Source organism: Juglans regia, chromosome 15, assembly GCF_001411555.2.
Source record: "Juglans regia cultivar Chandler chromosome 15, Walnut 2.0, whole genome shotgun sequence".
Lineage (NCBI taxonomy): Eukaryota > Viridiplantae > Streptophyta > Magnoliopsida > Fagales > Juglandaceae > Juglans > Juglans regia.
Genome location: NC_049915.1, coordinates 7,786,897 through 7,858,985, shown reverse-complemented (window position 1 = coordinate 7,858,985; position 72,089 = coordinate 7,786,897). Strand labels below are relative to the sequence as shown.

The window sequence follows — 72,089 nt, the reverse complement described above, 5'->3', positions numbered from 1 at the left end:
AAGTATTTGAGATATTTCGGTTTGGTGCATAGTATTGCTAAAGGAAAAAAAAAAATTATCCTCTGCGAATATTGCATAATGCTAGATGCATGTTAGGAATATTGCATCTTATATGTCATGAACGGGGGTAGGTAACCTTGTGTTGCATGTCTCGACTCTTCAAATGTCCGTCCGATCCCAAGCGGAATTTGGGGGCGTCACAATAACTGTCAACCAAACTTCATAAATAAAGACCTTTGAACTTCTGAAATGTCCCTAACACCTATACCCCCCTCCTCCACAGGCATACATAATTTCCTCCAAGCCTTCCATTTCATTTTTCCTTTCCCCTCATTTACTCCCCAGAAAAAAGTGGCAAACATACTCTGTATCTTTTTTATAACCAACATAGGTGCATTTAACACTGCTAACAAATGCAATGTCATACTCGAAAGCACATGTCTCAACAACACTAAACGGCCTCCTTGAGACAAAAGTTTACTTTTCCAACCCTCAATTTTCTTACCTATTTTTTGAATCAAAGGTTCAAAATGACAACACTTCAATTTACCATCCACTATCGGCACGCCTAAGTAAGTAAAAGGAAACTTACCTTCGATACAGCCAGTCTCCGACAGCAACTCCCCCTTCCTTTGAGCCCCCAACTTCTTTGAGAAAAAAATAGCTGATTTATCCTTATTCACCCTTTGACCAGTCTAGCTTTCATACTCTCTTAGCACCTCCATTAAATTTCTAACAGATGTTTTGCAAGCATTTGCAAAAATAACGATATCGTCTGCATACAATAAATGAGAAATAATAGGAGCACCAGTCGGATGTGCAAACGGTAAAATACGCTTCTCTTGCATCTTCTTGTTAATTAATCTAGAAAGAATTTCTTCCATGATAATAAAAAGATATGGAGACAACGGATCCCCCTGCCTCAATCCCCTTTTAGACTTGAGAAAACCCCTATAAGTACCATGCATCATAACAGAAAACCAAGGAGTAGCAATGCAGTTCTGAATCAACTTACAGAAGCACTCTGGAAAGCCAAAAGTATGCAAAATCTGATCTACCACCCTCCACTCCACTCTATCATATGCTTTACTCATGTCATTTTTTAACATAATATTGCCAACCCTCACCCGTCTATGTAAAAGTTTCAACATCTCTTGAGTAAGCGTTACATTTTCAAAAATACTCCTACCTTTCACAAAAGCTCCTTGCTCAGGTGATATTAAATCATTAATCACCAAGGATAGCTTACCCACCAGTATTTTAGAGAAAATTTTGTATATGACATTGCAAAGACTTATCGGCCGAAACTAATCAAAAAATTGAGGTTCCTTTACCTTTGGAATAAGAACAATATATGAAGAACAAAAGAACTGAGGCAACAGCTCACCTTTAAAGAATTCAGGCACCGCTGCCATCACATCTTCTTTAACAATCTCCCAACAGGTAATATAGAAAGCTGACCCAAAACCATCCGGGCCCGGACTGCTGTCCACTGAAATAGAAGAAACAGCTTCATATACCTCCTCCTTAGTCGGTTCCTCCTTCAGCTTTGTTTTAGAAACCTCAAAAATCACTGGCTGAATAATACTACTCAAATTTGGCCTCTGCACCGAATTATCCTGACCTAAAAACTGTTCAAAATAATTAACAGCACTATTATGAACCATTTCCATATTTTCCAATATCGACCCATCAGGCAACGTCATGGATCTCACACATGAGTTCTGTCTTCTTTGTGCCACCACCGCATGGAAGAATTTGGAGTTTTGGTCACCATCAGATAACCATTTTATTTTAGCTTGCTGCGCTAATCTTTTCTCTTCCCTTTTATACCATAACTCCAATTCAGCCTTAGAAATAAGAAACTCCTTTTCAACTGCTTCAGAATACTCAGCTTGAAGTAAAATCTCATATCTTTCCACCCTTTCCTCCAACTCTTGGATAATACCACCAAGACGACCAAAGGTCTGTTAATTCCACACCCTAAGCCTTTGTTTCAATCGCTTCAATTTACCCACCAGAGTACACAAACCTGAATCAGCCACTATATGTTCATTCCAGGAACCACCAACCACATTCAAAAAATCGACATGTGACGTCCACATGTTCTGAAATCTAAATGGCACAGGACCATACCTCTCCATATTTGCAACCAGTTTTAGAAGAATCGGAGAATGATCTGACGTATTTCTTTTCAACAAGGATGCCTTAGCTTCACTGTATTTGTCAGCAAAAATATTGTTAATCAGCACCCTATCCAGCTTTGCCCAACATCTCGCTAAACCTTGGTGTCCATTACACCAAGAAAAATTTCCTCCTTCTAATCTCAGCTCCAACAACCTGCAGCCATCAATACATCCATTAAAATCAGCCATAGAGGAACCCAATCGAGGTCTTCCTCCCACCCTTTTAGCATCCGATCGAATTACATTAAAATCTCCCATAACTATCCACGGTACCTCAAAACTGGAAATTCCTTGATTCTGTTCCCACAACTCCCTCCTCTCAATTGGTGAACATTTAGCATAAACAAAGGTAAGAAGCAAAGAGCTTCTATGCTCTGTTAATAAGATTGTCAAGCATTGATTTGAACTCCCCACAACATCTACCTGCATCTCATCTTTCCAGAACAGCCATAACTTTCCACCGTCCACCACATTAGCACAAAAATTTGTAAATTGCAAATACCCCGTCCACCTTCTTAACCTCTCCACATCTTGAAAAGCTTATGCAACAGCCAACATAGAAACTTTATACTCTTTCACCATTTGCTTTAATCTTTTCTTTGATGTACCCAACCCTCTAACATTCCAATACATAACATTATCAATCATATTTTCAATTTTTGAGGCAGAGCCTTCGCCCTCTTAGATTTTCTCACTAGCACATCTAGCTTGTTACTTCCTTCCAATACACCCACCTGCACTATACCTGGATCTGAACAGTAATCTTTTTGATGATCCATACCCACCTCCACATCTCCCTCAGATAACACCTCATCATTAATTTTTTCCACCTCACCCTCCTCTTCCCCCTCCATCTCCATCACATCCTCCATGAGAACCTCCCCTCTTTCCATACTTTTAGCATCTCCATTTTCCTGAACCAATCTAGAACAACCTCCCACCTCAACCTGCACACTTAGAAACCCTGAACCAGGTTCATTACCACATTCGACTTCCTCTTCAGAATTTTTCAACCCCAAATTTTCTTCCTCCCTTATAAAATTATTTTCCTCACTAACCACAGTAACTACTTCTTTATTTTTTTCACTCAAAATCAATGAACCTTGCACCTCCTCATTCGGTGTCTCCACCTCCCCCTGCCCCTGAATTCGCAAAACCTGGCCCTCCTCTTCCACTACCTCAATTTCTTTTCTACCCACTTCTTTCCAAACTAACCCTTCTCCCTCCTTCCTCACCCCTTCCTTCCTTTTAACCATTACTCCAACACGGCAAACCACTTTTGTATGTCCTTGCCTACAACATTTCTTACAATAGAAACCCCTCTTCTCATATATTACCTTTTGCCAACTCTGTTTTTGTCCTACAACCAATGGAAAACCCTCAATAGGGTCCTTTTGCAAATCTACCTCAACACACAATCTAGCACCAGTGGCTCTTGTGCGATATAAAGTGGCATTATCCGTACCCAAAAATTTACCAAATCTGTTTGCAAAACTCTGTAAACAATCCAATCTATATAACTGTAAAGGCAAACCTTGCAAATATATCCATTGTGGTACAATCGATGGCTCCTTGTTTACATCAAAATTCACGGACCAGTTAAACAGTCTAAACTGACACCCAGCCACCAAACGTCCTTCTCTTGCCCACGCATGAACGTAGTCTTTTTCATTTGCCAAATGCAACAACACATGATAGTTATCCATAAAACTAATCATTGGAACCTCAGATAAACCCCAAGATTGAATAATCTGCCTCCGAAGAACGTCAATAGACGGCCTTGCAAAGAGGAATTTCAGCACCAATGCAAACTTCAAATCCTTGGCAGCCCTTTCCATCTCCACCTCCATAAAAACAAAACCCAACTCCCCATTAATCAATTCCGGTTTCCGTATAGGTATTTTGAACTTCGTCGCTGGAATTGGCCTCTTCAAAGCTTAAGCAAACGATCGTCCTCCAATCAAAGCCTCTCCTGAACCACCCCCTGCAATCAGATCACTTTCCCCACCTCCCCTCAACCCTCCGGCAACAGAGCCGACCGGAGGCGGCGCGACCATGACCGCAAAAGACCCAAGCGAAATCCCTCAATAAAACCCTAGCAGAACGAAAATAATCGCCCTAACAATAGATAACATAATATTGATGATATATATGGAGTATAGGTTAGATGTAACTTAGGCTTTTTTTTAGGGTGTTACAAATTGTATCAGAATCTATTACAATTAGAAGTGTGAACTTGAATTGTGTCACCTACAATTTATGAGGAAAAAACTCTTACTTTTTATAATAGTTCATTGAAGCATCAATTATACTATTGACAAATCTTTTTAGAATACAGACCATATATGGCTTGAGACTTCCTTTGAAACATTATATAAGAGTCTGTTTGATCCACAAATTTTAATAGAATTTAAGTCCCATTATTTTAAAGGTTATAATATATAATATAAATAGTCTTCTTTTAAATTGTTTCAATCTTAAATCACCAAATTCATGCTCATTTAATTCAAAGTTGGTGGATGTGACTCAATAATAATAAAATTATTGCTTCAAAATTATATATTTATGAAAACCCAATTTATTTTTTTTTTGTAGAAAATGTTATAATATATAATATAAATAATCTTCTTTAGTCATACTAATCCAATTGAGCAGTTGTCATGTAACTCTCAAAAACGGATTATAAAATATGGCATTCATATCTTTATAGGATTAGTAGCCAATAAAAATATACAAAAGATACTCCTCCTAATTTAATATTTATGGTCTTAAGCATGTAATCATATATGTTATTCATTTAAACTTGAAAGTAATGATTATGATTTATTTAGTTTGCTTAATTCTTAAAAAATAAATATTTTTCATAATCTTTGTAACTATCCTCCTTCTAAGATATGATAGAAAATTTTATTTTATTTTTCGCTTAATCTAACTTACCACATCAAGCCACGTTAATTAGTGTGTTTAATTTTGTGAAATTCCTTTATGGCTAAAACATTTATCATATTGATATCATAAAGCCCCTTGAATCTAAATTTAATTACTACTTTGAGTGTTTCTTTTGGCCATCAAGGCACAGCTCCATCTGCGTTGTAAATACATGTATTAAACCTCCCATTTATAGGTAATCCAATGTGGATGTATAGTAACTAGATAGTCTAGATTAACTAAAATAGCCAATATGCATTTTTAGCTAAAATTTAGCTAGAAACGTAGGCAATCCAATGTCAACATTCTTATGTTGTTAATATTCGAATTTCAAACAGATCCGGTCACCCATAATCATTTCTCCCATATAGGAAACTATATAAGAAAAAACTTTTTATATTCAATATGTATTACAAATGTATAAGGGTGGCTTATTTACAGTGTAATAAGGCCTATGCAATATATTAAGGGTGGCTTATTTATAGTGTAATAAGGCCTATGCAATATATGAAATATTACAAATACATAAATACAAAATATTCTTATCTAAGATATTTACAAAATAACACCATAATATTCATATAATATTAGGCAAGATACTAATATAATTAAGGTAGTAAATATGCTAACATCTCCCCTCCAACTTAAGATGGTGGAGCTAACTAGAGTTTGGAAACAAGAGTACCAAATCAACCAGGGAAATGAGATTTGTAAAAATGTCAGCAAGATTGTCTTCAAAGGATATGGAGGGAAGATGCAAAGTCTTTGTTGAAGGTGATGATGAACAAAATGATAATCTATCTTGATATGCTTGTTGTGTTCGTGAAAGAAATCATTATGAGCAATTTGTATGGCACTATAATTATTATAGTGAATGAGAGAACTAGTCTTTTGTGGAATGCCCATATCTGTTAAGAGTCATCAAAGCCACACGAGTTTAGAGGTGGTGTCGGCAAATGTGTGACACTTAGCCTCATTACTAGATCGAGATATACCTTAATGTTTCTTGCTGCGTCAAGAAATCATAGATGTTTGAAGGAATATGTAATAGCCAATGGCAGAGCAACGATAAATGGGTTCACCAGCCAAAATAGTATTAGAGTACGCCATTGACAACTAATTGTCTGTAGAGGGTGGGATCTGAACGAGGCTTGCCATCATTGGCAAGAAACTTAGCATTGCTAGTTGTCTTGTTATCAGTCAATCAAATATTCGAAAGTACATCAGAAGCATATTTGGCTTCGGAAAGATAATAACCATATGCACCTGATGTGGCCTCAAGGCTAAGAAAGCGGTTTAAGTTTCTCAAATCCTTCATTTCCAGATTCTTTATGAAAACATGATTCAACTTCAACTAGACTCGAATTATTTTCTTATTCCTAGGTGTATCTAATGTCTGCTGAAATTATGTATTACAGTGTCCGACAACCATAGTTCCATTTCTTAGATATTAGTTCTTCTATGGCGAAAGAGTACATCAAAATCTGAATAATATGTAGAAGTCACAATTGGGAAAATTATTCAGTTCCTTGATTTCATTTTGTGATTTATTGGGGTGTTACTTTTTGTAAAGTTCGATCCATTTCCACCTCAATTCCATTTAGTAGCTCAAATCAGCTTGTGCGGCCTAAACACGTAAAAGGGATAAGAACCCAAAAGATAAGTCAATACTAGGCACCCTTACTTGTGATTCATGATGTTTTTCCATTTTTAAGAAAATGTATTCACCAAAGGAGGGAGACTCTCCCAAACATGCCAAACAAAAATACGTAGGAAAAAGAAAAAAACTGGCCAACTCAGGCTCCAATGTTCCTCATAAGTGATTGCCACAAAGGACTTTTTGATCAAGCATATTCAAGCATCAGTTTCTTTCTATTCATTTTGCTTGCCCTGAGAGATTGTACTATAGGTTTGGAGTTTTTGGAGCTTCACCTTGCTGAAATGGCTCCTCTGAGTTTTGCTGATATCAAATAATCAATTCCCAAATGCAAAATTGTTGTCTCTCGTGGTTGGAACAAGAGATGTTATTGTCTATCAAATATTTTTGAATTATTATTTTTTAAAATTAAGAAATGATCCCAAGCGATAAAAGGTACCATATTTATAAAGTGCGACGAAAATTCAATAGGAGTGATATATACATAAAAAATCAAGTCTCATCGAGAAAACTAAATGGTAGGCAAGAATCTGCATGCCCAAGACGAGGATGCAAGGTTGATTGCTTTTAAAAATATATGCCCCTATCTTTTAAAAGCAATTGGAAAGTATAACATTGTAAACACCCTGTACACCACAAAATAGAATAATTTCTAGCTAGTCCTATTTAGCAACCTGCAATCAGAAAGTAAGGGAAGCTCAGTGTGTGAGAGCACCTTCGATGCCTAAGTCAGTGATAATGAAATATATAGATTACATCTCTACTTTATATCTTTTTCCAGAATCCATTTGATATGTACCTCGATCCCAATTTATACAAGATGGATATTTTCATATGGTTGCGCTTGTCTTTCGGCGTGATTCTCCTTGGTCCTTGCTGGAATGTGGACCGCTAGGGCTTTAATTTTGGTTGTATGAGAGAGTAGTGTGCTCGGGGAATTAATGCAATGGGCGAGTATAGCATTAGAGGACATTAACTTCCTTCGTCGCTCGTTACGTCATTAATTTCTTATTAATGACAACTAGATTTGAATTTTGTATCCTTGCATTCCTTGATGACACATATTCCCACATTTGGGATAGAGTATGTCAGTTTGTCTTCCATGTCCTTTCTTACGGTTCGGATCTCGGGATTTGCCCATTTTTCCTCTATGTCATTGACACTTGTCGTTTCCTTATTGGGGATTATTCAACTCTTGTTGTTCCCCTTTTAAACCCTTCTTCTTCACCTTTTTTGTTTTTTGCCATTGTGTTCCCCTTCAAACCATAATATTCCATCTTCTAGTTTTTCTTTTAGCCTTTACTCTTTTTGTCGCAATGGCTCCCCATAACACTTCTTACTTTGGCACCCGTGGTTTATCTTCTTCACATCCACATAGTTCTCCTAACAAATATGGGTTTGGGGTGCCAGCTCACATCGTTCGAATGAGTTCAAGGGACACCGCTAGTCTGCAACTACCACCCAAGTAGATATGGATTTGGTGAGGAACTTGTACGGGGTCCCAAACTCCATAGTTATGGATTTGCCTGGGCCTAGTTGTGGGGCTGTCGTTTCGGAAGGGTTTGCCAAACGGGTGTTCTTGTACATGAGCATATTTTTTTTGGGGCTCCGACTTCCCTTTTGTAATCTCGTTTGCAACGTTTGTTTTGGACTTCTTGGGTTTGGCACCTTCACAGTTCCTCCATAATGCCTGGAGGATCTTGTTATCATGTTGTGTGATGTGTCATCAAGTTTTGGACGTTCAATTGAGGAATATCCTGACCTTACTGCTCGGTAGTTCGTTTATACTCATGGCGTCCGATGTCATGAAGGGAATCAATGCAGCTTCCGCCCTTGGACCAATTATAGAATGGCGCGTTCGGAGTCCCATTATTCCTATGCCAAAGTGTGGCATAAGAAATTTTTCTTCGTTTCTAGTATAGGATGGGAGTTTCTAATGAGTGAAGCTAGTCTCCAAGAGTTTCCAATTCGGGCCTCATGGGGTATCATTCCCGATGACAGTGAACTCGGCATGGCACTTTCAAACACAAAGAAAGCTTGCCTACAACTGATTTATTCCTGGGTTGAACAAAATCTTGAGGCTGTTCGGTCCAACATTCTTCTTACCAGGACAAATATCAATCGATTTCTAGTATCACCAAATTGTTTCCATGTTGCTAGTTGCCAATTTTTGAGTGAATTGTTTGTTCCTCTCAAACAGCAAAGGCCTCTCTTATTTTGTTGGACCGAAAAGGGAAGAAACCTTGCTAAGATAGCAAACCGATTCATGGTGTAGGTGAGGCCCGTGGTGGGTCTAGCTCTGAACGTAAAGCTTCCATTTTTCTAGGTAGCTTCCAACAATAGTACCATGTTTCATCATTGTCGGGTGGCTGTGGACCAATCCAATCGACTGCACCAATTCTTGACAATTTGGAGGAGGTCCTAGATTAGGTAAAGGATGATCTGGAGTGATAATGGACGTTGAATTACCTAGGCTCAACCCTTAAAGTGCTCTAAGCCTTCTCGGGCGTGTACATCATCCTTGCCAAGCGACCTAGAATAGGCTCAATCATCACCTAGTTGAGACCCTCGATCAAGAAGAGGCATATTTTGATGTGGTACTGCCCTCTGCTTTTCTTGAGTCTATAGCAGGTGACTTCCAGGGCCCCTTTCCTGATGTATCTTTTAAGGACATTAGGGGAGGACACCCTCGGTGTCAGGAGATCATATTGAGGTGTGTGAGGTCGACAAGGAGACGTCAACTTAGTTGGCTAGTGGGGCTTTTTTAGATGATGTAGACAGTGGGGTCAACATACCACAATCCATTCCTTCCACAGCTTCTTCGAGGGGGGAGGGGGGAACTCTTGACTTCCTGTTTAATCCTCGAGGATTATCTCGGGATGACCCTTCTAGTGTTGAGGTTGGGTTTATATACCTAACTCGCCCTTTAGTACTTTGTTGCTTAAGGGAGAAGTTTTTCACCCGTGAATATGGAAGAGGCTTTAACCCAAGTCCTTTCTTCGGGCGATACAAAATGGCCTTAGGAGGGCAAGTTCGTGGTTTCAGCCAATGCCACCTTTTTATCACAGCCTCTCTTGACTTCTACAGCCCATTACTCTGGATGGGCAAGTGACCCCATGCCCTCCTTTATTTGTGAGGTTTAACGTTTTGGGGTTACCTGACCCTTATGGATCTCGTCCCTTCGAATCCACCTGCAAACCAATGACTATATGGACGAGTCAGTTCGTGAGATTGCATGCTATCATTGGTAAGTTCCTCTCTTCTATTCGATAGTCTCCCTTTCCTTTCCATCTCAAAACTTGACTGCTTTCATTTTCTAGGGATTTTGGAGGAGGAGGTTCGTTCCTTGTTCGCCTTTGCCAATAGGGCCCACAGGATTATTTCTGTGGTACAAGATAAGAGGAATGAGTTAGAGACTGGTTACTCTCATTTGGAATCCGATTCCCACACACTGGATGATGTTGTTGCTCTTTAGAATAGCAGGGTTTAGGATTTGGATAGGTCCAAGAGGACGTGTCATGGTACTATTTTGAGGCTAAAGTCTTGGAAGAGGAATGCGACATTGGGTGAGATAGGCTCTATTGTTTGGAAAAGGAACTGGAGGAGACAAAGCAACGTTATATCGATTATGCTAATAGGGCAACTCAAGTAAAGGATTCTTGCCAGGCGCTCAGCTGGGGCTTTGATTGTTCCCGCAACGAGAGGGCCTAGACAGAGGTTCGGTTTGAGGAGGCCAATAAGGAGCTCAAGGAGCATAACCAACGCTTCTTGGAACTTAGTACTGTTATAGAGACTTTGAGGCAAAATCTAGCCTCCTCCAAGTAGCGGGTTGCCGAGCTAGAAGTTGAGCTAAACGTTTCTAGATGGAGGTCGTGTACCGTTCTCCACAGCTTATGGTGGTCAAGGGCATCTATAATAGAGCTTTGGAGCTAGGTTATAAACTTCGCTTGCAAAATTTAAGATACCACTTGCTGGAGCATCTTCATATAGACTTAGGGTCCTTGGACTTAAAGACCATTCACCTAGATTGTGCCGCCTTCTAGTTCCTCAATTCTTTGGGTATAGATGAAATGCCTGACACCTTTTCACCTCCAGCTAGCAACCCATAGTTTTCTTTATTTTGCCATACTTGTAATTGCATTATTCTTTGGACTGCCTTGTTTCTTTTTTGTTTGTAGTTTGGATTTAGTTTGCTTTGGTTTGGATTTAGTTTGTTGCATTTACTTGGACTTAAAGACCATAGCAGGGATCGGGTTTCTATAACTTCATCGTCCTTCAATACTTTGTCGCTTAGGGGAGGAGTTTCTTTGCCCGTGGATCTAGAAGTAGGGGTGAACATTTTCCAATTTGGCCTAGAAAAATTGTTCGAACCAAGTGCTTTGGTTCAGATCAGAACAGACCACCCCTACTCGGTGTCGGTCCATGGTATCTCCAAAATTTGATTTTGGAGGAGGGCGGGTTTGTGGTTTCGGCCAATGCTACCTTTTTGTCACAACCTCTCCCGACTTCTTCACCCCATCTCTTTGGAAGGGCAAGTGACCCCATGCCATCCTTTATTGATGAGGAGTCTAACTCTTTGAGGTTATATGGCCATTCTGGATCTCGTCTCTTGGGTCTCACAAATCTTCAATATGCCTTTCAAGTCTCTTGCTTTTGACCAACAAATCATCTACATAGACTTCCATGCTCCTCCAGATTTGGTCTTTGAACATGTGATTGACAAGCCTTTGTTACGTAGCTCTGGTGTTTTCCAATTGGAAAGACACTACTTGGTAGTAATACAAACCCTGGTTGGTGATGCATGATATCTTCTCCTGGTCGCTTTAGTGCATTCGAATTTGATTGTCCGGAGTAGGCATCTATGAAGCTCTACATCCGATGGCCTATCGTGGAGTCGACTATCAAATTGATTCATGGCAGGGGAAAACTATCATTTGGACATGCCTTGTTTAAGTCCGTGAAATCCACACACATCTTTTATTTGTAGTTGGATTTCTTTACTAGGACCACATTTGGAGAGCCATTCGGGGTAATGTCGTATGAATCTTGTTCGCTTCGGCATAGAGACCAGGCATGTCTTCATGGCTCCAAGCGAAGACATCTTTGTCTTCTTCTAGGAGTTGCTTTAGTTTCCACTTGACCTCGAGTTCAATTTCGTCCCAAGCTAGTTTCAAACTGCCTTCATCCCATGTCTTGATTCCTCGTTTGATGAGTTCAGGTGGCAGGGGAACGACTTCTACCGACTCCTCCATTTCCATCAAAGGCACATATTTTCCTCCTTTCTTGAGTTCGTGTATGTAACATTATCTCTTCAACACTTGTTCTCCTTTCACTTCTCCAAATCCTGTCTTTGTTGGGAACTTCATCTTCAGGTGATAAATGGAGGTGACAGCTTTCAGACTATTCAAAGTTGGTTGTCTGATGATCACATTATAAGAGGAATGGGCGTTTACCACCAGGAAATATGTCTTGGTAGTTCCAACGGTTATGGGCAGAGTGATAGTGTATATGGGCTGGATTGTTCCCCCGAAAACCCTTTTAACGGTGTCGACGATGGTCGTAGTCAGTAGAGATTGTGACGCCAGCAAATTTCGCTTGGGATCGGACGGACATCTGAAGCGTCGGGACATGCAACACAAGGTTACCTGTCCCCGCTCATGACATATAAGATGCAATGTTCCTAACATGCATCTAGCATTATGCAATATTCGCAGCGGATATTTTTTTTTTTAAAGCAATACTATGCACCAAACTTATGATATCCCAAATACTTACAACATACTTCAAACATAAAGACATATTAAACAACTGAGATCACAACACTAGTCCAAAATGGTTGTGAACAAAAGAGTGCTGGAGATTGAACTCCACAAAATACAATTAGTAACCTATGGCAACTACATCTAAGTCACACCGTCGCTTAGTCGACCATTTCCAGTTGGTCGTTTTCTGGTTCTCCTTTCGATCCTGTAACAAAATCTACCATTCGGGGGGAATGGTAGTTGGGACTACCACAGTGAGATTTGATTACAAATCTCAGTAAGTTAACAAAAACTTCACACAGGTTAATGATGCATGCATGACAATAAATACATGAATGCACAATCAAGTCAATAGTAAACATAACATAACTTGACATAACATGGCATGAAATAATAAGCATAACATGACTTGACATAACATGGCATGGTATAATAAGCATAACGTGACTTGACATAACATGGCATGAGCTGACATAACTTGAACTAGAACTGAAACTTAGCTTGACGTGACATAAACGTGAAACTTGACATGAACGTAAACTTGAACATAACATAACGTGAAACATGACTTGAAATTTCACATGAACTTGGAATCTTTCTCAGTAGACTTAATTAAGTGACCATATGGGTGCTACACAGGTCCCCTTGAGCCGTGTGTCCCTGCCGATTACCGCATCACAACACAGGTGTCTATACCAGCTGTGAGTGCGTTAATACGTACTCCACAGTTGTTGTGGCCCCACGTATCCTACGTGTCACAATTGCTGTGTCTCACGTAGTGTATGCTCCACAGTTGTTGTGGCCCCATACTTCATGCTCCACAGTTGTTGTGGCCCCATGAATTGTTTGTGCCACACTTGCTGTGGACACACGTAACATAATGTGTGGCACCATCGGCGTTAGTGCCTGGCGCGCTCCGGTGACCAGCTAATTAGGCCCCATTCGCAACCTGTTGACTGTACTTCGTCAACCCAGGGAATTTCACACCTATTTAGACACTCCAGCGTGAACAAAAGAGTTTCACTAGGATATTACCCCATCCTAGCGCTTAGGGTCGTGATTGACATGAATAACTTAACAAGATTGTTCTCGAGATACACAAACTGTATTCGAGACGGGATGACATGGATACGAAAAGATAGAAGTCCTGACGTAGCGTAACGTGACGTGAACATAAGATGACAGACATGACATAGTTGGGACATAAATGTAACAGAGTACATTTCATAACATGGCATACATGTAACATGCAACATTTCATAACATGGCATACCATATAACAGACAACATTTCTTAACATGGTGTAGCATGTGACAGTGAATATTACGTGACATGAAATACATGTAACAGATGGCATACTTAACTTAACATGACATACTTGCAATGTATAGGAATACGTGACAGAATATCTTGTGTAACAGATGAATAATTCATGACAGAATAAATTCTGTGTAACAGATAAATATGTAATGACTTGGCATGGCACATATGATAACATGCATACATACAATTTAGTTCCCTTACTTATCACTCATACACATTAAACTGATAGTAAGTTAAAAGCTAACTTACCTCGATCGTCGCGTTCTACTATAATAAAGCGCGAAACACGAGGAACTGTAAAAGGTTATTCTAAAAGTTAGAAATTAATTACTAACAATTAGAAATGTGAAAAGAGACAACTTAGAGTAAAATTACCATTTTACCCTCTACATGTGGGCAAATGACCATTTTACCCCTAACTTAAGGATTTAGTATCCTAATTCCAAAAATTACCAAAATTTACATTCCTCATGCAAATTTTGTCCCAAACTCAAATATCAACTCAGAAAAATTTAAGACCAATCACAACTATGAAAAACTTACTATGGCCGAAACCTACATAGGCCATTTGTCTTATTTTGGTTGCAATTCTATTAAGTTCCAAAACTCATGAATAAACCAAAATCTTGTAACAAAGATCTTCCTATCCTAAGTTTAAAAAAAAAAACACCCTTAAAAATATCCATTAAGAAAAACTAATTACCAACACCAAACTTTTTGTAAAAAGACCCAAACTTTTTAACAAAAAGTAAACCTTAAATCATAAGTTTTGACCTTAATAAAAACATCTCCAAGAATTCCAAAAAAATCAAATCTTACTTCTAACATATTCATAACATCATCCTAAGATCAAACATGCTTTAAATCATCAAACAAAACTCACCAAAAATCACAAAACAACACTTGGAGTTTTTGGTTTTAAACTTAGTCCAAAACAGAAACTGATTTTCCCAACTAACTATGATCAATCTCTTGATCCATGGCTTAAAGACATGTGATCTTCAAACTAACACATCACATGGTTTAAAAATGTGTCCTAAAGAAGATCCAACCATCAAACTTAAAATCACATGGCTAAAATTTAATAAAACATGGATCTAACTCAAAAACATCAAAGTTTAGGCCTAACCGAAATCCTCTTGCATAGAAAATCATATCTTTAAAAAAATAATACTAGATATCTTCGAAATAACATCCTAACATGTATATAAGAGGCTTAGGATCATCATATAAAAATATCAAAGCCTTTGGAATAAGATTAAACCACGAAATATTCAAACTTTCACAAAACAGAAACTGTTTTTCCACTTCCAGTTTTCAAGTTTCTAACTCTAAGAAAATCTATCATCAAAAGCTTTATTCAAGTAACAAAAACTCAATGAACATTCATAAACACATGTTAACAACACTCCATAAAACTTTCGGACCAAGATATGTCCATTAGCTTGGTCAAAACATCCAAAACATAACATACTCTCCAGTTTCACGCCCAGAATGACCTTTTCATGGTTAAAAATACTTTTGACCGATCAAATGAGCATGGAATGAGACTAATAAGATATCCACGGAAACTAGACTCAAAGAAAAACAACTTATATGAAGGAGTAATCGTGAGATAATACTTACAAGGGATCACAAATAGCCACGCAAAAATACCCCGAAATCTGCCCGAGAGAGCTCTTTTGGGTTTCTCTCTAAGAACGGGGGAAAGAAGTGATAGAATGGAGAGAAGTGTGTCTTGCACGACTTTAGACTTCTGGAGGGGGAAGTTATGGGTTTGAATGACCCTTGATTGGAGGTGGCTATGTGACATAAAGTGGAGAATAGAGAGGGGCAGAGACTGCCTGCAGCAGCTGTGAAAGATGGAAGTTGATGGAGTGGATTTCTCCTTCACATCAAGGCACTATTGGGTGCAGCCAATGGCAGTGGATGGTCTGCCATGTGGGGGAGGAAACTTCTCCAAGACGCTTTGCCAAGGTGGCCAATTTCGTGGGCCTTGGTGGGCCCCATCAAGTGGGCTTCAAATTGGGGTTTAAATGGGGTTTGGTTAGGGTTTGAGATGCTATCAAGCCCAAAATCAATTTTTCTTGGCCCAATCAAATTCCCAAGGTTTAAAAGGTTGAACAATGATGTCCTAACAAGGATTTGATTAATTAATAGCATGTGGAAGTGATTTAATCAAGTGATTAAACACAATGCTAGAAATCGGATTAAAAATGGTTTGGAGGCCAACTTTAGGGTTTGGGAAAACCATTTAGGGTTTTGGTTTCAACCAAGTTTTTGGGGTTTCAAATGGATTCCAACCATTTGGGGTTTTGCTAGGGTTGAAACCCTCTTTGGTCTGGCACAATTTGGTTGAACAGATGAAACACAGCTTTGCTTAGGTGGCATAATCTCACACCTTGATTCCTTCACAAATCTATCTAATGGGTCTTCTTTGTACCAAGTGTCTAATACCATTTACTATGTGTGGCTAAGATCTTGCCAAGTGTCCAAATAAAACTTCTCTAACCTAATTTGGACATTTCACTGTGATTTTGAAAACACTGCAATGGGTGCGCTTATCGAGGTTACTATTCACTCTAAAAAGAAACATAATAAACTTAGGACTAAAAATTTCTAAATATTCATATTAACCTATAGTGAAAATCGTTCACCGAAATTCAACCCCGAAGTGCCCCTAAAAAAAATAATTTCACAATTTCCAACAGATATTTCGTCCGAAATTATGAAAATAGGCTATTGTGCCATAAAATCCTAAATAATGCACTGAGTCTAATGGCACCGACCATAACTCATTCTGACACTTCTAACTATCTCAAATAATTAAACCCATAAATCTAGCACCATAGAGAGTGATAACACTGATCATGATGACAGACTAAAACCTAAGCGATTGGTCGATTCGTAAAAACTTATGGGTTTTCACGAGATTCCTAAAGTCAATAGAAATTCCACCAATGAATTTCTAGTGGGCTATTACAGAGATCAATCCCCATTTTCACGAACGCGTCCCAGAAGAGAAAGTTAGTCGAACTTCTATTATCCATCAAGATTCTTCAGGTGGTATAGTTGGCGAGGAGTTGCGTTACTACCAATGCGTCGTCGTTGGGGGTATTGTATGCCTTCAGAATATTGCTCACCGAACAAAATGGAAGCGGTTTGGATTCTCGCTTGCTTGGGTGGCCTTTTTAATGCAAAGATTTCTTCGTATCTTGCTTTCCAGGCATAGGCCTTCCTACTAGATGGGTTAGATCCTCCTGCTATAGTTCAGATCTCACCCGGTAGAGCGTTGTTCTCGGTCGAGTTGCGGTGAGGATTGTCTCTCACATTGTTTTGCGATGTCCTTCTTCTCTATGAGCTTTCACTCCTCTAGGGTTCTCTAGATCGTCCGCTCCACCTATTCTTGAGGGCGAGTCTTAGTGTGCGACTAGTCATTCTAATTCTCCACTTTCTTACATGGCTTCTATTCTTTCCTTAAGGTTACAACAGTTTTCCGTCCTATGCCCTCCCACTTTTTAGTTATGCCAGAATAACTAAAACATCTCAATGCATCACTGATCATTAAAAGTTCAAATCCAAATTGTAGCATAACTTAGTACAACTAAATATTAAAAGTCTTTAAAGATAAATTAATCGTTTCGTATGTTCTAGAGCATGAAGGACTAGGGCCATAAACATGATGATCAAATCTAGCCTCCTCTCGAGGTCAGGCTCCTCCTCAATTAGTCGGATCCAGCATCTAATCCGTCTTCCTCGTATCCTGACACAACTTCTATCATTTCAACTGGAACGATAGTGGGTCCATAAGGGGTGAGATTTACATGAAATCTCAATAAGTTAACAACCAACTTGCACAAAGATAAATTATGCATGAAAAATGATAAATATAAAATGCATAAAATGTAGAAAAACGTGCTTTGTCTCCCATCCAGATTCCTCAACATTTTCAAAAAAAGGAGACACATTTTCATTCAGAAAACATTTTTACTCTAATCGTCGAGGGATAATATTTTCATCATTTTTAGTAATTCATAAATTAATCATAACGTGTGGTATCGTCATAGTTCCTCATGTGCACTGTGAGTACCTGCCAGTGACCGTAGTACAACTCACGTTGAAACTACGTTATCTATAGACTCATTCTCAATGCATTGGTAACATAACATAACATTATAACATCATAACGTGTACACCCACCAACATTAAGTGTCATAACATATTGATTTCGCTCCGACGTTCTTTAAATAGAACCCATTCGAAACCCGTTGACTGTTCTTTGTTAATCCATGAGTTACCACTCCATTTTTAAACACTCCAGAGCGGGCAGAGGAGTTCCACTAGGATAATTCCCCATCCTAGCTTTTGGGATCGTTACAAAAATTATTTACATGCTAAGTTAAAAATGTGTTCCATGACATGTGCATATATAGTAAGCTTTTTATATGAAATGACATTTGTAGATGCAATATGCTAAAAATGGTAAAAATATCACATGTCATGTAAATATATACTCAATGTATCATATAACATGATATTTTATGTTCAATGTGATAATTGAAGTCGAATTGATATACATCGAGGAAACGTCAACTTTCCTTACGTGAACGTCTGCTGCATGCTCTGCTAGGGTTTAGTGCGCGGCGCTAGTCTTCGTGGGCAGTGATGAACGGCCCTCCGGTGGCCTCTGGGACCGGTGGGCTGGACAAGATTCCGGTAGGGCCCCCTCTGGTGGGGTTGGAGTTTACAGCCGGTAATGAGAACGGCGAGAGGCGTACGTTTGCGGAGGCGTTGCAGCGGCCTATCCCTCCCCCAAAATTCAAACTTCCAGTCCGGCGTCCTGAGGTAATTAATGGTGAGCTTGGTTTCATCTTCTCGGATCTTGAGATGGAAAAGGCAGTCGAAGATTTAAAATTTGCTTTGGTCCTTAAGTTTTTATCCACCAGACCTTCCATTGATGTTTTACGGAAGAATATTATCAAAACTTGGGGGTTTAGTGAGGTGCCGATGATCAGTTTTATGGATGATTTCCATGTTCTCTTACACCTTGCTAATGAAAAAGACTACTTACATGCATGGGCACGTGAAGGCAGGGTGGTGGCAGGCGTTCCGTTCCGTTTGTTCAACTAGTCCATGGGTTTTGATCTGAAACGAGAACCAACCATTGCTCCTCAATGGATTTTTTTGCCTGGTTTACCTTTGCATTTGTATAGGTTGGATTGTCTTCAAAGCTTTGCCACACATTTTGGGAAGTTTTTGGGAATGGACAATGCTACGGTTTATAGAACCCGAGCCACCGGGGCACAGTTGTGTGTTGCTGTTGATCTCAGAGACGTGCAGATTAAAGGATTTCCTGTGATGTTTGGTTCGCAGCAGATTTGGCAGTCGGTGGTCTATGAGAAACCAGGGTTTTATTGTAATAAATGTTATAGGCAAGGCCATACGGAGGTGGCTTGTAGAATGGGACAGCGTGCAAGCCGTGTGCATGTCGGGAAACAGACCAGAAATGGGGAAGGGAACAAGGATGATGGAAAAATATGGAAGGAAGTGGGTCGGAAGAATTCTGCTGTGGTGATATCCAAAGAAGATGACCATGCGAAAATGAATCTTGAGCTAAAACCTAAGAAACCCGAATCAAGTAATGCAGGGGAAAAAACAGAGGAGGGTGCAGAGTTTTATGTTAAGCTTATCAACTCTCTTGTGACGGGCAGCAAAGAAGGGGCGTGTGTTAGTAGGCTGGGGGCATCATCTCCTCTTTGCTCTGATGAGAATATCCACCCATCGGATTTGTTGGAAAATAATCTTGCCGTGTGCGTCGCCCAGCAGGAACCTGGTATCAACCGTGCCGTGTGCGTCGTCCAGCAGGAACCTGGTATTACTCTTTCGTTGGAGGACGTTGCTGCTGTGAAGTTATGCGAGCATGCTACTGCTGTTACTAATTTGGATGCTGGCCAGCAATTGAATGTTATTAGCGCCCAAGATAGTGAAGATGATTGTGAGGAAGTTTGGTGTGACAGCGTTCCGCAGGTGCAGGCTGATGGTGAAAAGGTGCAGGAAGACTTGCCGAGTTCGCGTAAGCTGGTTTTCCATGGGGAGAGGGCGCGGTTTTATGATTCTGAAAATGAGGAGGGTGCTCTACCTGCTGTGATGGGAAAAGAAAAATGTTATGCCTCGGATGCGGATCATATCACGGCCAATGAGAATTTAAATATGAAGGAGGATAAGGCGTTGAGAAAATCACAACGGGTTCATACCGGCTCCCAAAAATTGAATTTATGACTGATAAGATTTTTTTCTGGAATATTAGAGGGCTGGGCAGTTCTAGAGGTATTTTGAAGAAGTTACTTTTTAAATTCAAGGTTTCTTTATTTGCTATCTCGGAACCTTTTGTTGATGATTCTCGTATGGCTTCTCTTGGGTGTTTTTTGGATTTTAATTATTATGCTTCTAATGCTAATCAGGGTGGTAAGTTGTGGGTGTTCTGGAATATTCCTAACATTTTTGAGATTGTGCTTTGTACGACCCAATCCGTGTCTGGTTGGTTCAAGTGGGATGCTCATCGTGTTTTTGTTACTTTTGTCTATGCTAAGTGTTCATATGTTGATAGAAGAGAACTTTGGCATGATTTAGAGGAGTGGACTGATTTGGATCAGCCTTGGTTAGTTTTGGGTGATTTTAATGTTATTCGCAGGGACTCGGAAAGAGTTGGTGGGAATCCTCGGCCTTTTATCTCGATGCTTGAATTCAACGATTGTATTGATCGTTGTGGTCTGTTAGAGGTTTCTAGTTCTGGCCAGCGCATGTCGTGGTGTAATGGACATGGGGGAGTGTCCAGAAGTTGGGCAAAATTAGACAGAGTGCTCATGAATAATTTTTTTGCCAGTATCTTTCCTTCTGTTCATTTCAATTATTTGAGCCGTAAATCTTCTGATCATTGCCCGATGGTTGTATGCTCGGATCATCCAGCTTTGTCCTATGGCCCCTCTCCTTTTCGTTTTTTGAATATGTGGTGCTTACATGATGGTTTTCTTATGTGTGTGAAGGAAGCTTGGAACCAGCAAGATACGGCGTCTGGCCTTCTTAAGCTCTCTATTCGTCTGAAAAGAACCAAGATAGCGCTTCGTGCCTGGAATAAAAATGTTTTTGGTAGGGTGGATGTGAATATTCGTGCGTTGGAAGAGAGGTTAGATTTTTTAGATACCCAACTTCAATCTGGTTTTTCTGAGGAGATTGAGGATGATTTTGTGGCTACTAAGACCGAAATTGAAATATGGGAGAAAAGGGAAGCTTCTCGTCTTGGCCAAATTGCTAAAAAGAAATGGTTGACTGAGGGAGATCAAAATTCGAAGTTTTTTCATTCAGTTATTAATCAGAGGCATAACAAGGGGCATATTAGTAAAATGGTCCTTGCCGATGGGAGAGTTTTGTGTACTGCTGAAGAGGTTCATGAGGAGGCCGTGGTTTATTTCCGTAACTTCCTTTCTAATGTCTCTACAGTGGATCACTGCGACTTGTCGAGGATTATTGAGAAGAAAATTTCAGATGAAGAAAATCTTTGGTTATGCGCGGTTCCTTCTGAATTGGAAGTGAAACAAGCTGTTTTTTCTATTCCGAAGAATAGTAGCCCGGGGCCTGATGGTTTTGGTTCGGGCTTTTATATGTCTTGCTGGGATATTATCAAAGAGGATGTGGTAGCGGCTGCTGGAGATTTCTTCAGGGGTGTTCCCCTATCTAGGTTTTATTCTTCTTCTTTTATTGTTCTTATCCCAAAAGTGCCTGAGCCTTCTGGTTTTGATAAATTCCGTCCTATTAGTTTGTGCTCTGTGGCTTATAAAATTTTTTCTAAGATTTTTGTGAATCGTCTTAATTCTGTTCTTGATGTTTTGGTCTCTCATGAAGAAGGTGCGTTTATTCCCGGGCGTAGTATTTTTGAAAATATTACCCTTGCTCAGGAGATGGTTCAGTCGATTCATAAAAAATCTGTTGGTGGTAATGTTTTGATTAAACTTGATATGGCTAAGGCTTATGATAGGGTGAATTGGGATTTTTTATTGCATGTGATCCGTGCTTTTGGTTTTTCTGTTTCTGTTTGTCAGATTATTGCTAACTGTGTGCAGTCTCAATGGTTTTCTGTCATGATGAATGGTACCTTAAAAGGTTTTTTCCAGTCTGCCAGGGGTCTTCGTCAAGGGGATCCTCTTTCTCCCTACCTTTTCATCCTCATGGAAGAAGTTTTGTCTCGGTTGCTCAGGAGTAATTTTCAGGATGGTCGGATTGGCAAATTTAGCCACCCAATTGGTGCCCCTTTGGTTTCTCATTTACTTTATGCAGATGATATCCTTATTTTTACTAATGGGGGTAAGAGGTCTATTAATAATTTGCTGCATACGCTTGATACTTATGAGAGGTGGTCCGGTCAAAAAATCAACAGGGATAAATCTGCTCTTTTTCTTTCTAAGCTTATTTCTAATTTACGTAAGAGGAGTTTGTTGAGTCTTACGGGCTTTAAGGAAGGTAAGTTTCCTACTACTTATTTGGGTGTGCCGTTGGTTTCTGGTAGATTGACTACTCGGGTTTTTGAGCCGTTAATTGATAAAATCAGGAAAAAAGTTGCCGGTTGGAAGTTTAAATTGTTATCCTCGGGTGGGAGATTGATTTTAATTAAACATGTTTTAAATAGTATGCCTATCCACTTATTATCTGTTATGTGTGTGCCTTCCATATCTTTGTTAGCTAATTTTTTTTGGGGTGAGAATGATGGTAAAAGGAAATATCATTGGAGGTCGTGGAGGCGTATTTGTTTGCCTACCAAAGATGGTGGTTTGGGCATGAAAGATCTTAAAGAGGTTCAAAAATCTCTCCATATGAAGTTTGCTTTCCGTATTTTGTCTTCTAACAATCTTTGGTCTGATTTTTTTCGTGCTAAATATATTCGTCATAGCCATTTTTCTACTTACAAGGTGAAGCCAACTGATTCTAGATTCTGGAGATCGCTTGTAAAGGTGCTTCCGGAAGTTATGGACAATGTGAAGGTCCTTGTGCGTGGTGGTAATGCTTCTTTTTGGTTTGATAGATGGTTGGCTTCAGGCCCCCTTTCCATACGGGTGGAAGAGATTACTAATAACAGGTTGCGTCTTCAAGATTGTTGGTCCAATAATTCCAGGGATGAGGACTTACTTAGGGAGCTGGTTAGTGAGGAGGTTGTTGAGGAAATTATTCAGATGCCTATTAATGTTACTCATGGTCCGGATTTATTTGTGTGGAAGCCTTCTACTGATGGCAGGTTTTCTACTCGTACAGCTTGGGAGGTGGTGAGAAAGAGAGGTCAGGAATTACCTTGGCATGATTGGTTTTGGCACCAGCTTCTTCCTAAGCGTATTTCAATATGTTTGTGGAAAATTTGGTTCGATTGTCTGCCTGTGGACGTTCAAGTTCAAAGTAAAGGTGTGTCTCTTGCTTCTGCGTGTGACTGTTGTGATAGGAGGGGTATGGAAGATATTGACCATATTTTTTCTATGGGGGCAGTGGCTTTTGAGGTCTGGTTGAACGCCAGTACTGTTCTGGGTATCCCTTGTAGTCGCAATCTTCCTTGGAAAAATAGAGTAGCTGGCTGGTTTTCTTATGCTAAAAAATCCTCTTTTAAAGGTACTCTTGTTGGCTTAATTCCTTGTATCATCACTTGGTGCCTTTGGAAGAGACGTTGTAAGGCTAGAATGGATGGCAAATATGATTCGGCGGTGATTGTTTGGAGAAGTGTTCGGGTGTGGATTAAATCTTTGGCGAATAATATTAATTCTGTTAGTCATTTATCCATGCACGACTTGAAGATTTTGGAAGATTTTAATTTAGAGAGGCCTCACATTTCTATGCGTCCTAGTAAAATTGTTAAATGGTCCAGGCCCCCTTCGGGCTGGGTGAAGCTTAATTGCGACGGGAGTTGTAGAGGTAATCCGGGTAATTCGGGAGGGGGCGGCATTATTAGAGATTGGAATGGTCTGGTTAAAGGGGCTTTTTCTGTCCATTATGGGGTGGGAACGAATAATGGCGCTGAAATGAAAGCTATTCTGGATGGTATTAGATTGTGTAAACGGCTCCATTTGACTAATGTGATTATTGAAAGTGATTCTCATATTGTTGTTGATTGGCTTTGTAAGGGTAAATGCTCTGTGTGGTATCTTTGGGATTTTTGGAAGGCTTTGCGCAAGGAACTCGAGGGGCTTAATTTTGTTGTGGTTCATCAATTGCGGGAAGGTAACAGTGCAGCGGATTTTCTTGCTAGAGAAGGTGAAATGGGTTTGAATGTCACGTATAACGGCAATCAAGATTTTCCCAGGTATTTAAAAGGTATTGTGCGGCTGGATTTTCTTGGTATTCCGTACTTGCGTTGTTAGTCTGTGGTCCAGGTTTGTTTTTGTTGTTTCTGGCTATTTAGTTTTTATTTGTTAGGCTTGTTTAGATGTTTTTTTTTGTTTTGTTATAGGCCTGTTTAGTTTTATTTTCGTATTTTTTTAGGCCTGTTAGTTTCTGTTTTTTTGTTTATCTGTCTTGCCGTTTTGGTTCTTAGGTTGGTTTGTATTTGGGAGGTTTTTGTTTTCTCTTTTCTGTAAACTCCCTCATACTTGGCTTGTAACCACGGTATTCCTCCGCCATAAGTGAGGGCTTATTAATAAACTTGGGACGGGGCCACTTCCATATGGCTACCGGATCTTTTAAAAAAAAAAATGTGATAATTGAAGCATGAATGAGGCACCTATCAATAAATCATAAATAATCTGTCAATATGTAAGTTAGAAGGCAACTTACAAACTTTTTGAGTAATCAAAAAATGCCGTAGCAGTTGAAATCAAGTGTGTACTATGTTAGGATTAATACTTCTTTGGTTGATGTTCAAAATCAAAAGTTTCAAAAATAGATATTTACAAAAATACCCCTAGATTTTCAAAAAATGCCGTTAAGGTCCTAAATTTTCACTAATTGCAAACGGACTCCAAATTTTACCAAACTTCATGGACTTCATATTTTTGATATTCTAAAACCATCTATTCTCTTATATTTTCAAAAATAAAAGTGAAACTTGCCAAAACAGCCCCAACCTGTGGCATGCACTCTAGTTGATGCCTAAGTGTGTTTTCAACTATTGATTCCTATGAATGCATGCATATGAGATTTTATTTAATCACAAATGATCACTAACATATTTAATGACATAATGAAGGCTAATTCTTGGATAATAGAGTTCATCCCAACACTTAATCAATGTATCCTTAATCTCTACTTCATTCAAAACCGATTGATACTTGATGATCAAAACAAGATAAATTCAAACCTATCATGGCATGCTTCTAAACATAATTTAAACCTTCCATAATCATGTTAGGACAATGATAAATCATATCAAATCATGCTTAGGACATGCCATACCTAAATTTCCAATTAAAATTATTTAATCATTCAAACCATCTCTTAATTGACCTGGTTTTGAACTAAGCTTGATAACCTTCTCAAAACTCAACCAAAGTTCGTACTACCACTTGGAAACAAAGCTGTACATGCTAACTAAGATCAAAAGTAAGAAATATTACAAATTTCGAGGCCTTCTAAGCACCCAAAATAGCCTTACACAAGAACACTAAAAAACTCATCAAGAACTCACTCGATTTCACTCTTTTGATTTCTAAGAGGGAGAAGAGCTCTTCAAGGCTCAAGAGGAAGCTTGGAGCTGAGGTATGGAGGAAAAGAGGGGGTGAGGGGGCCTCTTATAGGTAGCCAAAGGAGAGGGGACGTTGGCCTTGGTCCAAGGGAATTGATGGAAGATGGTCTATGAATCTGAATTTTTCAGATTTGCACTTCATCACTTGTGTCATCTTGTGCAGGTCAAAACAGTGCCCTAAATCACCATGATTTTATTTCTATGGTTTCTACACTACTCCTAATGGGGCTGGCCATGTCGTGGGGCAGAGGGGAGAGGAGAAAGACCATCAAAACCACCCAAGGGGGCTGACGGGTTCAATTAGTTTTTCTTGGACATATTTGATCATTGTCTTGACTTATCCCTTTGAATCATCATCATGACTGATTTGAGTAAGAGAAAGGTCACTTCTTGAAGACTTTTTCCGGTGGTAGTAGGTGGAGAGCTGGCATGCCAAGTGATCATGAAGGTGCATCCCGAAATAAGGTGTTGAAATGGAGGTGTTTTGCTGAAATTTTCAAACTGCCTTCTACAATCAGTGGCCTAAAACCACCATGATTTATTCCCTACTGTGGCTACAATGGTCCTACAATGGTGTTCAGGTCGTGGGGCATGGTTTGGTTGACAAAAAGGTTATGCAATCCTCCCTTGCAACCGGCGGGTTCACATAGCTTCAATTTGACAGATTTTTGTTGAGTTTTGGTTTTGGTTAGTTTTGGGTGGAAAAATCTGAGTTAAAACTCTTATGATGGTCATGGGGCCCCTTAGAAATTAGGTGGTGATGGAGGTGGCATGGGTGGTGGTGCAATTCATGGCAGATGGTTGGTTCAAATTCAATCCAAACTACACCAAGGTGCACTCGGTTTGGTTCTTTGGACTGGTTTGTGCAAATAATTTTGTCCAAATCTTAAACTTGATTTAGGAGGGTCTCAAGAGGTGTTTAAGAACTATATTAAACCTTGAGGATAAACCACAAAAATGTTAGGCACAATGGCAAAACAGTCCAAGTTTTACAAAGGGCAATGCACAAAATCAATTAAAGCATGGTTTGGGCTTGTTATGTCATTTTTCTTAATTACATGTGGGATGGTGTAGCTAGGATATTAACACGTTCTAATCATGGTTTAAGAGAGTATTAATTCAAGAAAATTTGAATTAAAAAGTTTAAGAAAAGATTAAACTCAATTAACTTAAAGTGCACTAACCTCAAGTATGATGGTTAATGGCTTTAGCCAATTTTTTAAACTTAATTTGGGTACTTAGGATATGATTTGGGTTTAAGGAAACTAATGATATGGTGTATTGGACTTTTAAGTTGAATAGTGAAATAAACCTAAACATTGCTTTGGGCCTTGTGGGCTTAAAAGGAACAAATGTGTGGGTTCATGGCCGAAGGGATATTGGGCTGGGCCCATAGATGTTCTATGTCCTAAAAGCCTCACTAAATTTTCTAATAGACTTGCTTTTATAATCATTAGCTTAACCGTATTAAGTGCCAAGATTAAAGCTAACCTTACCATTAACCCTAATGTAACTAATAATCCAAAATTATAAATCTAATCTAGAATGTTTATGGGTTGATTTAGTAGTTAATTAAGCGGGGTGTTACAAATGGTATATACTATTTTTTTCTTTTTCTTTTTTATTTTATCTTATTTTATTTAGAGTTTGGATGATATTGAATTTTTCAATCTCTCTTTCTCTAGTTTTTGTTTTGAATTTTATTATGATGATTGCTAATTTTTACGATGGATATGGATAATTTTTTCAACTTTTCTTTAGGCTATTTACGAGTACAAAAATGTGTAAATAAAGTTAAATAGCTGATGATGAAAACTGGAAATGTTTTAAGTTTTTTTGTATAGTTAACCAACTTGACAGATAGATAATGGTCATCAGAGTCCAGGCCACATGATCTGAATTATGAATGGATCCTTTGCTTGACTGACCAACGAAAAGCACTAAGCAGTACATAGCCTTAAAACGTTACAAGAATGAATGCGACACTAAAAGACAAAAGAAAATGGAATTAATAATAATGGGTCCTTTGCTTTACTGACCGACGAAAAACAGTACATAGCTGCCTTATTATATTATGTTATCATATTTCTGTTTGCAGATGATAGATTGGCTGAAGTTGTTTGTCTCAGTCTGAGAAAGGGGGAAGCTGGAAACTCAGTGTAACACCCGGATCCAACCAAACTCTTTTTTTTGATTATTTATTTATTTTGTTATTTATTTATTTTTGTTTATTTTATTTTTCTCCCCGCATGTTTATTTTTTTTTCTTTCATTCTTTCCGTCTATAGTTCTTTTTTTCACCGTAGTGTTCCTTTCGTCCACGACTTGCACATACTCACGACTCTATTTTTCAGCTTTCACTCCCACACACGTCTCCCTCTTTTCTCTAGGGTTTTTCCATCGCCAATATATATTTATACGTACCTGCATGTTAGTTTACGAAGCCTATAACTGCCGCTAAAACTCCCACGGCAATCTCCACCCCACGCACGCACAGAAGCATCATCCACCACAAGCCGCCACCCTCCACAACTTCCATGCAGTACCGTCGCTGTCGCTACACCTCCACGCCCACGGCGTTAGACCTCGTTTGCAGCCCAGTTACACGACCTCACCATCACAAAAGCCCACGCCCGTATGCGCTCAACCGAACGGAAACCACCCCCGTGTGAGTTTCCCCTGCACGACGGAAGCCTCTGGCCCTGGCCCAGCCCCTTGTGAAACCATAAGCCACCGTGCCCAGCCACACGAAGCCGCCGCCCAACGCCTCCCGTAGCCTCTGTTGCAAACCACGATATTCCCCTGTTTTTGCTCCCTGAAACAGAACCTCGGCCACCCCAAACTACCTACGCAACCCAGCCCCACGAAGACCCTTGACGCAGCACCTGAAGTAGCCGTAGCCTTCCTCTCCACCCTCGGAAATATCCCAAACAGTTGCCACCATCACCGACTTCCGTGGGAAGTGGAAACTGCTGTTGCTCTATTTTGAAGCCTTGGAGACAGAGCATCCTCGTCCAAACCGAGAGCCATGTCTAGCCTCAGTTGGGCAGCGACGTCACAGTCAGCGGCAACAGATAACGCCGGAGATTAAGCCTCCACCGCCCAGTGATGTCCAGCGCCACCGTCCGAAGCCCCATGCACGCCGCATGATGCGTACAACTCTCTCTCTCTCTCGGTGTTATTTTATCGTGAGCCACTGCGAACTACCATCTTTCACGTCGGAAACCACCGTGCCCACTGCCCAGCCATCGAGCTCACCTCTGTCGACCTCCGCCTAGCCCTTTTGGTCTACCGCGCGCCACCTCAGGCTCACGGTGAGCTTCATTCTCTCTCTCGCGCCGAGCTCTCTCTCCGCCTCTCTCTCTCTTTTCTACGTAAGGTTTCTCTCTCTCTCTCTCTAGCTGGTCTCTCTCTCTCTAACCAGTGTGCTGCCGCCGCCCCCACCACCGTAAGCAACCGCCCAGCTCGCCGCCTTTGTGCCCTCCATCGCTCGGTGAGTATGGCTCCATACGAAATTAATCTGTGAGTTTTGAACCTTTCTGTTTCCGAAAGGGGTCCCTTTAGTGTTTTGTTTAATCCCTATAATACCCTTATATCAGACTAGTTATAGTTTAGCATGATTTGGTTTATATATATTAGTAGGTTTTGTTTTAAAATACATTATTTTTATAAAGGAATAGAGAAAGATTTGAGATTTTATTAGTGATATTGTATAAATTTTTAAGAAGTACATAGTATGTGCAAAATATTATTATGCAATTTTGAAATGACTTAAGAGTATAATAGTGAGGGGGATTAAGTAAATATTGATGGTTTTAGAAAGGATGATATTTTAGGAATTATGGGAATTTTAGGTTTTGTGGATTTAAAATAGGTTCTTTTAGTATTTTTAGGTTTAAATATTGAAATAAGTGGTTGATTGGAAATTTATAAGAATTACTTGATTATTTTATAGGTGACGATTGTTAATTGTTCAACATATTTGAGGAAATTTCTGAAAGGGCTAAGAAGTCCAGGTAAGCGGGGTTCCTATGCTAGACTTTACACGAATTATTGAGACTGAGATTGACTTTCTGAAAACTTTGCATATTTTTGTGATGAAATGAGTACTTGGGAAAAACAAAACCAACCTCGGTCGTTTAATTGCATACTCATGAAATCTGTGTGGAAAAAGGAAAAATATGTTCTAACATGCATTGTGTAGACATGAGCTAAATTTTTTCATGTGGTTTCTGAAATCTGGAAAAAGAGTGATATTGAGAATATGAAAAGTTGTGCATTTATTTAGAAAGATGTTCTGGCTTTTGTGTTCAACGTGTGTAAACTGTCTGATTCTGTTTTGGTACTCTGTATTATTTTGATATAACATCTGAAAACCTTTGGCATGGTGTACTGGTTTTCGTATCTGACTCTGTCTCTGCTTTGCTCTGCTCTGCTCTGTTATGCTCTGCTCTGTTTGGGTTGGTACCAACTTCTCTGTCTCTGAGTGCACCCACTTTGGAAACAAAGTGGTTTTATTGTGGTCTTTCCTGTGTGCACACTCGGGGCTCCGAGAAGAATAAAGGAAAGATTTCACCTCTGTCTCTGCCTGGTTTGGCCACCGGGGTTAGCACAACCCTACCACGGGGGTGAAACATGGTCTCTGCTCTGTTTGATGCTCTGTTTTGATCTGATGATGATACTCAGTTTATGTTATGCCAAAGTATTATGGGTTGTACGTGTCTTAAAACCATCGCTCTGTTACTTTTGAAAATATGTTATGTTCTGCATGATAACTCTGAAAAATATTTTGTTCTGCATGCTATACTTTGTAAATGCTCATGTTTGCACGCTAGCATATGATTTTTGCTTACTGAGTTGTTGATAACTCACCCCCTATCATTATAATATTTTTCAGATGATGAGGAGAGTCCAATTGAGGATCTGGATTAGATTGCTGAATGTGTTTAAGCTGAGGAGATGTTGTTAGAAGAAGGACTTCTGATATTCTTAGTTTTAATGTCTTTGAGTTTTATTTATATCTTGGGTTTCAGTGAGATTTATGAAATTATTGGTTGGGTTGTTATGACTACCGGGAGATTTCGGACTTCTTAGTTTATTTTAGCTACAGTAATGACTTTGTGGAGTTTTAAATGTGGTTGTTTAGCACTCTTGATATTGAGATTTGCTATTAAAGTTTTGGGTTTTCTTTTTAGTTGTGTTGGAAAATAAGTTCTTAAGAGATAGGTAGCAATTCTCCAGGCCAACCGGGTTTGGGGCGTTACACTCAGAAGAGCTGAAGATAGTCGTCGATCTTGCAAAATTGAGAGGTTCTTACTAATTTCTTCCTCGATCACTTATTAATGCATGCAAAAAGTTATTTTTAATTACTTGTCACGTACCTTGTAAATGAATGCCAAAAAACTAAAAATACTTTTTAAAATCTGTAAATACTTGTTCATGATGTTACTTTATGGATATAATGAATCATATATAGACGAGAGAATTTGATACAAAAAACGTGTTGGTAGTTGAGATCGATGTCCACTGCCATAGCCTTCTTTTCTTACAACATGGTGACATCGATCTACTAGCTTCTTTTTTCTCTGATATTCCAATTTCCGACTTACTTTTTTTTCTGTTTTGCTTATTTGATTGATAAATGGGCAGGTGGCAAAAACTGCTTTTCAAAAAAATGGAAATTATTTCGTTAATTGTGGGAAAATTAGTAGACTATTCAGTTGGTCCAATCGGAAAACAGTTTGGCTATCTTGTTTTCTACAAGAGCAGTATCGCAACTTTTGAAGAGAAATTTCAGAGGGTACTTGAAAAGAAGGAGGCAGTACAACAATCTATTAATGGAGCCTAATGGAATCATGAAGTAGTCGCAAGTGAAGTTAAGACCTGGCTAATAAATGTGGAGAAACAAATTGAAGAAACCCATATATTCTTTGAAGAAGATGTGAAAGTTAATAGGATGTGCTTGACTGGTTGGTGTCCGGATCTGAAGCTACGTTATTCCTTGGGTAAGAAAGTTCAGAAGAATACTCAAGCTATCAATGACTTGCTAATAGAAGGTGGAAAATATGATCGGGTGTATAATATTAAAACTCCATTGGAAGTAAGTTCATCATCCACAGATCAACGGTTTATGGATTTTGAATCTCGAAAATCGATAATTCGAAATGTTTTGGAAGCTTTAAGGGATGACAATATCGACATGATTGCATTATGCGGTATGGGAGGGATTTGCAAGACATAAATGGCCAAAGAGATTGTGAGAAGAGTGAAATCTGATAATTTATTCCATAAAGTTGTCATTGCAGTGGTGTCTCAAAGTCCAAGTTTGACAAAGATTCAAGGCGAGCTTGCAGAAATGCTAGGTACGAGACTTCATGCAGAGAGTTTACATGGAAGAGGAAATGAATTATATTCAAGATTGACTGAGAATAAGAAAGTCCTTTTGATATTGGATGATGTTTGGGAACCACTTGATATTGAGGCTATTGGAGTTTACTATGCACTTAAAGAAAAGAGCTGCAAAATCTTGTTGACGTCAAGAAACGAAGAAACTTGCAATGCGATGAGAATTCAGAAGATTTTTCGATTGGACTTTTATCTGAAGAAGAAGCGTGGAATCTTTTCGTAGAGATGGCAGATGATTGTATCAATACCTCCGATCTAATCTCAATTGCAAAACAGGTCGAAAAGGAATGTGCACGTTTACCCCTTGCCATTGCGATAGTTGGATGTGCTCTTAGCAACAAAAGCGACAAAAATGAGTGGAAAGCTGTTCTTCAGCAACTTAAAATGTCTATCCCACAAAATATCTATGGTATGCATCCAAAGGTATATTCCAGCATAGAGTTCAGTTACAATGACTTAGAAAGTGACGAAGCCAAATCTTGTTTTTTGCTATGTTGTTTGTATCCCGAAGACTATAATGTTCCGGTTGAACATTTAGTCAGGTATGGAATTGCAAAAAGATTTCTTAAAGGCTTGGGTACTGTGGAACAAACAAGAGTACATGTCAACGCAATAGTTAAGAATCTTAGAAGATCAAATCTCTTGTTGGATAGTGACTGGGTTGAATGCGTCAAATTGCATGATGTTGTACGAGATGTTGCCATATCAATTGCATCCAAAGACGAAAATGGTTTTATGGTAGTGTTGGAGAGATGACTTAAAGAGTGGCCACAGAAGGATAGATATGACAATAACACCATAATTTCTCTTTTACTTGGAGAAATGAAAGGGCATCCTATTGAGTTGAAGTGTCCCAAACTTAAGCTTTTGCGACTATCATGCATGAACCGTTCAGAAACGTACCCAGACAATTTATTTAACGGGATGAAGGAGCTGAAGATGTTTTCTTTGCAAAAAGGTTGCTTTTCCTTGACGACATTCCCACCATCAATCTAGATCCTCTAGAACCTTCAGATGTTGAATCTGGAGAATTGTCGCTTAGGAGATGTGTCAGCAATTGGAACCCTTGGACACCTAGAAATTCCTGGCATTCGTAATTCACAGATCGAGGAGTTGCCTTCGGAAATAGGAAATCTTAGTCGATTAAAGTTACTGGATATGAAGGGATGTAATTCTCTAAATAGAATTGCAGCTGGTGTATTATCCGGTTTATCTCGACTAGAAGAATTGTACATGGGAGGATTTAAAAATTGGGGATGTACGACTACGATGGAAGGAAATTTTGAAATAACAAATAAAAATCCAAGCCTTGCTGAACTAATTCCTCATGCCGATCAACTGGTAGTTTTAGAAATCTACTTTGAGTTTCAAGCCTTGCCAAAAGAATTGGACTTCAGTAACTCCAATTTCAGGTTTAGGATAAATTCTAGAGAATCTTTGGATAATTGGATATATGGGACATATTTATTTGAAAATACTTTGAAACTCAAAGTGGAGGATGCAAGTAATCTTGGGGAATACCGAACAATTCGTTCACTATTGAAAAAAGCTATAGTTTTGAGTTTGGATATTGCAAAAAATCTGAAACATATTTAGTTTGAGAAAGAGCAAAATGGAATTTTACCATGCAGCTTGAAGGATCTAACAATTTGTAGATGTGAAGATTTAGAATATCTACTCGAAGCCACATCGGATTGTACTCCACCTAATACCCTTCATCTCCTAGAGTCACTATCATTAGAGGACTTACCAAGGCTCATTGGCATCTGTAAATCCACAGATTCAGTTGAGGTAAGTTCTCCTAGTTAACTATACATATTTGATTCACTTTCTATATGGATTAGTTAACGATTTTAAACCTTGCTGGAAAAAATTGTAATTTAGAAATGACTACTCTTATTCTAAAGACTCTACACTGCACACTGCTTACATGGTATGATTTGATTTGAAAGATAAATTTTAAAATTTAAATCTTACAAATCAAATCTTATTGTTTAAATGACATAGATAATTTGCTCTACCCACCGACTTATGAATATAATAATTCTTCAAGAATATGGTTTTGTAGGGAATAAACATCTTATTACTTTCTTTTCTTAAAGAAATACATAATGTATAAAAACATCTTATTACTTTCAATTAATGGATTAAACAGGTTGAAGGAGGAGGCATCACTGCATCAACAACCGTCGCTCATAAACTATTTTCATCCAACACCATTTTGTGGGTACCCAATTTGGAATCCCTTAAAGTACGTCACTCTAGATCACTAGAAGCGGTATTTGATCTAGAAGGACTAAAGGTCAAAGAGAACCGCAAGCCCATCCTAGCAGTACTTTCTTATCTACATTTACAGAACTTATCTGGGATGTCACATGTGTGGAAGAATATTCCACCAGGATTTCAAGGCTTTCAAAACTTAAGATTTATTAATATCGTGAAATGTCATAGTCTGAGAAATTTGCTCCCTGCTTCTATTGCAAAACTACTAGTGCAACTCCAAGACGTTCACATACAGGATTGCAACTTGATGACAAATATTATTCAGAAGGAGCACGAAGTTGGAGAAGAAAGGATAGTAGATATCATTGTATTCCCAAAAATCAGTCATTTCACTTTGCATCATCTAGAAAATCTTGTGAGTTTTAGTAGCGAAGCCCATTCTTTCAAGTGGTCATCCATAGGGCATATCAAATTGTTTAGATGTTCAAAATTAAAAACTGTTGAGGAAATATCAACCATTCATTCGGTTGTGATTTATTGTATTATAAATAGGGAAATACAAGTGTAATGATAAGAGGAAACATAACAAACTGATAAGATGGAAAGTTCAAAAACAGATTACAACTGGAGCTAAGTTCACGGAAACTGAAATACTAGTTTCCTACTTTTCCTATGTCTTCAACTTGATCCTTATCTTCATTAACTGCATTATCCTTAACACGCCCCCGCAAGTCCAATGAAGTGGCAACTACATTGAGCTTGGATCGAAGAGATGCAAATCTGAATGAAGAGAGAGGTTTTGTAAATATATCAGCTAGTTGATCCTTTGACGACAGAAATTTCACCTCAATTAGTTTCTTGGCTACCATATCCCGTACAAAGTGAAAATCAATTTCGATATGCTTCGTGCGAGCATGAAAGACTGGATTAGATGATAAGTATGTAGCTCCGATGTTATCACACCATACGATGGGAGGAGCTGTTGTTCTAAAACCAAGTTCCTTTAGTAAGGATTGAAGCCATTGAAGTTCAGCAGCTGTATTCGCAACTGCCTTATATTCCGCTTCAGTACTAGATCGAGCAACGGTTGCTTGCTTTTTACAACTCCACGATACAAGATTTGGCCCAAGAAAAATACAAAAACCTCCAGTGGACCGTCGATCATCACAGGATCCTGCCCAGTCAGCATCTGAAAATGCTTAGAGGGTTTTGTTGCTTGACTTGCTAAATACAAGACCATGATTAATGGTCTGTTTCAGATACCGAAGAAGTCTTTTTACAGACTGCCAATGAGCAAGTTTCGGTTTATGCATGAACTGAGATAGTTTGTTGACTGTGAAAGCAATGTCTGGCCTAGTGACTGACAGGTATTGTAAAGCACCAATTGTACTACGGAAGAGTGTTGGGTCACTAAAATCTTCACTATCAAAGGCACTCAGATTAGTAGTAGTGGCCATGGGAGTACTAATGGGTTTTGCTTCATGCATTTTTGTCTTTTGAAGGATATCCATGATATATCTATTCTGAGATAGTATAATCTGCCCATTGGAATTGATGGCTTAATGCCCAGAAAAAAATTTAGACTGCCCAAATCTTTGATTGCAAAGTCACTATGTAGTGAGTGTAACAACTCGTCAATGGCATGTTTGTCTGAGGAGGTGATCAAAATATCATCCACGTAAATAAGAATGTACATAGTGAACTTAGATGAGGTGTGAATAAACAGCGAAGGGTCTGAACGGGAGCCATGAAAACCAAGCTCCAAAAGCCGATTACTGAGGCGTGAGAACCACGCCCGTGGGGCTTGTTTCAGGCCATACAGAGCCTTTTTCAATTTGCAAACGTGATTTGGAAATTGTGGATGTGCGTAGCCTTGCGGTTGTGTCATGAAAACTTCTTCAGTCAGTGTACCATGTAAGAAAGCATTATGTACATCAATTTGTCTAATTTCCCAGCTTGAAGAAATAGCAATAGAGAGAACGGTTCTTACAGTGGTGGGTTTAATCACTGGACTGTAAGTCTCTGAGAAATCCACTCCAGCTTGTTGAAGATAGCCCTTGGCTACTAGACGTGCTTTGTAGCGTTCGACATCGCCATTAGCTTTCCGTTTGATTCGATAGACCCATTTTGAACCGATCACATTAGCATCAGTGGGAGGTACAAGAACCCACGTACCATTTCTGAGTAGAGCATCAAATTCCTGATTCATAGCTTGTCTCCAGTGAGAGTGCTTGACGGCGTTGGTGTAGCACGATGGTTCGGTAATGGTTGAAGCAGATTCGGCAATTAGGGCTTTTGGAAGGGGGTATCGGATGGTGCCATCTGTGCGTGTTTTGGGTTTAGAAATATTGTGTTTTGAACGGGTGAGCATAGGATGTTGGGACGGACGAGATTGTGAGGTTGATTGAGTGCAGGGGATTTCAGAGGGGTTCGGCGCAGAAGTTTCGAGTGAGAGTGAGGGAGACGGGTTGGAGAAGACGGGTTGAGAAGGGGAAATATGGGTTTGGGCTGGAGCGGTTGGATATGATGAAGGCTCGGGCTGGACCGAAGAGGCTTGGGCTGGATCTGGCAAGACCGACGCCAACGGGGCTTGTTCTGCTGCACGAGACGAGTAGATCGTGGACTTTAAGTTGGGAATAATGAATGGGACCGAGTGACTGGTTTGATGAGGAGCAGATGAAGTTTTATACGGAAATGTGGACTCTTCAAAAATAACATCACGAGAAATGATGACTTTTCCTGTGAGTTGATTGAGACATTTGTAACCTTTGTGATTAGGACTATACCCAAGAAAAACACAACAAATAGATCGAGGTTGTAACTTGTGGCGATTATATGGTCGAATGTTAGGCCAACAAGCACAACCAAACACACGAAGAAAAGAATAATCTGGATTTGTGTGAAAAAGACGAATGAAAGGTGATTGATTTTGAGAGACTGTGGAGGGCATTCTATTTATTAAATAGCATGCTATAGCAAAAGCATCATCCCAGAATTGAAGGGGAATTTGACTGTGAGTTAAAAGAGCCAAACCAGTTTCAACAATATGAAGGTGTTTACGTTCAATAGCACCGTTTTGTTGATGAGTGTGAGGACAAGACCTGCGATGGGCAATACCAAGAGAGGCCAATAATGTGGAAAGAGAACGAAATTCACCACCCCAGTCAGATTGGACAGATTTAATTTTGCAATTAAATTGTCGTTCCACATAAGGATGAAATTTTTGAAAAACTGTAATAACATCGCTCTTGCAAGTTATGGGATAAAACCACGTGTACCGACTGTAGGAGTCAAGAAAAGTAACATAATATCGAAAACCATTATGAGAGAGAATAGGAGACGGGCCCCAAACATCACTATAAATTAACTCAAGTGGTGCCGAGGCACGATTACATGACTCGAAAAAAGGTAACTGACGACTTTTAGAAGTTAAACATGCGGAACAAGATGGACTAGACTTAGACACGGTTACTGGTAAGGAAAATTTTGACAAAACATGACGAACAATTTTAAATGCTGGATGACCCATTCGAGAGTGCCACTGAGGAAGAGAAGCTCTTTCACCAATGAGTGCAGATGGAGAAGGATTTTTATTGGTTATGGAGAAAGGATAAAGTCCATTCTTACTCGGCCCGTGTAGTAGAATTTTCCCTGTTGTTCGATCCTTCACAAAAAAATAAGATGGATGAAATTCAAAGAAAGTATTAGTAGATGCAGTGAATTTTTGAACGGAAATTAAATTCTTGGTAATCGGTGGCACATGAAGCACATTGTGAAGTAAAAAAGAAATTGTAGGAGTGGAAAGTTTTGAAGAGCCGAAATGTGTAATATTCAAACCAGTGCCATTTCCAACGCGAATTGTATCTGGGCCAGTATATTCTTCAGCATTAATATTGAGATTTGAAAGATCTGAAATCAAATGATGAGTAGCACCCGTGTCTGGATACCAGTCCAAATCTCTTGTTGAGGATGAATCAGTATAATATGCTTGAATAGAAGACGGCTCACGTTCATAAGATTCATCATAACGATGATAACATCTCAAGGCAGTGTGTCCCGGTTTGTTACATACTTGACAAACGGGACGAGATTCAGAGGAATTTTGACTGCGACCGTGACCTCGCCCACGATTAAAACGACCATGGGTACGAGCACCAGAATTAAAAGTAGAACCACGCTCGGAATTGCGTCCACCACGAGACCCACGCGAACGGGAAGTGAAATTCGCACTACCCAGGGTGAGATCGTTCGGTGGATGATGATGCTCCAACCGAATTTCATGCGCGATGAGATGCCCATAAAGATCCTCCAACGAAATTGGGTCTACCCGAGTTGTTACGGATGTAACGAAGGAATCAAATTCTGGTCCGAGACCCGCAAGTAGAAATGAAACTAACTCAAATTCATTGAGTGGTTGATCAACAGCGGCTAGTGTATCTGCAATGGTGGTGAATTTGTGGAAGTAGTCTGAGACGGAAGAGCCACCTTTCTTGAGTGTAGCTAATTGGTAATGGAGATTCATGGATCTTGCACGAGATGTGGAAGTGAACATCCTTTCTAGTGTCGACCAGACTTGATGAGAAGTGTGGCATTTTATAACATGAGCAAGAACCGTTTCAAAGAGGGACGAATTCAAGGCGGAGAGAATTAGTTGATCTTGCATAATCCAGTGCATGAACGCAGGATTAGGAACAGTTTGATTCGTTGCAGTGGTAATCATTGGAGACGGACAAACCGACGAACCGTCTACGAATGAGAAGAGATGCTGACCTTTGAGGTATGGCACAACCTGCGCTTTCCAAAGCAGGTAATTATCCCTTGTAAGTTTGATTGGTGTGAAATTGGGAAGAGATGTAGTGGGTGCAGGATAAGTGTTTGTAAAAATGGGTGGGTGAATAAATGGAGAAGAGACATGAGTCTCTGAGACGGGTGGGGTTGAATCGGCCATGACGTTAGTCTTAGGCTCTTGATACCATGTTGAGGAAATATCAACCATTCATTCGGTTGTGATTTATTGTATTATAAATAGGGAAATACAAGTGTAATGATAAGAGGAAACATAACAAACCGATAAGATGGAAAGTTCAAAAACAGATTACAACTGGAGCTAAGTTCACGGAAACTGAAATACTAGTTTCCTACTTTTCCTATGTCTTCAACTTGATCCTTATCTTCATTAACTGCATTATCCTTAACAAAAACATTTGGTTCAGAAGTTCAAAGCAGAAGAAAGCTAAAAATAATGGATGCGAAATTGGATCCAAGAGCCCAAGAGCATAGTACTGGCTCCTCCTAGAGTCTTGTGTACCAAAGAGGTATAGCAGCTCCTCTTTAGGAGAGAATAAAAACGACTTAATTAACAAAGAGGTATGTGATTAAGTTTTATATATTATTCTTTTCATTGATAACTTTTTTGGAACTCTTCGTTATACAATTGCATTAATTATTTTTACTAGAGCTTCAAAAGGAACTTTTGAAAATTCATTTAAAGATCTTAGACATCTATTAGACTATAAATAAATTAAAAAATTGGTTGTTTGCAATATCAAATTATTGATTTTGCTAGTTTGGCCATGTAGTTTAGAAACTGTGGTAATTTAGGGGCTCAAATTGAAGTTGAGTATAAAAATATCCACCTACGAGCCTACTCGAAAGTGTCACTTTTTTAAAACATTATGCACTCCTTCAAACTTTTTAACGTTTTGGTAGATTACATTGACAAAGGAAGAGGAGCAAAATGTGAGTGAGACTGAAAATCAAGCAAAGATGTTGTCTCTGTTTCCATACAACTTGATTGAAAGTTTGACAAATCTAGAAAAACTTTCTGCAAATCAATGTGATTCATTGGAAGTGATATTTGAACTTGAGGGACTAAATGTCAAAGAAAGCAATATCTTCAATAATTTGACAGTGTTTTCTTTAAAAGTTTTACCGAAGTTGTTGCATATATGGAAGAAAGGCCCACGAGATTTCTACTTGTATGGGGATGTGATAGTTTGAAATGTTTGTTCACACCATCCATAGCAAAACTTCTTGTGAAATTAGAGAAAATACAAGTACATAACTGCAATGAAATGGAAGAAATCTTTGCAAAAGAATCAGGAGATGAAGAGAATAGAGATATGATTGCATTCCCCCTAGAAGTTGTAATGATTAGGTAATATTAGATGAAAAAGTTGAAGAATTGAAATTGGAAAGTGTTTGTATTTGAGAAGGAAATGAGATTAGATGAAATCATGATCTCTATTCCCAAACAACCCCAAAGTTTCCTATTCATTGAGAAATTAAGTAAAACTCTCGAGAAAGGGCTGATAAGCTCTAATTTAATTTAAGAGCGAAACCTTACATCTCGGTCATACGAGAAAGAAAGGGGCCTAATTGATCTTCATGAGCTTAGTCTTTGCCTCGTTGCAATATAAATTTAAGTTGTTTTCAGTACAAAATGCAAATTCCATGTTTACCTCAAAACTTATGTGTCTTCTCTCTCTCACTTGAGAGTTTTAAGTTCAGGCAAAAATTTAGAGGAGATTGTTTTCCTAGCCATTGTTTAGTCTTTTCCATTATGTATATAAACAAGATGCCTGCTAGCTAGCAACCTAGACGTGGAAATCTCAAATGACATATGAATTTTTCATATTACTTCCCCGCTCTTTCTAATCCCCTGACAACACTCTTCCTCTGTTGTTTGTTTTCTTTAGGCCTTCTTTGGGTAACAAGGTATTCTTAGATATTTCCTTTCCAAGCAATACTTAAATTCAAAATATTTGTCAATTTCAAATCTTCTACATTTTCATCTAACGATTACCTAATCATTATCTAAACACAAAACTTAATACAATTTTTTTAAACTTCCAAAAAAAAAAAATATAGCTTTTTCAAGTTTCGAAACAAAAAAATATTTTAAAATTATATTTAAACAATTTTTTAACTTTATAATATTTTTATTCATTTTTTTTCTTTTATTTCTCAAAACCCAATAAAAACATCTTAATTTAAACAATTTCACTACTACTTTAAACCATTTCATCTTAATTACAAATATTATGTGATATTCTAAATGTCCTGAGGAGCCTCAATTTCTGTATTATATGTGAGTGTGCTATGATGAGTTCTACTGTTTAAATAATTTCACACACTATATGTCTTGTAACTAGCTCCCTTAAAAAAAAAATCTCATTCCATTACTACTACACACAGACTAACTGGCCAAGAACTACTACTTTAATTGTTTCCTCTATGATAGTAGAGAAATTTATCATTTTTTCTTGAGTACTTTAATTTGGGTTGCAAACCATCATGTGCATTGATATCATGAGTTAAATGATGAAAACCACCATTCCTATCAGCTAATGTTTCTGGGATAGTTTGTAAGTTTTCAATCATTTAAAAGTTTGTAATTGCATCACACAACTTTATATGCAGGTTTCATCATGTTGATGCTGGAACAACTACTACAGAGCACTCTCATTTCCCTTCTTCCCCCGTATCATGGATAGTCAGTGTTTACTGGCCACCGGTTTAGAAGTATAATATCTCATGTCTCCATCGTACATCCTTAGTTGCAGAGTGGTGGCTGCCTGCAGGGTACCACCAAAAATGTGTTTATTTTTCAAATTGACATGAAACACAAGGAAAAGACGCGTAAAACATAGCCTTCTTTAATCATACTCATCCAATAGAGTAGTTGTCGCGTAACTTCCGAAAGATGATTCCAAAAAAATTCTCTTCATATTGAATAATCCAATACACGTAGAGAACTGATCTAATATTTATCATCTTAGTATATAATCATATTTGTTAGTTATTTAAATTTTAAAGCCTCGTTTGAATAGGAAAAATGTTTAATCTCATCATAACAACTTTTCAAAATTTTCATACAAAATATAATAAACAATTCAACTTTTTCAAATTAGAAAATAATAATAATATTAAAAAATATTATTCTAACAATATTTTATTCAATTTTTAACTTTCATATAAAACCATCTCTCATCTTATCCTATTATCCAAACTGCACCTAAATGAATGGCACCTATGTAAAATTTGAAGTTTAAATAAAAGATTTCAACAATTTTAAAAGAAAATGTTATTCATCGTCTTTTTACTAGTTATCATATTTTCTTCATCTCCTTATATAATATCAAATTTTATATTACGCAAATGTAAATTTAATGGAGTGTTTGGTTAATAAAGTCTAAAAATGTGTTGCATTGAATTATGCAAATGTAAAAGGGGATAATTTTTCGCTACAGTAAGTTAGTGTTGTGGGTCAAATTTGATATTTACTATAGCATGGCTAGAAGGAATAAAAAATATTTTCTTCCTTATTTCTACATACCATGATTTGGTTGCAGCAGTTTTTTTAGAGCTATAATATTATTACTAATTAACATATAATGGGTAGAATGGTAAAATATAATAAAATTAAATAATTTAAAAATATATGGATTGTGAAGATTGTACGTGAATGAAATAGACAAAGACAAATTCATGTTATATTAGCTAAAACTTGAGTTTGAGTTTAGCTATTCCAACTAGAGTGCTCTTAGTTGGTACGGTGACTAATGCTGAGAGTTTTCGCATCTCAGTTGGGGATGAGGATCGGAAAGGTAGCGCGGAGATTGTTGATCTGGAGGATATTGCAGGAAAAGGGTCATCATGGAAGTCGACGGTAATGGCTGAAAGTAGCGGGAAATTTAATGGGAAAAAAGAGATGGTGACTCTAGTGACTAGGGCGAGCTTAGAGAAGCAGGTGCGCTTGTGCATTTACAGTTTTCTCTGTCTCTGTCTTCTTGTCCTGGGAAAAATGTGCTCTTTTAAACTTTTATGATATTGGATGGTCTGTCGTTTTTCGTGGAACATTTTTATTGCCCACATCCTCCTTGGTTATGTATTGGAATTTCAAATGCCTCTTCTATTGCTTCCTGTCCCCAACTTCAAAGTTGCACTCGTGGAGATGGAGATTTCTCAAAATTATCGGTCGAAGATTTGTGAAACACTGTGCACTAAGCGTCTGATATCCCCATATTGATTAATAAGTGTTGGTGATGTATGTAATCCCACATTATTTGGGTATAATAGTTCCAACGTGACTCTAATTATACCAATAATTAGTTTCTCTTGGAGTATAGGTCAGATGTAGCTTAGGTTGTTACAAATTGTATCAAAGCCTATTTCAACTAGAAGTGTAGACTTGAGCCGTGTCACCTACAATTTGTGAGGAAAAAAATCAGGGGCAATAATATGTGACATAACCTTTAAACTCAACACGAATACGAACGAAATTAACGGGTTTGAATTTGATGTTAACGGGTTCAGGTCAAAACGGGTTGACTCGTTAAGACACGTTTTATAAACGAGTTGATAATGGATCAACCTGCTTAAGATGAAATCAACCCATTTTGACTTAATTTATTTCAAAATAAAAATTTTATTATTATCAAGTTGTACTAGTAGTATTTTTCAGTATGCTTATGTTTTTGTTGAACCCAAGGTTTCAAGCTTTATATAATTATATATCTATATATGGATTTTGATGATAACAAATGAATTCAAGCATAAAAGAGTCTCAAGCTCAAGTTGTTTACACAATGGAGCTACGCATATCAACAAACCAAGCATGAGCAAGAAATGGAACACGCTTAGAAATAAAGCTTTTAGAGTAATTTTGTATATTTCTTGATAAAATTTGAAATTGAATTAAGGCTCAAAATTAATATTTTCTCTTAAAGCATCAAATCGCATTTTCCACATATGCATGACATATTTGAAAATTAAAAGTTTGAAATTTAAATTTTTAAAAGATAATTGATTGTCATCTTTCACATGTGCATGTTTTGTTTGAAAATTTTCAAATGTGATTGATGTTATTTTTTACATATGCAAAAGGTACATGATTTTGTTTGAAAATTTTGAAAAGTAAATCATGTTCATTTTGTCAAATGCAAAAAGTAAAAGATTAGTTTTGAAAATTTTAAAAAGTGATTGATACTCTTTTTGACATATGCAAAAAGAAGATGTTGTATGAAAATTTTGGAAAGTAAATCATGCTCATTTTGTCATATGTAAAAAGTAAAAGATTAGGTTTGACAATTGTAAAAAGGAGAAACTTTTATTTGAAAATTTTAAAAAGTGAGTGATGCATTTTTTTGACATGTGAATCTTTTTAAATTTGAAAATAAAGTCTCATATACCTATAAATAACTGAATTGAGATCTTAAAATCAACAACAACAAGAACATATACACATCAATTGCAAGTTCTACAAAATTTATTCAAAGCTTTCAATCTTTCTTATCTAAGCATTGAGCCTTAACCCTTGTTCATTTTGAGAGTGATATAGTTTGCACTATATTGTTTTTATTCCACTCATTGAGGAGTGCTTTCTGATACAACTCTTGTATCAGTAATAGGGTGTGTATAACCCTTGTGTGTGTAAAATGTGTTCTTCATATGAAATAGTTGAATCATTACGTGTAAGGTAATTGTAAGTGTAAAGAGTATTCTACACGTTTTTTGTAATGTTACTACTCAAAAGTGTAATAAGTTTTTATCTCTCCACTTAAAGGAGATTGAATAGTAAATTTGGGAGTTCTCAAGGAGTAGCTTCAGTCAAGGACGTAGGTAATGGGACTGAATCTCGTTAAAATACTGAGTTTGCTTTCTCTTACCCTTACTCTTTATATTTACTGATACTTCGTATTTTGTTCATATTATATATTGTGTATTTGCTTTATAATTGTGTATTTTTAAATATAACCCAGTTCATCCCCTCTTGTGTTAATTATCTTGGCAATAATTTTTATTGTAAGGATCATAATTTTAGATCTATGCTCATATTTATTATTGTATGGTTTGTAATATTTGTTAAAATGTGAAAAATATTGATATATATGTTGAGGGTGCCTTTAACAATCTTCCTTTCAGGGTCAAAGTGTAGACACAGATGTATCTGATTTTTTTCTATTCAATGTACCATGGTTTAGTTGTTACTAATGAGTGAATGATTCATGAAAATTGCACATTTCACTGCTCAGATCATCAGATTACATGTTCATCTAGTAAAAGTCCCAGAGAACATTTGAGGATAAGGACCTTAACATTTTAGTGATTTCTTTTCACAGCTTCTTCTGGCTGTTGGCACCAAGTTGGAGCATGTGATTTGCCAGTTGGCCCAGGAGGTTGCAGAGAAACATGTGGCAGTTGAAGGGGAGTTGGTAGTTAAACCTTCAGATGACCACTTCTGGTTCCATAGGCCCAAGCTTGTTCTCTTATTGATTCATATCATCATGTTTCAGAATGCTTTTGAACTGGCATTTTTCTTTTGGATATGGGTAAAACATAACTCAAGGCTCATTACCTACTTGCCAAAATCCATAAAATTTGAAACGTGAACTACAGATGGATCTTATCTTGTACAATCTATATTGCAGGTTCAATATGATTTTGACTCTGCATAATGGGAAAAATCGGTTTTGTCATCCCGAGACTGGTGATAGGGTATGCAAAACAATGATTTACATATGTTCTATTCTTGGAACCATATCTCTATATTGAGGCACAAAATCTTATGATTTAGTTCGATGCCAATTTGCATTCTCAGTGCATTCATTCAGTTCGTCTGCAGCTACAGCACCCTACCACTCTACGCAATTGTCACACAGGTTTGTTGGATCACCATTGAAAACTTGCCTTCTTGTATGTTAGGATTCTTGGCTGATGAAAGAAGTTGCATTTATGGTTCCCTGAAACGTAGATGGGAAGTTCATTGAAAAAGGAAATATTTCCAGAGCACGCACAAGAAGGACTAGTTGACTGGGCTAAACATGCCAAAAAGACCACAGGTTTGAGAAAGGCTGTCAATGGCACTAGGCTTTACGGCTCTACCACTACTCATGGATCTAGCCACGTGGTTGGCAGAGAGACTACTGGTTTGGCAGTTGAGTTGACAATGGGACCAACCAGGTTGTAATCATTTTCTCCATTTACGTTTGCCTTTACAGTAAACCGCGTGAAAAAAAAAAAGCAAAAAAGGCAAATAACTCTGATCCCACAATCTCTGCATAAAGATTATCTTCACCAGTGTTAAAACGTTACAAGAATCTAAAATAATCGAATGATGGAAAAGTATTCGGCCGGACACTAAACGACAAAAGAAAATGGGATTAGATACCCACCACTTGATCTGAATTATTAATGCGTCCTTTGGCTGACCGACCGACGAAAAGCAGTACGTAGCCTTGTCATAGTTAGACACTTTTCTCTTTCTTTTTGCAGAGTATATATAGATGAGTAATGCTATAACTCGAAATGTGAAAGTATTATATAATTATTTTAAAAATAAAAATAAAAATTTATTATTAATAAAATAATTTCTTTTATATAAATTTTATATTTATTTATTTTTAAATAATTATACGAAACTTATATATTTATAATTATAATTGCAAATATCATTTTCCTTCTCGATAATGCTCTATGGGACCAATCAGATTGTAATCATTTTCTCCATTTACGTTTGCCTTTACAGTAAACCACGTGAAAAAAAGCAAAAAAGACAAATAACTCTGATCCCACAATCTCTGCATAAAGTTAACGAGGAAAATACACAAGATCTCTGGTAGGTTTGGGATAAGTATAAGATTAAATCATCTCATTTTATTATTATATATTTTTTTATATTTTCATATAAAATATAATAAATAATTTTATTTTTTCAAATCTTAATTTAATTTTTTAAAATTTTAAATAATAATATTTTAAATTAATATTTTAAACTTTTATCTAAAATTAAAAATTTTCATTTCACTCTTCAAATCTATTTAGAGCACTAGCAATAACTTATTAATCTTTATCTTTATTTTCATATTTACATAATATATCTTTAAATTCATCTATATTAATTTATACATCTCTAAATTTTTACATAATTATGAATAGTACTTTTTAAAATTTAAAGAAATACTATTCACTTTTTAAATATTATTTTTAATATTTTCTCTCTCTTATTCATTAAAATTAACTTTATAAAATTTGAATTAAGATGATTTGAATATATAAAATTTGCATTAAGTTGATGATACAGAGTATTTTTTAATAAATATTTCTCTCTCCTCCCACCCTATCTCTCGACAATACCCCCAAGGGAATTATTTCATCTTTGGTGTATCAATAATTGTGTCCCATGCACCACGTGATCTGAATTATTAATGGGTCTTTTTGCTTGACTGAACGACAAAATGTCATGTGGCTAAGAAATTTATTTTGTATTTCATCATTAAGTTTTTGCAGATTGTGGGCTCGGAGTTCCAAAAACATGACTAAAACCTCAGAGTTAGGCAGACATTTTTTATCTTTCTTTTTGCAGATGATAGATCGGCTCAGGTTCTCCGTCTAAGAAAGGGGGAAGAGATCTTGCAAAATTAAGAGGTTCTTACTAATTTCTTCATGATGTTAATTTATGAATATAATGATGTCCCCTGCCATCGCGACGCCGTCGCCACATCTCTGTCGCCGTCGACCTTAGATCGTTATTCCGGTAAACCCCCGACTCATATATATATATATATATATATATATATATCTCTCTCTCTTATCTCTCGCTCTCTCTCTCGTTGCGTTGTCGCAGAAGTAGAAACCCTAGGTCCCTAGCCGCCGCCATCGTAACCCCGTCGGGCGCATCTCCTTCGCCGTCGCTGCATCTGTTTGCCGTTGAGATGGGTCGTGCAGTGGTGGATGGCTGCTTTGATTTGCTGGTGACCATGTATTTTTGGAATGTTTGGAAACTTGTTTTTTGTTTTAATCTGTATTGGGTATTGACTTTCTGTATTTTATTTGTTTGGTTGTTGAGAAACTTGAAGGAAAAAAGCCCAAATTTATTTCCTTCGTCATTTTCACTCTCTGTTTGTATAAATAATGTACTCATCCATGCTTGTTTCAGTCTAAGAAAATTTCCATAAACACCACAGTTGAGTCCAGTGTATCTGGAAATTTTTTTTTTTGAAAGTGTATCTGGAATTTGAAGTCGATGAAAGGCTTCTTTCATCTTTGTCTAAAATCCGGATACGATCCGGAACCCGGATTTCCGGGTTTTAAAAACCCGGATTCACCCGGGTTTCGGCCCGGATCTGACCCGGATCAATCCAGTCCGGATTTGAGATCCGGGTTCCGGTCCGGGTATACCCGGGTTCCTGGGTTGGAACCCGGATGAACACGCCTAACGTTGGGAAAGGTTACACCTTTCTAAAGAAGAAAGTGCATGCTTCCATGTCCAGTAGAAGAGCACCAAAGGAGAGGAAAAAGAAGGAAAATATTGTATCATTGGGTAGGCTATGATGGAGAAGGAAATGAACAGTGAAGGATTCAGAATCACAATGTCTCAAATATGGAGGTTGGATGGGTGGGTGACCTTTAAGGAGCTTGGTGATCAGTGCTTCTTGATCGAGTTTCAGAATATAGAAGACATAGAAAAGGTGCTGAGTGGACGTCCATGGTTCTTTGAAAGGCACCTCCTCACCATGATGGAGGTGGATGAGAAGGAATCCATAGATGGGTTGAAGTTCCGCTTTGAGCCATTCTGGATACAACTCCACAATCTTCCACTATCAGTCATGACAGAAGGTTTCGGTGAGCAGTTTGCAGAGGCGATAGGCCCGGTAATTAGAGTAGACGCAGAGGCAGATGGACGTGCATGGGGAAGATGCCTTAGAGTAAGGGTGGCTGTGGACCTCAACAAACCATTACTATGAGAAAATGGTTAAGGCTGGATGACAAACAACACTGGATCTCTTTTAATACGAGAGGCTGCAAAATTTTTGTTTTCAGTGTGGAGTTCTTAACCACAAAGGCAAAGGTTGCTCAATATCTCGTAATGCTCAACAAGTAGATACATTGCCCCCACCTCAGTTTGGTCCATGGCTTCGAGGACAACCGAGGAACACAAACATCTTCGATAGCCATAGATACGGTGGCTCAAAGGGCGGAAACAACCAACAGACGGGTCAGCAAGGGGGAGAGGGTACTATGGTCCAAGATATGTTATTGCACCGTACTTCAGAGGTCTATTCGAAAAAGGTGGCAGAGAAAAAGGAGAATGTGTCAACGGAAAAAAAAGGAAGGAGGGACTCAGGCAGGCACAAATCAGTCACCTACTGAAGGAAAAGTAGGAGAAGGAGCTGCTAAGGATCCATGGCTAGAAACCATGGCGTAAGTCAACTCTCTGACCAGGCAAAGGTTACTGTTGGACAGGAGGATGTTAGGTGCTTAGAACCTGGTGGCCCTCAAGAGATCCAGGGTCTTCATGTGGGGCAGGATTTTGCAGCTAATCTAATGTCGGGGACATATAGCCCTCATGATCCTATGAGGGGAGTAGGGCTCGAAAGGGGAACAAGGGAGATTTCTAATAATGGTAGTATGGTTGCACCCACTATTGGGGTATGTGATTTTAATCAACATGATAAAAAAAGGGTGGCTCTGGATCAATTACCTGGTGAAGATTGTATCATGCCAATGGCAAAGGTTGAGGGGCTGAGGACTTTGAGGAAATGGAAAAGGAAAGCTCGGGAGCTTGAGACTAATACAAAAGGCAAAAGTAACTCAATTCCAGTTGACAGTTCAAAGTGCAATGCGAGGAACATGTATGAGTGGGGGTGTAAAAGAAGTTCAACTTTACAGGAGTCTAGTTCAAAAAAGACAAGGAGATGCTATAATACCACAGAAATCCCCATGGCTAAGGCAGAGGCTGGCTTCCAGCCCTGCCATGATCAATGAGCATTTTAGTGTGGAACTGTCGAGGGCTAGGGAACCCTCGGACAGTTAAGGTCCTAGGAATTTGACTAAGGAAAAGTACCCCAATTTAGTTTTCCAAGTGGAAACTAAATGCAGAAGAAAGAAAACGGAGGCAGTTAGGAGGTGTTTGCAAATGGATGGGTGCTTTGCAGTGGATTGTATGGGACTCCTCTGGAAAGATGATTGGAGTGTTAAAATCATTAATTATACTAAATGGCACGTTAGTGCTCTGATCTAGGAGAAAGGAGATGGACCAACATGGCAATTCACGGGCTTCTATGGACATCCTGACACAGGGAAGAGAGGCAGTAGTTGGCAATTGCTTAAGATGCTCAAACCCACCAATTCTATAGCTTGGTTATGAGCTGGGGACTTTAATGAGATTCTTCATGAGAGTGACAAAATAGGTGGAGCCAGTAGACCATATAAACAGATTGAGGACTTTAGACAAGCTGTGGAATGCTGTGGTCTCAATGATATACATTCATATGGGCAAAGGTTTACTTGGTCGAATAACAGAAGTGGTATTGACTCTACTAAAGAAAAAATTGACAGAGCTTTTGGAAATAATGAATGGAATGAGCTATATTGTCATGGTGTTTGCAATGTACTTCCTGTAATTAGATCTGATCACTCCCCCTTGTCAATTAATTTACACAACACCACTCAGGGGAGGAAGAAAAGAAGATGGTGTTTTAGATATGAGATGGCCTGGGAAATAAAGGAAGAATGTCAGAAGGTGGTGAGTGAGGCTTGGCAGAATGCTGGTATAACAGATTGTCAGGCCAAATCCCTAAGGACACAGCTTGAACTATGCCAAAAGGGTCTCTTGACCTGAAGGCAAACTCTTAAGCAACAAGAGGATCATATCATAAAAAATGGGACACAAATTATTGGGCACTTTCAGAATTCTGGTACAGGTGAGCACTTGGCAGCTATGAAACAAATTCAAGAGGAGGTGGTATCTGCCATTATAGCAAATGATATCAAGTGGAAGCAACACTGGCTTAAGCATGGGGATAGAAACACTCAATTTTTCACATGCAAGCAAGTCAGAGAAAGAAGATCAATGCAGTCAAAATGATAGAGGATTCTCATGGAAGGTTTGTCACTAATCACTCAGAAATTGGAGAGGTATTCACAGGTATTTTCTCCTCTCTATTCACTACATCCCAACCTTTATCTATTGATCATTGTCTGCATGCAATGGACACCAAATTAGACATGGATATGAAGGCTTGGCTATTAAATCCCTTCACTAGGGAAGATATCACTGCAGCTATCTTTCAAATGAATCCCTTGGGGTCGCCAGGCCCTGATGGGTTCCCTGCCCAATTCTATCAAAAAAACTGGGAGGTAGTGGGTGAACAAGTTTGCAACTTTGCTCTTAACTTTCTCAATCATGGTGGCTCTCTCAATGAGGTTAATGACACTTTTATTACTCTCATTCCCAAAGTTCAAAGCCCCAAAAGAGTAGTGGATTATAGACCTATAAGTCTATGTAATGTTTTATACAAGGTTGTGTCTAAAACCATGGCAAATAGACTGAAACATATTCTGCCTCAGATCATTGCCCCAATCAGAGTGCCTTTGTACCTGGAAGGCTCATATCTGATAACACCTTAGTAGCCTATGAGGTTCTCCACTCTATGAACTTTAGAATGAAAGGGAAGAAAGGCTTCATGGCTCTAAAATTGGACATGAGTAAGGCCTATGACAGAGTAGAGTGGAAATTCATTGAAGCCATCATGATCAAAATGGCCTTTCCTGCACATTGGATCCACATCACACAAGCTTGCCTCACTTCTGTTTCTTATTCAATACTTGTTAATGGAGAACCTCAAAATAAGTTTGTACCTTCGAGAGGCCTAAGACAAGGAGATCCCTTGTCTCCCTATTTTTTTATCCTATGTACAGAAGCCCTCTCTTCTCTCCTAAAGCATGCTGAGGCATGTGGCAGTTTAACTCCTATTGCTATTGGCAGAGGTCCAATTAAAGTAAACCACCTCTTCTTTGCTGATGATAGCCTTTTGTCGTGCCAAGCTAAGTATGAGGAAATTAAGTGTGTCCTTAATATTCTTGAGCTATACGAGAAAGGATCAGGACAGGTTTTAAACAAGGACAAGTCTGCCATTTACTTTAGTAAGAACACTGCCTTGATGACTCAACAGCAGATCCTGCAACTAGCAGGTGTCCACTCCACCTCTAGTTTTGAGAAATACCTGGGCTTACCTACTTTGGTGGGTAGAAAGAAGATAGCCTCCTTCCACTCATTAATTGATAGAACTTGGTCTCGGGTTACTAATTGGAGGACTAAATTTCTCTCTGCAGCAGGAAAGGAGATATTGCTCAAAACTGTGCTTCAAGCTATTCCCACCTATGCAATGGGGATGTTTCTTATACCAGCATCTATAACAAGGAAATTGAACCAGATTCTAAGGAAGTTTCGGTGGGGATACAATGAAGACTCCTCAAACATTTAGTGGGTCAACTGGGAACATCTTAGTGGCAGGAAGGATATGGGAGGGCTTGGATTTCGTGATCTGAGATGCTTTAATCTTGCCTTACTCTCCAAACAGGGATGGAGGATTCTTCAAAATCCCACATCCTTAGTGGCACAAATTCTAAAGCAAAAGTATTTCAACCAAGATAATTTGCTTGAAGCAAAGCTGGGAAATGGGCCTTCATTTGCATGGAGAGGAATACATGCTGGCTTAACATTGTTAAAAAAAAGGCTCATTTTGAGGGTTGGAAATGGACAGAAGATTAACATTTGGCAAGACAGATAGATACCCTCTTTACCTGCACAAAAGATAATGACTCCTCGAGATGTAGACTACTGGTCTGATAAAGTCAGTGACATCATTGATCCTCAACAGAAGATATGGCAGGAATCTCTCATCTCTGAACTATTTACTCATCAGGAAATTGAGGGCATAAAAGCAATTCCCATCATCTTAGGAGGAAGAGAAGACAAACTTACTTGGCAGTTTACTCCTAATGGCAGCTACACAGTTAAAAGTGGATACTATCTTGGCAAAGAATTGGAAAGAGAGCAAGGAGGAGAAACTTCAGGCAGAGCAAATGACTGCCAAGTGTGGAGGTCCATTTGGAAGCTCAATGTACCTCCTGCCACCAAAATGTTTGTTTGGAGGGTATGTAGTGAAGTCCTGCCCACTATGGCTAATCTGAAAAGGAGGAAGGTGGTAGAGGATAGCATCTGTTTAATATGCAAGCGAGAACATGAGACTTCTGGCCATGCTTTATGGGGATGTAGTGGTGCTCAAGATGTATGGTGTCAAGGTCCAAAGAAAGTGCAAAAGTTTTCTTTTCACAGTGACTTGATCTTTAATATTTGGACAGAACTGATTGGCAAGCTTGAACCAGGGGAGTTAAATGAGGTTGCTGTTACAATGAGGGTGATATGGGCGAGAAGAAATGATGTCTTGCATGAAAAAGCTTTTAAACATCCTCGAGAACTCATTGCCCAGGCCAGGACAGATCTGTCTCTTTATAACGAGGCTTTCCAGAAGGAAGTTGGTGCTAACTCTGAGAATATGGCAAGGGTTCACAGATGGACAAAGCCAACAGTAGGAATTCTTAAAGTGAATTGGGATGCAGCTGTGCAAATGAGGAAAGGAAGGATTGGCATTGGGGTACTCATTAGAGATCATCAAGGTCTTGTGATAGGTGCCCTTCGTGCTAACAGGCCCTTGAGAGGCTGTGTTTTTGATGCTGTGTTTTTGATGCTGAAGCATATGGGCTACTTTTGGCAAGTGTTTTTTGCAAGGAAATTGGTGTAAGGCACTTCTATTTGGAGGGGGATTCAAAACAGGTAGTGGACCAAATGAACTAAGATAGTCCTAACTGGAGCATAGGTGGATGTCTCATATCAGATGCCAAAACTATTCTAAACTCAGCTGCTGTTTGGTCAATTTCACATGTATACCGTGAGGCTAACATGGCAGCTCACAGACTTGCACAAGTGACATTTGAGTGCACTGAAGATATGTATGATATCGAGATATGCCCATCTTGTATTCTTCAAGTGGTTACTAAGGAAATGAGTCAATGGTCCTGTCTATTTTCCTTTGTTCTACTGGCTTTCATGTATGTGCTTGAAGTTGATTAATGAGATTAGTTTCTTATATATATAAAAAAAAAGGCATCTTATGAGTTAATAATTGAGTTTTATGACTTGGTTTGATATATGAGCTCTCTTTTCTTTTAGGGGTTGAATGAAATTTCTTCACCACCTTTTCCTCTATGGAGTTTTGAAGTAGGTACCTAATGCGATTAAATATTTTTTTTCTTTTACACAATCTAAATTCTTAAAGTTATTTTCTTTGAATTTCAGACGATGAATATATTTTTAATTGTTAGAGGTCGCGGAAGTTCCAACTTCCAAGGATTTACCCTGAATTAAATTACATGCAAGCCGCATATGCAATGCTTTTTGCATGTCCTCTAATTTACGCAATCCTAGGCCCCCTTCCTTTTTTGGCTTACAAATATTTTCCCACGACACCCACTTTTTTTTACTTTTACCATTAACCTCCCCCCAAAAAAATGTACTCATCATACGATTTAGAGCTTTATAATTGATTGAGGAACCTGCAAAACAGCAAATAAATGTAAAGCCATACTAGAAAGCACGTGCCGAAGAAGTATTAGACGGCCACCTGATGAAAGTATCTTCATTTTCCAACCACTAATGTTTTTCCAAACTTTGTTAACCATTTCCTCCAAATGCACATGCTTTAAACGTCCCCATACAATCGGAACCCCTAGATATTTAAAGGAAAAGGAACCTTCTGAGAACCCTGTCAGTCTTTTTAGGGCTCTCTTACGAGCAACATAAATTTTTGAAGAAAAATATATGGTTGTTTTCTCTTTATTAATCATTTGACCTGACCATGCTTCATACTTTTCAAAAACCAACAAAAGTTCCTTAACAGATTTTTTTTCCCCCATTCAAAAAAATCACAATATCATCTGCGTACATAAGGTGTGAGATCTGAGGAGTACCTCTAGGTTGGGAGAAATTATCAATCTTATGTGATGACACACTCTGCTTCAAAAGACGAGAAAGAACTTCCTGAATAATAATAAAAAGATAAGGCGATAATGGATCCCCCTGACGTAACCCACGATCACCTTGGAAGAAACCTCTCATCATTCCATTAAGCAAAACAGAATACCAAATATTCGAAATGCAAGCACGGATTAAATCACAAAAAGAAGGAGAGAATCCAAAACAACGAAAAACCTCCAACAAAAAATTCCAATCTACTCGATCGTATGCTTTAGCCAAATCAAATTTAATCATAATATTTCCTCCATGAGTGTCCTTATTCAAGGAATGAACCATTTCCTGAGTAATACTAATATTCTCAAAAATATTCCTCCCAGGTATAAAGGCTCCTTGTTCAAGAGATAGTAATTTGGGAAGATAATTTGCCAGACGATTTACTAGAATATTTGAACAAATTTTATAAAAAACCGAACACAAACTTATAGGCCTAAATTTGTCAAAACCAGAAGGCACATCTGTCTTCGGAATTAGCACAATAAAAGAAGCCAAAAAGAACCTCGGAAGCTTTTTGAAAATAAAAAATTCAGAAACGGCTGCGAAGACATCCATCTTAATCACCTCCCAACAAGTTTTAAAAAAACCTGCTCCAAAACCATCTGGCCCAGGAGAACTGTTTATAGGAATCGAAAAAAGAGCCTTCTTTACTTCATCCAATGAATGGGTAAAACAAAGACATGTACAATCCTCAACATCAATAACTGGTGAAATCAAATCTGATAAATTCGGAAGTACTCGTGACTGGTTAGTATTTTTAAGAAAATCCGCAAAATACTCAACAGCTCCATTATGAATTTCTTCTGGCGAGTTAAACTCTACCCCATCCGGAGTTCTCATCCCTTTGATTCTTTTACGTCGTTTATTAGCTAACCATACATGAACGATCACCTTCCATATTCCATATTCCATTTTATTTTGAGCTAATCTGATATCTTCCCTACGTCTCCAAGAATTTAATTTATCCGAAGCCAGCACAAGCTCCCTCTCGGCATCAATATCCCACTCTCTTTGCAGACAACCTTCCAGACCCTCAACCTTCGCTTCCAAAGATTCAATATGGGTATTAGTCCTACCAAACACTCGCTTATTCCATTCACGAAGAGCCACTTTCACCTTTTTAAGCTTACAAGCAAGAATGACAAGCCCCGTCCCAATCACCGGCACATCCCACACCTGCTTTATAAAACCAATAAATACTGGATGCTCAACCCACATTTGCTGAAATCTAAATGGAGGAGGACCATAGGAATAAGTATCCTTAAAAAATTCAACCAACATAGGGCAATGGTCCGAAGTCGTCCTTGATAAGTACGAACAAGACGCCGTAGGGAACAAAGACAATAAATTTGCATCCAATAAAACACGATCCAGCTTCGCCCAAGCTCTAGCTAAACCACTCTGGCCATTACACCAAGAAAAATTACTACCTTGAGCACTTAAATCAATTAAACCACCCTCATGGATCCATTGGTTAAAATGATCCTTGGTTAAAATCATCCATCGCCGCTATTGGCCTAGGACGACCACCCCGTCTTTCCAAATTCGTACGAATAATATTAAAATCGCCAGCAAACAAACAAGGATCATTATTCATACTATTCCACCTCAAATCCTCCCATAGAAGCCGCCTATCCATCATATTACACTTTGCATAAAAAAAATTACCCAAAAATTGAAATTGACCCTCAACTATCCTTAGAGACAAAAACTGTGAGGTCATCCGCATAATCTGTACATTTAAATCATTCATCCACAAGACCCATATTTTCCCACCAACTTCTTCATTAGAAATTACATTATCAAAATGAAGAGTCCGCATGTATGATTGACCTTTAACAAAATTCTGGAAAGGCTCCATTAAAACAATCATCTTGCAATTCAACTTTCTTTGCAGTATTTTTAAACGACCTATAGAGGAACCTAGTCCCCTAATATTCCACACCAAAATAGAACCTATCATAGGGACAATTTTGTGGCTCGAGTAATCACTCGATTAGAACTCCTAATTTTCTGTAATTTTTTTTTTCTATATTTCCTCTTCCCAGTTTCTTCCTCTATGTCCGAATGATACTCCTTATCCTGCGAAAAAACTTCCGCATGAATATCAGGTTCCGGATCTGATAAAGACCTTTCTTCCAAACAAAAAGCATCATCAGTCCGCTGGGCCTCTTCCGTAATCACTGTTTCTTCCTCCGCCAAATGCTCTGTTTCCGTAACCTGCTTTGTCTCTCACGTGACTGCCTCCGATTGCAAACTAGCATCCGTTTGCCTCACCTCAGCAAGACTCTCCGTATTTACTGCCTCTCCAATTTCTGTGTCCACTACTAATTCCTCTATCATCAAAGTAGAAGCAGGAGCCCCAAAAACCAAATTAACATCCACGTATTCTGCATCAACTTGTTCTGCATGATTTCTTTGAAAGGCTAAAACCGAAGACCCAAGAACCAACTTAGATTGATCTTCCACCCCAGGTTCCTCCGTAACTGGTTCTTTAGGCTCTTCCAATACTATTTCTCTAGGCTCTTCCCTATCTGGTTCTTGATCACCATCTGTTGGTTGTTGCCGAACCCACATTTTCTTTTCTGGTTTCTTTTTTCCAGCCCGACATGTACGCACATTGTGCCCCTGAATTTTACAAATGGAACAGAAAGCAGGCAGTGTTTCATACACAATCTCCTGCTTTCGACTAGAACCCAACCCCGGCATGCCAATCCAAAAATGTGAAATAGGCTCAATGGCCGCATCCAACTCCACACAGAGACGTGCACCATCAGTGCGTGTCGCACAACGTGTGGGGTTATCACGCCTAATAAATCTACCGATTGGAGCTGTCAAGATTTTAAGCAATGATTCAAGATAAAAATTAGGAGGCAAACCTGGTAAAGCAATCCAAACCGGCACTATTGATGGTTCTTCCTCCTCCTTAAACTCTGGCGTCCAGTGAAAGGCACGATAAGGAATACCGTCCATATCTCATGCCTCCCTTGATAAAGCTTTCATGCAGTCCTCCTCCGAAACCATACGAACGAAAACATTTCTCGGACGCCTCATGGTTGAAACAACTGGAGTACCTTCCAAGCCCCATCGATTCCGAATGAAGTTTCGGATAGCGTCCAAAGATGGCCGGTTACGGAGAAACTTCAAAACTATTGAGAACCTGAATGGTTCTGCCAAACGGAATATCTCCTCCTTGGAGAACTGAAAGAAAAGTTCTCCATCCTTGATTTTTGGCGCACGGTGAGACACGACCAACTCAGGAAGAGGCTGAGGAACCACCGAAACTAAATCTACAAATCGTCTACCAACTTCGTCAGCGGCTGCCAGTCCATTAGTTATTAGTTTTGGATCATGTTTTATCAAGGCTGAGGCATTTTCCAGATGCTTGGCAAGATTCTAGCATATATGTTCACTGTAGCTACCGAAATTACCTATTTAGAAAAGTTAATGCAAATATTACTTCTCCTTCTCTTATCATTTTCTTCTTTTCTTCAATGGAGGTGCTTCTCTCGAAGTGAGTAATTTTCTTGTATTTTCTCGTATATTTTCTAATCACACAAACACCTACTATCAAGTGTGTTACAAGTGGTGTCTAGAGCCAGTCTTTCCTTGGCATCGGCTTCATTGATGCTTGAGAATGGAAAACATCATCTCATCCTTACTTAATATCAAAGAGCTAATGGAACAAAATCTTCAACCCTTCGATGTTCTTCAGCAACATCTGGATGATTTACGAGCGAGTCATGATAAAATGTACCAAATATTTCAATTGTCTCTTCACGAATTTGCTAGCAACTTTCAAGAGAGCTTCAAACAATTGGAATAAGGTTCCTATCAAAGGACCATGGTCCCTCGCATATAAAACGAAACCTGTCACGTTCATCCTCAAATTCAGCTAACAACAAATTCGACCCCAACTCCTTGGACACAAGTTTTCGTACCGATTGTCATATTTTCCTCATTGTGTTTTTAAAAGCCTCCCCATTTTAGTATTTCTCAGTAAGAATAGAGAACACCAGACATTTGTCTATACATGCCACATTTGATTCAATATCTTGCGGCTCCACCACCAGCTCATCTCTCTCCCTTTTGGAAAGGGACAGATTCTGATACATTGTTTCCAAATCATCTATCATTTCCAAATAGCAGAGAACCTATACGAAGACAGGGAGAGGACCTCTACAGGGAAAGGAAAACAAAAGATAGTCTCCATATTTAAACATCTAATTCATGTAGAGAACTAAACAGGGATACTCCTACTAATCCAATATTTATCGTCTTAGCATCTCATGTTTGTTATTAATTCTACAATCCCTTAACACAATAAAAAATTATAATTGAGAAGTGAAAAAAAAAATTGATAATCTGATATACCATATCAAACCACGTCATTTTGTGCATTTAATTTTGAAATCCTTTTGTAGATAAATCATTTCTCATATTTATATCATAAAGCCCCTTGATTCTAAATTTACTGCTTTGTGTGTTTCTTTTGGCCATCAAGGCACAGCTCCATTTGCATTGTAAATACATGGGTTGATGCTGGTTTGCTCCCATATTGATGCTAAGGGTCTTGCTTGTTCATATAATGTTTTGATTTATATTTGCAGTATTAATCGTGTTTGGTTTTAAAAACTTCAAGAACTTTGTTTCCAGACAAATTAATGCTTCTTCTGGCATTGGTTTTGTTGAGCACAACAATCCGGCCCATATTCCTTGAATTGTAGAGGAAGAAGGTGGCCGAGCTGAAGTTGTAATATGAATACGAATATTGCTTTTTTTGGGATGAAATTTGAGGTGTCGTTATGAGAATATAGCGTTAATTTTAAATCTAATTTTAATTTTTCTTGTAGAATCTCAATCTTATTTGTTGTGTTTTTTTAAGCGTGTTGTGTTTGGATTCGCTGATATATTTGTTGGGAGTTGGTGTAGATCCAACACTATCCAGACCAGATCTGACTTGATCAAATTGGGTTCCTATTTTAATTGATTGAAAGTGGCTTCGGTTGATTGAGACAAGTTTTGTATATTCCATAGATAATAGATAATAGATAATAATAATGGAAGATAATAGGAAATACTACCGTTGTTCCTATATAATCATAGTTTATAAAAGAATTTTTTATTTTTTATTTTTTAATTTGAATTTTAAATTTTAAAATCTTTATACTTTTCATGACTTATAACATGTCAGTACGTAGGATTATGTATAAATAATATTTTGTTTTATAAAATTTGCATTATTCCAATTATCACGTGGACAATTCGATTAAGATTCTGTTAAAACGTTACGAGAATGAATATCTATATTTACCATTTAACTGTATGAATATTAATTGTATCATCAAATAATGGAAAGTCAAAGTATTATGCTGGACGTCGACACTAAAAGTCAAAAGAAATTAAATGGGATTAGATATATACCCACCACATTATCTGAATTTTTATGAAGTCCGCGTCCTTTGCTTGACTGACTGAAACAAAAAGTGTGGCTAAGAAAATTTTCAGATTGTGGGCTCGGAGTTCCAAAAACATGACTAAAACCTAAGAGTTAGGTAGATACTTTTTTTATCTTTCTTTTTGCAGATGATAGATTGGCTCAGGTACTTCTCCGTCTGAGAAAGGGGGAAGAGATCTTGCTTGCAAAATTAAGAGGTTCTTACTAATTTCTTTCATGATGTTAATTTACGAATATAATGAATCGTATATAGACACTTTTTATCTTTCTTTTCAGTTTTGCTTCTTTGATTGGTAAATGGGCAGGTATTTCGTCCCACTCTTTCAATCATGTATTCTTACAATTGTTGGAAAAATAGGAGCAGACTTGTTTGGTCCATTAATCGGAGAACAATTTCAATCCTCCGAAAAAATTTATATACTAACTCATCTTATAAAATTAGTTTTATAAGTGATGATTATTCATTTTTTAAAAACATATTCAAAACCTTATCTAGAGGTAATGTAAGATTATTTCTCAACACACTTCCTCATGTGCAGGTCAGTATTTTTTCTGGTCCTTGTCATGAGGTAAGTAGTGTGAATTCCTATTTGTCCTGTAGAAGACTTTGATACCATAAAATCACCACTCTTTCCAACAACTTAAACTATTGAGAAGATGTAGATTTTATTATTTATTTTATATCTTAGCACTATCTTTCTTGTGCCAAAACCCTAGCCACTACATCGTGCCTTTGATGCTGTTGTCTCTCACCGGATCACTGCAGTATCGTGACTCTGTTGTCGTTGCTCTCTTGCTGGATGTTTCAATCACCACCTTCGACAGAAATTGCTACTAGTCTTTGTGGTCTGTTTTCTTCTCTCTTTGTTGAATTTATTTTGTTCTCCCTTTGATGATTTGGGTTTTTTTTTCTTTTTTTTTTTTTTATGAGAATGTTTGAATGGAATAATCTATGTGAAGTATTTTTATGAGTTACATGGGATGTGTGGGTTTTTCTTTTGGGTAGGAGCCAGGAAGGGGAAACCGTGTGGGGGCAATCACTTTCCCAAAAGCAAAAAGGAAATAAGAATGCAAAGAAAAGACCTTAGTGTACTTAAGTGCATGGTATGATCGATCAAGCCTTATGGAGTTCATATTGCTTTACAAACGAGTACAGTTAAGATTGCTTGACAATAATAAATGTACCTATTGGACATTTATAAATTGTTTTGCTCAGACGTGATTCTACATATGGTTTTATTAAATTTATTTTCGTCAGAGCATTGTGGATGTTGGGCTCTTGATGATTAGATTATTAATTGCATGATATTATCTTTTTTCACGCGGTATGCTGTAAATGGAGAAAATGATTACAACCTGGTTGGTCCCATATATAGAGCATTCATTATAAGGAGAGGAAAGAGCAAGTTATGCACATTTGTCTTTCTTTTTGCAGAGGATAGATTGGCTGAGGTAGCATTATTGGACATGATAAAGGGTTAATGGGTCCTTTTGCTTGACTGACCGACAAAAAGCCAGTTTTTAGTGGTTTTTGTTCAAAGTCATGAGTACATGGGTTGCTTGGAGGAAGAGAGAGTTCGGTTGTGTTTGGATGTTGAAGTGAGTTGAGTTGAGTTGAGTTGAGATAATAAAATATTGTTAAAATATTTTTTTTAATATTATTATTATTTAGAAATTTAAAAAAGTTGAATTATTTATTATATTTTATATTGAGATTTGAAAAAATTATAATGATGAATTGAGATGAATTGAGATGAGATTAACAACTAAACTCACCCGAACGTCTTCTTCACTTGATACTTACAACAGAACAGTCAAAACAAACAGATTTTATATAGAAATGAATATGGATATCTTATAATATTATTTTTCAAACTCATGAATACATGAGTTGCTTGGAGGAAGAGAGAGTTCGGTTGTGTTTGGATGTTGAAGTGAATTGAGTTAAGTTGAGTTGAGATAATAAAATATTGTTAGAATATTATTATTATTTTAGGATTTGAAAAAGTTGAATTAATTATTATATTTTGTATTGGAATTTGAAAAAATTATAATGATGAGTTGAGATGAGTTGAGATGAGTTTGGTAACCAAACTCAATGTGCTTCACTTGAAGTCATTTCTTATTATATATATGGTTTTATTATTAAATTTATTTTCAGTGGAACATTGTGGATGTGGGCTCTTGATGATAAGATTCTTGGATGATATTATCTTTGTTTGTATTATATTTTCATGTGATGTAAATGCAGCCAATCATATATTTTTTAGATAATATCTATCTATATATATTTGTGAAAGTGGTGAGACATGGAAAATAATTTGGAAAAAAGAATCTAAATACATATTTTTTATACTATATGTCTAGAAAATCTCTTTAGTTTCATGAGTTTGATTAAAGTGGGAATTATATGCATATATAGCTATAAAAGCAAAAATTACAAAATTAAAAATATTTGAAAAAATTACTTTTGAAAAAATGGAAAATATTATTTCGTTAATAGTAGAATACTCGATTGGTCCAATAAACGACAAAAGAAAATGGGATTAGATACCCACCACTTGATCTGAATTATTAATGCGTCCTTTGGCTGACCGACCGACGAAAAGCAGTACGTAGCCTTGTCATAGTTAGACACTTTTCTCTTTCTTTTTGCAGAGTATATATAGATGAGTAATGCTATAACTCGAAATGTGAAAGTATTATATAATTATTTTAAAAATAAAAATAAAAATTTATTATTAATAAAATAATTTCTTTTATATAAATTTTATATTTATTTATTTTTAAATAATTATACGAAACTTATATATTTATAATTATAATTGCAAATATCATTTTCCTTCTCGATAATGCTCTATGGGACCAATCAGATTGTAATCATTTTCTCCATTTACGTTTGCCTTTACAGTAAACCACGTGAAAAAAAGCAAAAAAGACAAATAACTCTGATCCCACAATCTCTGCATAAAGTTAACGAGGAAAATACACAAGATCTCTGGTAGGTTTGGGGTAAGTATAAGATTAAATCATCTCATTTTATTATTATATATTTTTTTATATTTTTATATAAAATATAATAAATAATTTTATTTTTTCAAATCTTAATTTAATTTTTTAAAATTTTAAATAATAAAATTTTAAATTAATATTTTAAACTTTTATCTAAAATTAAAAATTTTCATTTCACTCTTCAAATCTATCTAGAGCACTAGCAATAACTTATTAATCTTTATCTTTATTTTCATATTTACATAATATATCTTTAAATTCATCTATATTAATTTATACATCTCTAAATTTTTACATAATTATGAATAGTATTTTTTAAAATTTGAAAAAATACTATTCACTCTTTAAATATTATTTTTAATATTTTTTCTCTCTCTTACTCATTAAAATTAACTTTGTAAAATTTGAATTAAGATGATTTGAATATACAAAATTTACATTAAGTTGATGATACAGATTATTTTTTAATACATATTTCTCTCTCCTCCCACCCTATCTCTCGACAATACCCCCAAGGGAATTATTTCATCTTTGGTGTATCAATAATTGTGTCCCATGCACCACGTGATCTGAATTATTAATGGGTCTTTTTGCTTGACTGAACGACAAAATGTCATGTGGCTAAGAAATTTAATGTGTATTGCATCATTAAATTTTTGCAGATTGTGGGCTCGGAGTTCCAAAAACATGACTAAAACCTCAGAGTTAGGCAGACACTTTTTATCTTTCTTTTTGCAGATGATAGATTGGCTCAGTTCTCCGTCTAAGAAAGGGGAAAGAGATCTTACAAAATTATGAGGTTCTTACTAATTTCTTCATGATGTTAATTTATGAATATAATGATGTCCCCTGCCATAGCCTTCTTTTCTTACAACATGCTTGTTTTTCTGATCTGGTATTCCAATTTTTGACTGACTTTCTTTTCTGTTTTGCTTCTTTGATTGGTAAATGGGCAGGTAGCAGATTTCGTCCCATTCTTTCAGGGAAAAAAAAAATTACAAAAACTGAAAAACTACTTTTGAAAAAATGGAATCATGTATTCTTACAATTGTTGGAAAAATTGTAGCAGACTTGTTTAGTCCATTAATTGGAGAACAGTTTGGCTATATTATTTCCTACCAGAGCAATATTGCAATTCTCGAAGATAAAATTCGGGAGTTAAGTGGCAAGGAGAAGGCAGTGCAACGATCTATTGATGAAGCCCAACAAGAACGAAAAGAAGTCCCAAGTGAAGTTCAGACCTGGCAGGCAAATGTGGAGAAACAAATTGAAGAAGCCCAGAAATTCCTTCAAGAAGAAGATGTCGAAGCTAGTAGGATGTGCTTGAATGGTTGGTGTCCGGATCTGAAGCTACGCTATTCCTTGAGTAAGGAAGCTCAAAAGAATACTCAAGCTATCGATGACTTGCTAAAAAAAGGTGGAAAACATGATAGGGTGTACAACACTCCACCTCCATTGGAAGTGAGATCATCACCCACAGGATGGTTTAAGGATTTTGAATCACGAAAATCAACGATTCAAGATGTTTTGGATGCTCTAAAGAATGACAAGATAGACATGGTTGCATTATGCGGTATGGGAGGGATCGGCAAGACAGAAATGGCCAAAGAGATTGAGAGAAGAGTGAAATCTGAAAATTTATTCCATAAAGTTGCCATTGCGGTGGTGTCTCAAAAGCCAAGCTTGACAAAGATTCAAGGCGAACTTGCAGAAATGCTAGGTCCCAAACTTGAAGCAGAGAGTTTACATGTAAGAGCAAACGAATTATATTCAAGATTGACTAAGAATAAGAATGTCCTAGTAATATTGGATGATGTTTGGGAACACCTTGATCTTGGGGCTATTGGAGTTATCGATGCAGTTAAACAAAAGAGTTGCAAAATCTTGTTGACGTCAAGAAACGAAGAAGCTTGCAATGCGATGAGAATTCAGAAGATCTTTCCAGTTGGACTTTTATCTGAAGAAGAAGCGTGGAATCTTTTTGTAGAGATTGCAGGTGATTGTATTAATACCTCTGATTTAATCTCAATTGCAAAAAAGGTCGCGGAGGAATGTGCACGTTTACCCCTTGCCATTGCGATAGTTGGAGGTGCTCTTAGAAACAAAAGCGATAAAAAGGAGTGGAAAGCCGCACTTCAGCAACTGATAATATCTAACCCAAAAAATATCAGTGGCCAGCAAAAGGTATATTCCAACATAGAGTTCAGCTACAATTACTTAGAAAGTGACGAAGCCAAATCATGTTTTTTGCTATGTTGTTTGTATCCTGAAGATTTTAATGTTCCAATTGAAGATTTAGTCAGGTATGGAGTTGTAAAAAGGTTTCTCATGGGTACTGTGGAACAAACAAGAGAACTTGTCCACACAATAGTTAAGAATCTTATAAGATCAAATCTCTTGTTGGATGGCGACTGGATGGAATACGTCAAAATGCATGATGTTGTACGAGATGTTGCCATATCAATTGCATCCAGAGACGAAAATGGTTTTATGGTAGTGTTGCATGAAGAACTTGAAGAATGGCCACAGAATGATAGATTTGACAGTTACACCACAATTTCTCTTTTACTTGGAGAAATGAAATGGCATCCTACTGAGTTGAAGTGTCCCAGACTTCAGCTTTTGCGACTATCACGTTTTAACCATTCAAAAACATTCCCAGACAATTTATTTGACGGGATGAAGGAGCTAAAGATGTTGTCTTTGCAAGACCGTGGATCTTCCTTGACGACGTTGCCGCCATCAATCCAGATCCTCCAGAACCTTCGAATGTTGAATCTGGAGTTTTGTTGCTTAGGAGATGTGTCGGCAATTGGAACCCTGGGCAACCTAGAAATTCTTGACTTTTCTTATTCCAAGATCGAGGAGTTGCCGTTGGAAATAGGGAAGCTTAGTCGATTAAAGTTACTAGATATGAGCGGATGTAGATCTCTAAAGCGAATTGCGGCTGGTGTATTATCCGGTTTATCTCGACTAGAAGAATTGTACGTGGACGGATTTAGGAATTGGGGACGTACGACTACGATGGAAGGAAATGGAGAAGTAACAAATAATAATGCAAGCCTTACTGAACTAATTCCTTATTCCAATCAACTGGTGGTTTTAGAAATCAGTGTGCCAAGTATCTCATGCTTGCCAAAAGAATTGTACTTCAGTAACTCCAATTTCAGATTTAGGATACATATTGGGATAGATTATGTGCTGGAGAATGAGGATTATTTATTTGAAAATACTTTGAGACTCAAAGTGGAGGATGCAAGTGATCTTGGGGAATACCGAGAAATTCGTTCATTGTTGAAGAAAGCTGTAGATTTGACATTGAATATTGTAAAAAATTTGAAACATATTTGGTTTGAGAAAGAGCAAAAAGGAATTTTACCATGCAGCTTGAAGAATCTAACAATTTATGGATCTAGAGATTTAGAATATCTACTCGAAGCCACATCGGATAGTACTCCACCTAATCCCTTCCATCTCTTGCGGTCACTTGAATTAGTCAACTTACCAAGGCTCATTGGCATCTGTAATTCCACGAATTCAGTTGAGGTAGGTTCTCCTGGTTATGTGGTTAAGGTTTATTTATTATTCTTTTCATTTATAACTCTTTTGAAACACTTCTCTATACAATTGCATTAATTATTTTATTTTTATTTACTTTTATCCATATTTTTACTAAAGCTCCAGAATGAACTTTGGGCAATTCATTTAAAGATCTTAGACTTCCATTAGACTATAAATAAATAAATGGTTATTTGCAATATGAAATTATTGATTTTGCTAGTTTGGCCGTGTAATTTAGAAAATGTGGTAATTTAGGGGCTCAAATTGAAGTTGAGCGTAAAAATATCCTCCTACGAGTCTACTTGAAACTGTAATTTGTTTTTAAGATTATGTACTCCTTCACACTTTTTGATGTTTTGGTAGATTACATTGACAAAGGAAGAGGAGCAAAATGTGAGTGAGACTGAAAATCAAGCAAAGATGTTGTCTCTGTTTCAATACAACTTGATTGAAAGTTTGACAAAGCTAGAAGAACTTGTTGCACATCGATGTGATTCATTGGAAGCGATATTTGAACTTGAGGGACTAAATGCTGAAGAAAGCAATATCTTCAATAATTTGACAATGTTGTCATTAGAAGATTTACCGAAGCTATTGCATATATGGAAGAAAGGCCCACGAGATATTAAGGGATTTAATTACTTGAGATTTCTACAAGTATGGGGATGCGATAGTTTGAAATGTTTGTTCACACCATCCATTGCAAAACTTCTTGTGAAATTAGAGAAAATAGACGTACATCGTTGCAATGAAATGGAAGAAATCCTTGGAAAAGAATTGGGAGAGGAAGAGAATAGAGATGTGATTGCATTCCCCCTAATGAAGACCCTCGAGCTAGCGGATTTACAAAAGTTGGAGTGTTTTTACAGCGAAGATAATCATGCATTTGAGTGGCCATCTCTGGATAACATAACAATAGGTGGATGCCCAAAATTAAAAATGTTTGTTTCGACAAGTACAAACACACCTAAGCTAAAGGGAGTACTGCATATGAAGTCCAGAACTTTTCAACCAATGGTAGAAGGAGACCTCAATGCCACCATACAACACATTATCAAAGGAAAGGTATGTTACAATTTATAAAAAAAACATTGCTTAATGGGAAAGGTTTTACTTCAACTATCTGTAGAGACCATCGTAATAATAGAGATGCATATAATTTGGTTATATTACTAAATTATATATAAAAATCACATTGCATTTTTATGTTAGAAAAATTGAAATTAAACATCGTTCACCACGTAGTAACATAGTGTTTAGATACCCAAGAGTACTATCAATCAATTTTTGATCAATTGCTAGTCATCTTATGAGTTAATAATTGAGTTTTAATTTACGACTTGGTTTGATATATGGGTTCTCTTTTCTTTCAGGGGTTTGATCAGTTGGATGAGTTTTATCCTTCATCTATGTTTCCTCAACTACCCAGAAGGTACCTAATGTGATTAATTAAATATTTTTTTCTTTTATAGAATCTAACTTCTTAAAGTTAATTTATTTGAATTTCAGGGCTGCATGAAGCTATTTTTGGTTTTTTAAGAGGTCGCGGAAGTTCCAAGTCTACATATACATGAGCACGTAAGTTTCTATACTTGATCGATTCCCACATTTTCACTCCTTTCTTTTTATTTTTATATTTCTCAATTTTCTATAATTAATTTTCGGACCCTCTTCTCAATCTCTTGACTAGCAGTCGTAGATATCCTTACTAGGTGAATTTCCAATTAATTGTTTACTTCTCTTTTTTTTTAAAAAAAAAGAGGACGGAATTTCAATTTTAAATTATTTATTTCTCTTGTACATTAATAATTTTGTATTCTTTTTTTCTTTTTTATTTTATAAGGCAATTATTTCAAATATTCAATGATATTCAATGAAGATAAGGACAAGTATTATAGACATAATTCCTAATCCATGCTTACCTAGAAATTTGTGTATCTTCTTTATCCCACTTGAGACTTTTAAATTCAAACAAAATTTAGAGAGATTATTTTCTTAGCCATTGTATATAGTCTTCTCCATTATGTGTATAAACAAGATGTCTGCTAGCACCCTAAACGTGCAAATTTCAAATGACATATGAATTTGGCATATTACTTCCCTGCTCTATCTAATCCCTAGACAACAATCTCCCTCTATTACCTATTTTGTTTTGGGCTTGCTTGGGTAACAAGATATTTACAAATATTTCATTATTAAACATCACTCAAATACAAAATACTTTTCAATTTTAAATCTTCAATTTTTTTATCTAATAATTATCTAATCATTAGTAGAGCAGAGGTCTTGAATTTGAATCCTTACTCTATACTCTATCCCATTTAATTAAATATTACACGTATTCGGCCCACTCATTGAGGGGTTGCTTGGCCCCCATGAAGGAGAATATTAAAACTATAATACAAATAATTAAATCTACTTCTTTTCTAAAACTTTTGAGATAATTGGTGATTTCACAAATGTAAAAACTAATTTCCCATTGTACTAGGGAGTTTCTTGCTTGACTTGAAAACTTCACACAGAGAAAAAGCCTCCTTGTTTTGAAACTAGACACTAAGCAATTACAAACCTTGTGTTTGCTTTTCAATCCACATGATAGTTTATGTTTCAAGTTACAAGCTCATTTAGCCATACTGATCTTAGTTATCATCTAATACTTTTTTAAATATTTTGAAGTCTCTATACCTTGATTCCATGTACTAGCTTAAATTAGCTGGAGCAGCATAAACTACACATTTGAAGTACAAGTCGCCAAGCCATCTCATTGGTTTGTCTAAAATCCAACTTTAAACAAATTTAGCTAACAAGAATTTAAAACATTTCACATCGAATTAGACATATCTATATAAATTTAGACATTAACTACATTAACTCACCAAATATGTGGATGTACAGTAACTTAGCCAAATACTACTATAATATTTATTTCTCACTTCTCTCAATTTCGCGAGAAACCCTCCCACTATTGAGACCCTCCCATTCTCACTGTATTCTCTCTCATTCTCTTGACTGAACCTTCTCTCCCGCACTTCCGTAACTCTCCCTCACTGTATTCTCTCTCATTTTCTTTATTGAACCTTCACTCGCTCCCATAACTCTCCCCATGCTCTCCCTCACTCTCGTAACTCGCTCTAACTGCCACAACTCTTCACTCCCATAACCCAAAGACTGAGCCTTGTGAGAGGGATAGAGAAACTCTCACTCTCTCCAAATTTACCAACAGTCTCACTCCTGAAATCCCTCTCCCCTTCCTCTCGCTCACTCTCGAAATCCCTCTCTCCATTTTTATTCTCACTCCCAAAACCCCTACAAATTTACCACCAGTCTCACTGCCACAACATTTGTTGCAAAGTCTGATGCACACTGTCTAGTTGTTTTCTGAACATATCGTCTGTAGTTGAAGAATTAATGATGCCGAGAAACCAACACTGCTAAAGCCTGCAATTCTTGTTTTGTTTGAAAAAAAAATGAGATATAATATTCTGGGTTTTTTTTTTGTTGGTCATGTTGGGTAATTTGTAATGTTTTGGGTCATTATCTCATCAGTTTTGTAAAAAGTTTTGTATAAATTCAAACCTGAAGTAATACAATAAATCAACTCTTTGGTTTGCTTCTCTGGTTTGCTTCTAATGTCAAGGACAGAGAGTTGCAAAGTTTCTTTGCCAAGGGTTGTGTGCTTCTTCACATTTTCGTTGTTGTTCTGAGGCAGGTTGTTGGGGATATTGCATTGGAACTTTCATGGGTGCTTTTTCGTGTATACTCATGGAGGGAGAAGTATGATTAGATTTTCCAAAACCACAGTTTGCATTTTTTCTGCTCAAAATTTGCAAGAATCACAATTTGCATTAATTATGGGCTTAATATTGCAGAATTTATATATGTGGTTATAAGCAAATTAATAGCTAGAAAACTATTAAAGTCTGTCTCATTTAGTTTATGTTGTTTATCTTATTAAAGTTTGCATACTTTCTGTTGTGCCAACATTTATGGATGGTTGTGCTTTTGTAGGTACTCCTCAAAACACCCTTTGTGGCTGGTCGACACTACTGAGACTCTTTGAAAACTGTGTTTTGTGTTGCTATTATGTGTTGCCGGAATTGCAGATTTTATGTTGATGATTTTTGTAACTTAGTATGTGGATTTTTTTTGTAACTTAGTATGATAGATCTTGGTTGTTTTTTTTATTATTATTTAGCATAAAAGATGTGTGTATTGTACGTATTGGGTTGTAATCTTGGGGTTTCTTTTTGTGCTGTTGTTATGTGTTGTTGACATGAACACAAGTATGTTGCTAGACAAGGTAATTTCTTGTTGGATGTGCAAATTTGTATAGGTGTTTCTTGTAACTAGTATGTTGCTGTAATGTTGTTGTAGTTGATAGATGAAAGTTCGGGAAGAAATTTTGGTAAAAGAATATAATTTGATGGAAAATGTAGATATTTGATTAGTAATTAAGAAATTTATATAGAATTTTAGATGAGTTTAATCAAATATTTTTAGTTATTAGTATTAAATTACCTTTGAAAATATGATTTTTTTAATATTAATTTAATTAGAATATAATTATTATTATTGACATTTAATTGGTAGAATTACAAAATGTGATAAAAATAAATTAAATAAAAAAATTATTAAATTAATAATATTTTTTTATTATATAGAGAGTAAATGATTCAATGTGAAGATTAGATTTGAATGGAATAGCCAAATACAAACTCAAGTGAAATTACCTAAAATTTGAGTTTACATTTGGTCAATCGAATAAGAACTAAGAAGTCTCTTTACCTTTTTTTTTTTTTTTTTTTTTAAGAGCAGGCAGTCACATGTCTAATAGTGATTTCTCCCCAAATTTATTAAAAATACCCTCACTTATGGCGGAGGAATATCGTGGAAACAAGAAAATACCATAAACGAGGCCCATAACCTAATCAAACCAATAACCAAAAGCAAAACCCAACAGAAACCCAAAACAAAAACAAACACAATACCA

At 37.4% G+C, this 72,089-nt stretch overlaps 3 protein-coding genes, 1 long non-coding RNA gene and 1 pseudogene across 5 annotated transcripts; 3 read left to right on the top strand and 2 right to left on the bottom strand.

Moving 5' to 3' along the window:
* Positions 1-1,307: 1,307 nt before the first annotated feature.
* On the bottom strand, positions 1,308-4,024 carry LOC109021358. The gene is made up of 3 exons (XM_019003979.2): positions 2,932-4,024; positions 2,033-2,725; positions 1,308-1,936 (listed from the first exon to the last, which is right to left on the bottom strand). Exons 1-3 carry the CDS (start codon positions 4,022-4,024, stop codon positions 1,308-1,310), a joined length of 2,415 nt encoding a protein of 804 aa, XP_018859524.2.
* Positions 4,025-40,267: 36,243 nt separating this feature from the next.
* LOC109019230 lies at positions 40,268-46,164 on the top strand (annotated as a pseudogene).
* Positions 46,165-47,434: 1,270 nt separating this feature from the next.
* On the top strand, positions 47,435-48,088 carry LOC109019231. Its single transcript, XR_002000722.2, has 2 exons — positions 47,435-47,730; positions 47,821-48,088. It is a non-coding gene; the product is annotated as an uncharacterized LOC109019231 (long non-coding RNA).
* A 6,478-nt stretch (positions 48,089-54,566) lies between these two features.
* On the bottom strand, positions 54,567-56,286 carry LOC108988540. Its single transcript, XM_018961826.1, has 3 exons — positions 55,656-56,286; positions 54,967-55,148; positions 54,567-54,593 (listed from the first exon to the last, which is right to left on the bottom strand). Exons 1-3 carry the CDS (start codon positions 56,284-56,286, stop codon positions 54,567-54,569), a joined length of 840 nt encoding a protein of 279 aa, XP_018817371.1.
* A 4,269-nt stretch (positions 56,287-60,555) lies between these two features.
* Positions 60,556-71,507, top strand: LOC109018755 (probable disease resistance protein At4g27220). 2 transcript variants are annotated; one of them, XM_019000934.2, is made up of 9 exons: positions 60,556-60,723; positions 61,066-61,095; positions 61,244-61,372; positions 64,201-64,337; positions 64,495-67,084; positions 67,463-68,164; positions 68,473-68,531; positions 68,609-68,677; positions 71,108-71,507. In XM_019000934.2, the coding sequence occupies exons 5-8, from the start codon at positions 64,565-64,567 to the stop codon at positions 68,616-68,618; spliced, it is 3,291 nt and encodes a 1,096-aa protein (XP_018856479.1). In that variant the 5' UTR covers positions 60,556-60,723; positions 61,066-61,095; positions 61,244-61,372; positions 64,201-64,337; positions 64,495-64,564; the 3' UTR covers positions 68,619-68,677; positions 71,108-71,507. The 2 variants fall into 2 exon arrangements, with proteins under 2 accessions (XP_018856479.1, XP_018856481.1); XM_019000936.2 differs by lacking the exon at positions 61,066-61,095 and having other exon boundaries at positions 61,293-61,372.
* Positions 71,508-72,089: the final 582 nt, after the last annotated feature.

Bases quoted from the DNA above. Each gene is read 5' to 3' on its own strand.
- LOC109018755 (XM_019000936.2), top strand. From the start codon at position 64,565: ATGGAATCATGTATTCTTACAATTGTTGGAAAAATTGTAGCAGACTTG. The intron at 67,085-67,462 runs GTAGGTTCTCCT...ATGTTTTGGTAG, and splicing joins ATTCCACGAATTCAGTTGAG to ATTACATTGACAAAGGAAGA. The intron at 68,165-68,472 runs GTATGTTACAAT...CTTTTCTTTCAG, and splicing joins AACACATTATCAAAGGAAAG to GGGTTTGATCAGTTGGATGA.
- LOC108988540 (XM_018961826.1), bottom strand. From the start codon at position 56,286: ATGTGGGTTGAGCATCCAGTATTTATTGGTTTTATAAAGCAGGTGTGG. The intron at 55,149-55,655 runs GTTTTTTTAAAA...GAATGATGAGAG, and splicing joins GCCAGATGGTTTTGGAGCAG to GTTTCTTCCAAGGTGATCGT. The intron at 54,594-54,966 runs GTGATTTTTTTG...GCTGTTTTGCAG, and splicing joins TTATGTACGCAGATGATATT to GTTCCTCAATCAATTATAAA.
- LOC109021358 (XM_019003979.2), bottom strand. From the start codon at position 4,024: ATGGAAAGGGCTGCCAAGGATTTGAAGTTTGCATTGGTGCTGAAATTC. The intron at 2,726-2,931 runs GTATAGTGCAGG...CTGTTGCATAAG, and splicing joins AGATTACTGTTCAGATCCAG to CTTTTCAAGATGTGGAGAGG. The intron at 1,937-2,032 runs GTTTGTGTACTC...GTATTATCCAAG, and splicing joins ACATATAGTGGCTGATTCAG to AGTTGGAGGAAAGGGTGGAA.